The following is a 72089-nucleotide window of genomic DNA, read 5'->3' as shown; positions in this document are numbered from 1 at the left end:
AAACATAGTAGGTAGTGCCTTGGTTTTATTTGGAAGTAGTTTTTTATTTACAATAAATGCGTGATATCGTCGCGATGCTAAATTGACACCGTGTCCAGCGCCATTGCCTCTGATTGGATTACGTTCGAAGAGCTGTCGGTGCGATGCGGAGCTCAAACGTAAAATTTTACGTGACCACTTTCAAAACGTCTCTTTTCGTGACGCGATTGCATACGAACTCTCCGACTAGATCGTTTATACGCAATCGAATTATGTAAATATTCGAAGTCATAGCTTTACATATAATTTCGTTCTTTGAGACTTTTTGGTTCGTTAATCTTTTGTTTTTTGGTATTAATATAATGATATCATAAAATTATAGTAATATGTGTGCTAAATAGTCGAGATGGCCCAGTGGTTAGAACGCGTGCATCTTAACCAATGATTGCAGTTTCAAACCCATGCAAGCACCGCTGTTTCATGTGCTTAATTTGTCTTTATAATTCATCTCGTGCTCAGCGGTAAAGGAAAACATCGTGAGGGAACCTGCATGTGACAAATTTCATAGAAATTCTGCCACATGTGTATTCCACCAACCCGCATTAGAACAGCGTGGTGGAATATGTTCCAAACCTTCTCCTCAAAGGGAGAGAAGGCCTTTAACCCAGCAGTGGGAATTTACAGGCTGTTGTAGTTGTTGTTGTTGTGTGCTAACGACATTTACTAGTCGTTTCACAATAAAAGCTCTCCTGATCTTCTTCTTCTGCCTCGCCTTATCCCATTACGAGGGGTCGGCTTTCCCAATCATGCGACGCCATTTGCATCGTTCTTGAGCGTCTTGTTCGTGAAGTCCCAACACCTTCATGTCCCTTTGGACATTTGTCACCCAAGTTGTTTGGGGCCTTCCTCTATCCCTCTTTTTTGTAGCGTATAATAAAAGCTCTCCTGATATTGATGGCAAATTAGTTTTAAATTATATACTCAAATTTATTACAGGTATGATGCACTGGCATACCTATTTCATTACTTGTATTCATTCCTGTCTTCCTGCTTTGTCGTCGTTTCCGTAGTTTCATTATTATGAGATGAGGTGAATATGACGATTCGTAGGGTGTAGGGGTAATAAGGCTAATAATATATAACCTGAAGATTCAAAGACTAGCCATCCCCGCAGAAGTTGCCGTAGCGCCCATGTGTATGCACAAACGCAAAGTATACTCACGATCCCGAATTCGAACCGGAGATCTTGAGATCAGCAGGCTTACAAGTTATCTATTTTTTTGCTTTTATAAGAAAAGGATACCTTCCCTTAGAAGGTATCGGGCTCCCCTTTAGGAGGAGTGACTGGGTTATGTTATATGGGATTCTTATCTATTAAAGTTCTGCGCTAAGAAGCCTCAACGTATTGCATTTAATCTTTGACTGAGACTATCCATAAATATATAATAAAATAAATATAAAATTCTTCTCGCAAATGAAACATTAATTGATTAGTTCACTTGATAGAAATAAAAGGAATCCATTGTGTTCGTTCTCGTATGTGGTAAACTATTACGGTCGCTTTGATCCTCTTACCTCGATGGTCTTATTGAACTGTACGAAACAACTGGAAAATTACTCTTCTATGTACGTTTCAGCGCAACATATTTCTCCTATTAATGATACGATCCTTGAAGAAAAATAGATACTTGTATTTACATTACAATAGAGCTCAGAGCAAATGTAGAATTGTTTTGTAGTTCACAGTAAATACTGAAGGCTGACCTTCATAACGGCTTAATACAACATTTAATCCTAAGAAAATTAAACTGTGTGCGTTGCTTATTGCTAAGTAATTATTGTTGGTTAACGTCCACGTAGCTAAAGGAATCCATAATGTAAGTAAATATATCTATAAATTCGGCATCTTTTATTATAATCCGAGGTTGAGTTTCGGCAACCCAAATCAGAATGAAATAAAAAGTAAATCTGTTATGAGATTTTAAATTATTAACAACGCAATAATTATCATGATTAAATTCAATAAAAGACACGTGTATTAAGTTGCAAGATCATTGTGTATTCACGTGGCACGTGGACGATTTGTTAGAAACTTGTTACAAAATAATATATGTATACATTAGAAAGTAAGTTCTAGGACGATTAATAAATAACAATTAAAATAAATAATATTATTAACTGTTTCCTGCCACATAGGCACTTAATAATAATTTATTATTTTAAAAAAACCATAGGAATTTTTAAAAGCATTCCATAACCAGGATTAGTAATTATTTTTGTGATAATGTAGCATCGATCATTACAGTTCTATTTTACTTTGTCTTATGATTTTAATATTACTTTAATTGAATGCTTGAACGTTAGTGGTTGCATATTTTTTCTGGTAATATAAATTTTCCTTATATAATAGTTTTTATTGTTAAAACTTATATACGAACTGTAATCTTTGTTTCTTAATGTTCTTTACTCGTTCGCGGAGAAAATTTATGCGCTATTTCCAGCACTAATTCTCTTTGTTTGAGTTAGGGCTAACTTTAAACGTACAATGTTGTAAATTTTTACACACGCCAAAAAGTAGAAATCCTCAAAACTAATGTTCTATCATTTCTTATGTTACATTAAGTGAAGAAATGAAATAGATTTTTCATACGATGTCTTACTTATTTCATATGATCTCAAGACCAATGCCGTAAGTTGAATTATATTAATAAAATATTTTAGTTCTAAGATAAATCTAGTTATTAAATCTTATAAGAATGTTGTAATATCTACATCTTATTACACGTTACTTTGAAGAATTATGACTTGGCAAAGTCCTTTATTGGAAATACCTTCACGGGCCTGAAATATTGCTATGTCGTGAAGAGGTAAATTTTGTAATTAGAAATTCTTTAGTAAAACTTTATTAAGTTTTTACTTAGTACAATGAACCCTAATGAAATACCATGTCAGTCTTTAGCCGGGAGTCGAGACTGTCAATCTTTCAAAGAGATGTAATACCTATTAACTCTCAGCAGCTCAAGATAAATATTGAAAACTTAAATTCAAATAAATTCGTTTCAGTTTTTATGACGAGTTGTCATTATTCTTATTTTGTATTTCAATACATAATTATAATATAGACCTTAAGTACATAATATTATAGACCTTAAGTACATAATATTTAATATATTTACATTAAGATTCAAACTAAATGTGAAATTGCTTATTTATATAACAATGACTTTTCAAAAGAGTTATGATTGTGACGTTTGTAATAGAATTAGAATTAGCGTGGGTTTGATAGGAGGAGTATTGTGTAACAGAGGGCGCGGGCGACGCGGTGCAATATGATGTCGCGGCACAATTTATATGTAGGACTTGTTTGTCCTGCGTGTTTGTTCTGCTAGTCGCCGTTCGGCTCGCTCGTTCATTTTTATGAGTTATGGATAAGGTGGGTCCTCCGCTGTGTTTGCGATTCCCATCCAATTGTTTGCTCTTATAGAAGCATTGTTACGGCCAAAATAAAAACTGAATTTGTCCCGGCTTTCGTGATACAAACGTTTCAATGGAATTAAAAAAATCACCGTTTACTTTTATACTGAAGTAATTTTCTCACTAAGAGGTAAACTATCTAGCTCATGGATGTTAAGAAAAACGTGATATTTTTGTGAATATTGCTTGGCTGTTGTCGCGATGCCCCGTCGTTACCAGTGCATTAGACGTCGCAACAAACAATTACATTACCCCAGCATGCACAGTTTGGCACAGTACCAATGTTGACTAGCACTCTTTGAACGCGTTCGACTATTTCCAACAGTTATTCCCATGGTAAATTCCAGTTTATAGCTTGCCTTAGGTAGTGACACATCGATAAGCCTTTTGTTGCTCTCACCAAGTGATGTACGGACAGCGTGAACTGTGTATCACTACTATAATACACCAGCAAGCTCCTGTAAAATATCTTACTAAATAATCGAATATAAAAATATTTATATTTTGTTTTAAATATACCTTTTGTGACGGAATCGTTTTGAACTTTAATTAGGGTTTTTATTAATTACTAAAGTATGCAATCCCAGACGTATAACAATAATGTCTTACTATTATTTGTAAGAGGACGGAGACAGGGTTGTATTTAAAACAAAGAGATGTTAAAGAAATGAAGGAAATAATTTAGTTCTTTGTCCTGGCAATATCGAGCAGGAGACGGACTGCGCCCGGCGGGCATGATGATATTAATCGACGCAAAGCTGATTATACCGCTGTTTCTAAGACTGCCTTTTCAGAGTCTCAATTTAATTCATAGTTCTTATATTATTTGATGGGTATTTTCTATCATTCGCGATTCATTTGTATTTTTATTTAAGATTTAGCTATTATGTTTAAATAACTTTGTTGTTGTATGTTGTTTGGCACGTAGTCATTTTAAATATTGTATTAAGGAAATAATTTTAAAAACATGTTTTTATTAAATCAATAATATCGAAATTCATTATTTAAAATAGCTTCCATTAAGTTCAGTTAAACTAAGCAATTCGAATGTGACGAAATAGCGTACATTGTACAAAGAACGTATATGCAGTGCAGTAGTAACATGACGGGCCCGGCCCACATAACAGGCGGCTTAAGACCCGTCAGAGCGCGCCGGACGGTCTTCCTGCACCCGATTTGCAAGATCCGCTCTATCGCAGCCGAACACGCTCAAACAATTTCCACTGTTTTACCCAAATACACCATTACGGTTATCCCTTCCATTGTGTACGTACGCCGTTTGGCAATTTAGTCCGGACACTTATCTGCTTGTTACGATTCTATTGTTTTGATTGATATTCATGTATTCAATATAATTAGTACGGAAAGATATTTGAATGTTTCGATATTCGAATTCAATATTTGCAAACACTCTGTAATACGTTCGGCTATGTAAAATATAATGTTTCGTATAATTGAAAGCTATGTTCTATATCGTTTGTGTTATCGTTTAGTAAAATATTCTCTAATATAGTTAATGAGGTATTTTCGATAAAATTGATAAAATAATTTACAATGATATTAATGTGTATAGACGATGCGATTGCGACGTAAATGCCAATTGTCGAATTGTGATCCGTGTGTCGGCATTTATTGCATAGCACGTCTGTAATTTGCATACGTTTGAATACTAAGTACCAACAACGTCATGGTTTGAAGCCACTTTAATTGAATAGTTCGATTTATGTTTATTAGTTTAATTTTATTTAATGTATATGAAAGTGCATGTTCAAACTTTATTTTCAACTTTTATTTTATTTTTGCGTAGCGTTCTTAACGTCAGTCTTGGTTAGACGAGTCAGCGTGCTTCTACTTCTCAACATTTGAACTAAGGAAAGGGGTAATTTCTTATTTATAAGAAGTCACCTTCAAACAGACTATACCGTACGTGCAACGTAGTTCAGCTTTGCATAAATGTATACTTATTAAATAATTTATAGTATTACCCATATAAAAAATAAAAATTACCCACCATAAAAAAAAAACAAAAAAAATCTAAATTTTATCAATAACAAAATTTTTGACAGTGACATCTTAGTATGCAACATAATATGATTCCCTGGAAAGGTACTTCGTATGAAATATGTACTGGGTGAAGGGGGTGAAATTGAAACTGGCGTTATTACTTAGTATGCATTGGGCGGCTGCGACGTGTAGCGATCGCCTCCGCGACGTTATCGCCCGGGTCACGTCTGCCCAATTGTTTTCTGACGACATGTATCATTCTTTTAAATCATATTTCATGATTTGTAGGCGTCGTATGGACTAAATCGTGTACGTGTAGTAATGAGGTTTCATAGTCGCATGACATATCAGTATCATAAGCGTTACCAGGGAAGAACGACTCGATTCCGTAAATGGGAACGATCTACGAATTGCGTCTTTAGTATTCATGAGAATGGTTGAGAAACCGTGCAACATTTGCAATTTTTGTTTCATTAAATATTCATATTAAAGGGATTGTGTGGTATGAATCTCACGTTAGATGGCGGCTGTATGATGGCAATAAATCGCGGACCAATTGGACGCGAAGCGATTTCGCAATGTATAGATATTATGAGATTTTTGCGAATGTATTCATACATTTAGTATTCGAATATTAGCTCATATTATTTTTGACTAATATTTACATAAATACGAAGTTAAATAAAATAGATATAAATTAATTAATTTAAAACTAAAAACCAATTTAATAAATACGCCAAATGTGTTCCTAGCTTCCTTATCTGTAATATATTTTAGTTTGACCTCGGGCTCTGCTGACGCATATAGCTGACTGAAAAAGTGTAAATAATTGAATCCCAGTTTCATACGGCTATCCATCACCGTAAACGTCAAAGCTCATAATAAAGGCACCTCAACATATGAAGTTCGGGATATCGATCATTCATAACTTAATTGTGCGCCTTCAAAAGTAGCCCAGTGCATACTACGAACATGCATAGTGAAATTTGTTAATAATATCATATATGAATTACAAGTTGCCCAAACGAAATTCAAATTCCCACAAGTAACATTTAATAAGTGGAGTTAAATTCACAATGTGGCTTTGTCTAACTTTGCTGTTGCTGTTGTTTTAGTAGTTATAATGGCGCTCTTTGTTGACCACAACTGGAGCTAATGCAACTGTCTGTATGAAGAATCGCTCATCGAGTACAATTAACGCTCCGTATAGTTATCGTATTATATCCTTCAATAATACTATATCAAACGTTATCGAGAATGTAGCTATATTTTGAAATAAGGTTTATAGTTTTAATAGTAATCAAAGCGTTCCGTATAACTGGCTCACTCACTCTTCGAACTGAAACACAGTTAAACAAAATATCTTTCCAGATGGATTATCACAAGTCACTATCTACCAGTGAAATACATCGTTGCTAAGTTATTAACTTATTATTTGTTCAAATAAAATGGTTAGCGTGTTACAAAATCTGCAGTCCTGTAAACTTTCATCCTATCACGCTTCAGTGGAGCACCGTTGCTACAAACTTGTAAAAACTTTATACCCTTTTAAATTTTGAAACCAAAAAGAGCATTATACAACGTAAGTTTATTGAATTTAATGCATAGTTTATCACAACGAACGAAATGAATAAAATAAACGTGAATAAAGCCTTTAAATTAAAAAAAAGTATAATAACTAAATGTATAATATATTTTTCTTGAAATTGGATTTAATTAAATAACCAAAACGTGTCAAATATAAACAGTCAAATGGATATTTAAATTCACACATATGAATAGTGCAGAGTTTTTAACGAATAATGATTTTGCCACTGTATTTTCTCTAACGATGACAGAGTTTCGGAATTGCGATTTAATGGTGAAATGTTGCTAGTATACATTAAACCGTCCAACGTGGTCAGTTATTATTACAAGATAAATCAATATGATATGAAATGAAAACATTCTAATTAAGTTATTATTCAATTAATAATTGCATAATGTCATTAATTATTCAATTAATAACATCACGTGTTTAATGTTATTAATTGTTATGTTAATAAATAAACTTTATTTTTAGTAGGCTAAAATAAAAATAAAACATTCTTATTTTAAAGTGCCAATTTAAATAGAGTACTTAGCTAATAGTCATATATAACAACAGCCATACTTATTTTGTATATTCATATATATAAGCTTAATTTTGTAATATTTCTTTTGCACCAATAAATAAATTATAAATTATTGTTATTATAAAAAAAAATATTATATTGAAAAAGTATCTCATCAAATTGGATCTGATGGTTTCTTTAAAATATTGCCAAATTACTCAAATGACTGAAATGGTCTTAATAAGTGTATCAGCACCAAACATCGTCACCAACATATTTATATTATGAAGTTGTTTTTAGTATATTGTCTGACTGATAATTTGATTCGCTACTTAGGGAGAGATGAGTTTTGCGTGAATATAAAGATTATGATAACTTACACCCTAAATGATAAAGGAATCTCCTATGCAAATATTTTTACATATATTTTAAACCCATAAGCTCAGACTAGTGTCTATCAATTAGTTATAATATATGCATGGTGTGTTCTTATACCGAGTAAAATAATATTAACACAAATTTATATTTCCGAGGTGAATACGTGTCACCTAATTTATTTCACGTTCATTTGGTGGAAATAACTTTTTGTTTCATAAATAATAGATGTTTGAAATATGAGCTCAGTTAATCATTTGTAGACTCGTACGAGAAATAAATACATACATTAGCCGATAAATGTATTGTCAGGATACCTGCGATCATTCATTACAGCATCGTGGTGGAGTAAGTTCCAAACCTTCCTGAAGCGTCAGAGTAAAGAAGGTTTGGAAAAATTTTTGTTCTATCCCATTAGTGGGAAATTTAAGGCTGCAAATTACCTTTAATCAAAATGGTTAAAAGTAGTATATTATAGGAAATATGTCCTTTAATAATATATTTGTTTATTAATAAATTGCTTTATATATAATTAACCCTCATTACATATAAAGGTATACAAAAATAACAGTTGAAAGTATATAATTAATTAATATGGAAAAAGAAACATCATTTTACGTTAAACGTTTTTATATTATATTAAATAAATCAATAAATTCTAGTTCTTAAACCAATAGTTCTGACTAAAATATATAAAAAAAAACTGTAATATTCTTGTTTATGTATACAATATGACTGATTCGAAGTTATAGCATGAAATCAATTTTGATAACGGTACGAGCAATATGACCCGACTCCTCTATAAATGCTCAGCTTCGGAATCTCGTTAACCGCAATGCCATCGGGAAAATATGTTTTTCTTCATGCCATATTATAATATTCTTATTACAATCTACTTTAAGGTATAAATATTTATAATGGTAGATTTCGTAGATGATTATGACAAGTAGTAAGATACGTAATGTAAGAATGTGTCGATCTCCGGTAAAATATTAACGTAAGAAAAGCAAAAGGTGCTTATTATGTAGCAAGTACGGAACACAAAGTGGTTGTGTTGATGGATTTTATGCAATTTTCAGTATCTATCACATCCAGCGCGCTCGAACCCGTAGGGATTAAGTTCGATCTTTTCGCAATACTTACAGGGTAAACAGCTTGAGCGCCTCCGCCCGCCCCTCCGAGCGTCAACTAGCAACTAAGATAAACTGATACGACTTAGACTACCTACGTATAACATAATTCGTAACAGAATTAGCTTAGTTATTAGTGATACATTAAACATTATGAAACTGAGTACCTTCAGCGCGCCTGACTGTTGTCTGTCTGAATGTGATAAATTTATAAACAAACAAATAGATTTTTATTCTAGATGGACGGAGTGATTGATGACGAAGGCTTAGATGTATATAATTATAGTCTTGAGTAAATTACCTATAAAACGTGACAATGATTGTTGAAGATATCTGAACAAATATATGCCGAATTGTATGTAGCTTCAAAAGCGTGCGCCGCTTATACTAATAGAGTTACATGTACAAGATATAGAGGTTTTAGGTCTTCCCTTATTCTACTCGTGCGGGTCGGTGCCGTCAGCCGGTAGTAAGATAGCTAGCACTAGCTGTCGCTAAAATGATTGCAATGTTTTATGTATCTTCCTGTTCACCAAATCGGTTATTTTATATCCTTCAAAACAGTTTTGGTTCAGTTGAGAGAAAAAAACTAGTGTCCTGACTCCTTTTCGTTTAAAGTATAAAAAAATAATTAATAAATATTAATAAAGATTACAAACATTACAAGAGTACATTTTTCCTTTTAAGTGACAATATTGTCTCTGATTCGGAATAAAATATTTCAGACCTGAGAAGATCTGGCGTAAAACTCAGCAAGCTTATAAATTTGGTCGTCTCCAATAATTCACTTAATAAAAAATTAAAAACGTTTGACTAACATACAAAGAACTACAAAAACTGGCCGGTTTATCAGAATGAAATTTTGCACAAGAATTACACTGATAGATGATTTTTAAAAATTCATCTTCTGAGGGGACTTTATTAGGATGAAAGTTTGTAAGGAAATTCGTAATTTATTAAATTAAAAACATGGAAATTAATATCTTAGCTTATGTTTTTAAGTAAAATACCAACGTTGCTATTATTTCTGATAGAATGTAGCATCGAGTACATAGCTTTTTTGGTTATATAAAATAAATAACTTAATATTCTTGTTAAAAGGTCCTGATAGCATCGTTATGATTAAAAAGTTTTGAAATAAAATATGTTTTCTTATTTGATTTTAGTGATGGTCTATGACGATTTATAAAAAAAAAGTAAATAATAATCATCTAAGATAAATTCAAAGCTATTTATTTAATACAACTAAAAAATATGACATTACGAATTTTCAATGTACTTTTTGTCAATTTTCAATATTGTTACAATTCGTGCTGCATTACTGTTATTATTCTCATTGTATAAGTCATGTCATACTAAAAAGGAATATTTGACATGTCAAACCACTCAACTTTACTTTTTCATCAGTTTAGGAACGTGTGATGCAATAAAATCTTTGGAATGGCACACGAAACAAGAGTACCCTTGTAGTGACGATATGCTGAGAACGTGGACGGAATAAATTTTTGGTCATAGGAACCATTTTCAATTTCACGGCTCAATTATTGTGTGCTCCGGACGAATATTTTAAAAAAGGATTTATTATCAACAATGAATCGACAGACGTAGCGCACATATGTATTAATTATCATTGATTTAATAACATGTAAAATAGTTATAAACATTTAATATGTTATATATATTACTTGTGTGTTAGTATGCATCATTATATTTTAGTATAAGCGATTGACAGTAAACTTAATAATAATTAATCAATTTATTATAATATTCGTAATGTTGCCGTACAAATTATATTAAAATTAAGTAAACGACTAACCTACTAATATCCTTATCTATTTCGAATACAACAAAAAATTGAACATATAAAATTTCTTTCACAAAAATAAATAATAACAATAAATTCACAAATAACTTTTTTTAATCTATTCTAATTTATTTACATTTTGGTGATTTGTGTTAAATTTCTCCATTAAAATCTAAATAAAATTTTTTTGCACATTAAACTGGTGGAGTAAGTGATAAAGAGATCAATATTACATGTTATTAGAATTGAAGCATTTTGCTTTTATTATTCAAAAAAAAAAACTACTTTACAAAAATTAATTTTTAAAATATTTTCAGACGACTAAACCTTTAGTCTGAGATACAATCAATATAGTATTATGTTTTCAAGGTCACTGTTAGCTAAACATCGATCACTGTCGTGTACGATTCACTAATACCTTTAACAGTTCGATATAGTAAGTGTTACATAAGACGTTCCTCCATAAAAAAATACAGCACAAGTGCCAAGAAAAATGGTAAGTAGTTGAAAACGTTCGCAGTTTGGGCTGAAGCGAGTTTTGACAAATTATTTAAGAACGTGTGTAAGGCGACGTGCCTATTATACACATGATTGATCGCTTTGATACTCGCCGCGCCAACAATCGTTTCCATTTTAATAACTTTGCTTACAACTGTTGAATTCCTTTTTTAATCTTTTACATTTTATTTTTCAATTTAGAATGGCAACGTCTTGCATTTGTCACGATACGTGAATTTTGACTAATGATTGAGGTTTGAAACTCAGGCAACACCAGAGCTCTTGCATGTGTTAAATTACTATTTATAATTCATCTCGGACTGTGTGAGGGTAATTATCGTGAGGAAAGCTGCATGTGTCGCTTTCAAATTTGCCATGTGTGTATCCATCAATCCATATTGGAGCAGCACGGGAAACAATCTCCAGTCTTTTTTCTCAAAGGAAAAAAAAAATATTTATACGTTTTTAGTTCAATATTTTTACTAAATACTTTTGAAATTACCCCAAAAATATGTGTTGTTATAAAGAAGAAGGTAGCCCATTGACATACGATTAATATACCTACACTTTTATGTACGAGGGATATCCATCATCCTCATATCGGACCCATTATGACAGTCGCGTTAAGGTTGTATGGCATTAGGCAAAATTAACAACAGTTGTTGATACTTTTGACGTGAAAAATGTGTTTACGAATAAACATTAGCGGTTTATGACACTTTTAATATTACCGTTACGTATCAAAAGTGATTAATTTAAATGCTTTGTCCTTGATATTAAAATTTATTAACAACTATACATACATATCCTAGTATTTATTTTGTTACTAAGAATAGAGGATAGAATAACATAAAAGGCAAATACGTTTCTACTTATGTGCTGAAATAATTTATATATTTTTTTATTTAATTACGGAATTTATCGCTCATTTTTGTTCATTGACAGTAATTAATAATTGACTATTTAAAAAAATATTTAAATTATATTCCGATAAATATGTGTTAATAATATTTTAATGGTTTCAGGTATGGATACGGATATGAAATTATTTCAGGTTATTCAATTGTTTCGGATATTTTATTACGAATTTCAGATTATTCGAAATTGAAAAAGAAGTAATAAATTACGAGGCAACAGAACTTTGACTTCAATTGTATACTGTTTACTGTTTTTGGTAAAAAGCGTAATCATTGAAAAAAAAAGCCTTTAAAAATACATTTGGTAACTTTCTTTAAGTGTAACACTGTAGTAATAAAATTGTAATAAATTTTTTTTTATCAGAATCGGTTATGGTCTCGGATACATTTTTATTTCGGACATCCGATAGTTGCCTTTACGGTTTCAAAGCTCCATAACATCCCTGGTTTAGTATGATTTACTTACCATCTTAATAAAAATAAAAGATTTATAAGATGATTTTTGTATTTATTACAACTTTTTGTCATGTTATTACTTGGAACAGCTAAGGGACTCCTTGATTTACCATACCATTGAATTAATGGAAAGGTTTTAAAAAACAAATAACAATAAATTAGTGAAACAACAAATGTCTGAACAATATCTTATGGATATTCATGATATAAATATTGACAGAAGCCTTTTTTTTATGGTATATGTTGGCGGACGAGCCACCTGATGGTAAGTGGTCACCATCGCCCATAGACATTAACGCTGTAAGAATTATTAACTATTCCTTACATCGTCAAAGTGCCACCAACCTTGGGAACTAAGATGTTATGTCCCTTGTGCCTGTAGTTACACTGGCTCACTCACCCTTCAGACCGGAACACAACAATACTGAGTACTGTTGTTTGGCGGTAGAATAACTGATGAGTGGGTGGTACCCATCCAGACGTGCTTGCACAAAGCCCTACCGCCAAGTATAAAGCCCTACCACCAAGTAAAGCCCTACCACCAAGTACAAAGCCCTACCACCAAGTAAAGCCCTACCACCAAGCCTATAATATATTTTTTAATTCTCTATTATACGTTTATATGAAACTTGTAAAAATTTTAACAGGAAAAGCAAACCAAGCTCTAATTTCGTTTAATTTTAGTTAGGAGAAAAAAAGGCAACAAAAAGTCATGTATAGTACTTTCATTTTATTGATTAATAGACAAATATATTATATTGGTAAGGTAGAGTTTCATATATTTATTTGATCAAACATATGAAATACATTTAGAAAATAGATGTAATATGATTGAATGATTGTTTACCATAGGGTTGCGAACCAGGTTAGCTCGATTTAGTCCCGGGAAAACTTGTTTCGCTCTGGGGAAATCACTACAACAATTATTACATCTCAAACGTTATCCAATAATACCGACAGAACCTTTAAAGGACCTTTTAGTTATTACAAATGAAATAATCAACAAATACAATGAAAGAGACTTATAACGTTATTTAAATTACATAATAGTAACTTACAATTATGAATACAAAATACATTTTATTCGAGAAGGCTTTTACGAGCACGTTTGAATCGTTATTAACAAGATTAAATTATATGTAAATCAACGAGCTCGTAACGTAGATACTACCCAGAAAACTCGGCAAAAACAATTCAGTAAAATACTCGGTAGAAACAACCTTTTATTTATCCAATTATATACATAAGCTGTATAATCATTTATACAGTATAATCAATATATTCTAAAAATTGACGAACGCCAAAGAATGTAATGTCTTATATTCGTAACGTTGATTGAAAACGAATATTAAATATATAATATTAATTTATCTTGAAACAGAAAGTAAAGTAAATGAAAGGCGATATAAAACACTGCAAATTAAAAACTTAATATTAAACAGTCTATAACGTTTTTATGAACCTTACCTTAACGGAGACTTAACGTTTTCTGTTCGAATAGTTTTTAAAGCATTGCACCCGTACAGCAGTTAATGATAATTTTAATTATAATAATAAAAATCTTATACTGACTAACTAACAACGCAAGGGCTTAGTCTGTCTAAAAGGATGTACATTCACTTTTCCAGTTTTCAGGATTTTATACAAAGTTTTAAATGAAATTGGACATATTTGCATCTAGAATAAGATAAATTGGTGTTTAGGTTTGCCTAAAAATATTTCTCTTGGCGTTGTTGGAAATTTAATCCAAACGTAATGTGAACAGAAATCACATAATTTGCATGAGAAATATTGTTTTTTATTTTTTAAAGTCACAAATATGTAAGTTATTCCTTTGACAAAATTGTGAAAAACGGGATAGGTGTGAGAAAATTCGTACAATACCTGAGATATGGCTTATGGAAAAATACACCGAGCATTTGATTATTACTTAAAAAATATACGTACATATATATTTAAAAAATATACCCGTGCGTCTCGGGACGCCCGTCAGAAATGATAACTCAAAGTAATTGCTGCTGTATGCGTAAGAAGACGAGAAGCCAGACAGGCTGGTACCGTAACGCGTTACGTAACGAAGACGTTCCCCTCCCATACGAAGTTATCTCTTCAAAACTGAATTTAATATCCATAATTGGTAAAAGTGGCAAATATATTTCAATTCATAATTCTTTAAGTCGATTTATGATCTTGTTATGAATATTCAGAGAGTGGTCGTCCCAGAGGGTGAAATCCTTTCGAGCATGAGAGACGTAACGCGGATGGTGAGTTTCAAAACAATACGATATTATCGCAGCATTTACGAAGCCCTAATAAGATTTACCTTAATATTAATGCGCATTGTTGCGTCCATTATTTAGACCTATTATCTGAAACGGATGCTTGTTCTATATTCGAAATTTCTGTAAGTCGACGTTAAACTGGCTTAAAAGATAACTAGTTGTTTCCCGCGACACTTGTGACTTTATATACGTAATGTTAATAATTTAAAATAATCGATTAAATATTTTTTATAAGCATAATACATATAACTAAAATTGCTGTTCAATTTAAGAAAAAAATAATTCTTAATAAAATTAGCTGCCGATACACCTTACATATGTATGTATCTTGGGAGTAAAACAGGTTTATAAATTATGACAATAAAAGTATCAGTTATTTTCACTTCTAAAATATATTTTTTTGTTCATTTTTTCTTTGAGCATTGTTGGTTTCACAAATTTCTGAAAAACTTTTTAAATTATAGATAATTAAAGTATTCTATAATACTTTATCTGCGACTTATTTTGATAGGATTTATACGTATTTTACTAATTTATTCATGACAATTTTTACTAAGCGTGGAAACTTAACTGGTTTTTTAACGACAAACATAATGTTTCTAATTCTACTTTAAATCTCAATCACTAACTTTTTAATATTTAAATAAGATTTTGATTATGATTCGTAGTAAAAGTCATTGTTGGAAAGAATTTAATTATAAGTGAACCTCGTATACCTCAACATAGCTACGCTATGTCTCACCTAAATAAAGATAAAAATACTCTATAATACTCGGTGGACGTGGAAAATCCATGTTCATGAAAATTATTTCTCAATATTAATGTGTATGGGCTAAGGTGACTTACCTTCAATTACCAGTCCGCCTTTCACACAATAAGAATAATAAGTTATTTTGACCGAATATTTTTTTACCGTATTTTTTTGTCGGATATATCATAACAATAATTTTAGTTACCAAAATATTAAGGTCATAGAGTTATTCACAATACATAAACGCAATATGATCCATACATTAGTCATATTTTCATAATGTATGTATATTAAAAATATCTGTGTAAAGTAAGGCTTTGTAACATTTTATCTTTGTTATAAAGGAATAACCCTACTGTTACAACACAATCGTGTCTTCCCAACCTTTAGCTCCATAAAAACGAAAATGATTAATTATTTTTCTGCCCTCTTCAAAACACCGTCTTATTCTTCTAAGTACATCCGTTATTTTCCAGCTCGATGACGATAAGAGGGTGAACTCCTAGTATAAATTAATATTAAATTATGAAATTGATATTTTCTTTGTTATTATTTCGGGCACTGTAAAACGGCCTTTCGAAGAAAAAAACAGATTTATTTTAATTTCCGAAAGGACTTACATTACCTCACTTACAGGCAATTCTTTGACCATAATAATATATTAGCAGCGATGCAGGTTCTATTTCTGACACTTATTTGGACGTTAATCAAAGCAAAATGTCTTTGCCATTGTAGTTATTATATCATACAATATTCAAAATGATATAAATTCATCTTTAAAATTGAATAATTATTTGATTATTGATTTTCAATAATAGTAATCCATCACCAGTTTGGAAACAACTATCTTCTTTAAAGTGGTGTCAACATTGAATTTTATAATATATCTTATTATAATTTTATATATTTATCTTATATTTTTAATATTATAATGTATTACATTTTTTTTTGTTTAAATCGGCCTAGATATGATATTTAATTTTGAAAAGCTTTGTATTGACCTAACTCACTTATTGATTTAACTCACTTTAGGATCGTTTCTTTATTGAGTGAGTAACTTTTCGTTCCTCGTAACTTATGTATCACTTAAAGAGGATCACCGTAAAAAAGAATGAATGGCAAACGGCGAGTAGTGCACTACACTTTATGGTGACGTGATAAAAGCCTTTCGTTTTGAGAGCTAAACGCACAATACCCCATCGTAATTGTTATATGACCATCTTTTTACGAGCACGTAAATTTCCAAATTTACATTTAATCATATGCTCTAAGTTTGAGTCACCATAAATCGAAAAGTATAGCAAACAAGATGCGCTTGTTTACATAGCGTGTAACATATGGTGTTGTGGATGCTCATTTTTCCTGACTTCCGGGAACATTTTCATTTATGCAAATAAAATGTTTCAGATCATGCCAAGATTTAATTACGTTAATCGAGCAATGTAGGTCATGTTTCGTGATCGAAGTTATAATAATAATAATGCATGCTGTTAATTTCGTAGTAAAATGCATATTTTACATACTTAAATCCGTCGTTTTGGAATGTTCCATATATTATAAATACAAATGACAAATGTGTGTTTATTAATTTCAAATTATTGACACTTGTAAGAATAGAAATGTAGCGATTTTATTCATTACAACTATTTGTACAATTTCTGAATAATATTGAAGGTAGATACATTCATATCGAAGTAACTTTTGCGCCTAAGTTCGTATATGTTCGACAAACACAAGGAATGAATGGGTCTCGGCATACGAAGCAATGTTTTAGCGGTAACGTATCGCCAGGGAGCCGCCGTCCTTTCCTAACAAGTCGTGCCCGAGGCAGTCGCGGCTTGTCGGAATGTTAAATACTTCCTCAATTTACAAACATCCGGTTTTCTGCAAAAATCTATAGGTAAGCGTTCTTGAGTACACCTATTTGCGTAAGTAGTTAAATATCTATACTAATAATAATCTATACTGATAATATAAATGTGAAAGTAACTCAGTCTGTTTGTCTGTCTGTCGCTCTTACACACCCAAACCAATGAACCGAATTTGATGACATTTGTTGTGAAGCAATTTGAACTCTAATGAAGGCTACTTTTTTATCTAACGCATGTCAAACAACACCTTCAATCGCAAGCGAAGTCGCGGACGACATCTAGTAACATATAAATTCACGAGCGTAGTGGAAAAGCAATGGTATTTTTACAATTTATTTATTCCGTCATAGCCCGTATATAGAGGTTATATGATATGAACAAACAGATTTTTACAGTAAAAAGGCATTTATACGCGGTCTTTGGTGGCGATTGCGTGTAAACTGAAATTGAAGTGTCTCGCTCGAAATGCACGCGGCAAAAGGCGTCAAAGGCTTTATTCACATTCATCGACACGTAACGCCATCACCGGCTCTGACCGGCGCCGTAAAATTTAAAAGGATTGCGAACACATGACAGAGCATAAATAAAATTATCACGTGAGTTTTAATCATAGAATATTTTCAATAAATATAACTGCAATAGACTGCACAAGCAATTATTCTTAAATCAAGGAATTTGTCACAATTTTTAGTCCGAAATTAAAGTTTCATAATTAAGATCGAGATTTCTCAATGCTCTATGGAAATTTATTACGGAAAGTTGAGACACCGCGAATCTCAACAGTCCTGAATGAAAGCTTAAAGTTTCAGTGAGGCAGTTACGCTCCCCTTCTAGACGATCAACGTAAATTATTCCCCTAGAAGAAATCTCCAAGGGCTGAATGACGGATAAGGGACGAGAGGTTTTATTGCTTACACCGGCCTACGTTTGTTACCGCCTTAAAAGGCCACCCAGAATGTTAATTAGGGGATAATATTATTCAATATCGACTTATTGATTTTATTAATGAAGGTAAAAATTCGTTTAGAGTTAATTAAATTAATGATTAATTAATAATTGACTCTGGAATATCCTCTAATAAAAGATGTCGATCGACAAAGGACAAAACGTAGAAGGACATCGGAAAAATAAAACCATTTTTTTCTGTGTATAAAATAACCTTTGCCCACTGTGTTGTATTTACACAAATAGAATTAACAGTAGTTATTTCTTAGACAAAAGACATATGCTTTTTTAAGCTAAAAATAATATAAAAAGTACTGTCTCAAGTATATTCACATTATTCTTTTTGTATTCTTTACAAGTTACGTCTGATAAGTATTTTCCAAGAAATGAGTATATTCCATTTTGACGTAAATTTTCACTTGAAGTTCGTTCGAGGCGCGCCATGAAACATGGCACGCGTAGCGCAAGCTGTCATTTCCTGAAGCATGCTTTCAGTTTTCCTTTTTACGCAACGCTGCTAATTACAAATATAATAACTGAACAAGAATAGCTTATAATCTCCCGTGGACTTAATCTGCTCGGTTAAAGGCATCCTAAAGCTCATTCCGTGATATAATCGACACGAATTTTTCACGTATATTTCTTTCACTCACAAATCCAATTTAATTAAGGCGAGGAACTCGCGGTTAAAATCCTATTTAAGCCGTTTTTATTACCGCCCGTCGGGCAAAGACGGTTCGCAACCGCGCTCAAAGAATTTGAGCGCTCGCGGGGATTTCGCTGGCTTTTATCTTAGCAGTCCTGGAGATAGTAAGTGATCTGAATGCAAATTTTATTTATTAAAAAGGTATGTGTCAATATTAATAAAGTAGTTTAATATTTCTGTCATAAACTTTTACACGCCTCATATTACAGCGTAAATATTTATTTGGATTAGTATTATTTTTACTAAATTCGACGTTTTTACACTTTAATAACATATTGATAAGAAACAGTAAAGGATTTAAATACAAATACACTTTAAATTACAATTTAAATACAAATATAAAAAGTTGAAAGTTCACCTTAAATGATTTTCACAATTAACTTAAAGTAATTAAATTTAAAACGAATTTACTAATGAATACAAAACATTTTACTATTTTTCTAAATAGCAATATATTTATTATTTATAAATATAAATAAATTGAATAAAAATACCATTAAGCTGTGTTACTTGAACCACTTTCGGAGACAAGATGTTTAAATAAACACATAGGAAAATAAACGTAGGTCATGCGTTAAGAAGTACTCGTTGCTATTAGTACAGTGTATGTGTCTAACACTGGTAATATTGGTGCATACCGTAGTATTGAGCTAAATGTTAATTTACTGTTAAAACAAAAAATAAATATATTTTTAATATTATTATAATGTACTAGTCAATTTGTACCTATGTATGCTTAAATCTTTAACATTGAGCAATGGATTTTGTTGCGGTTTTCTCTAAAAGATAGAGTGATTTGAGAGAAAGGTTTTTGTATATAGTATAGATGGACAATGTAGTAAAGAAACACTAATTATTTTGGAGTTTCTAACGTAATGTCATAAATTAATAAATTCTCAGTATATTATATTAAGTATTAGTATAGCATCCGTTTGAAGCCGGGGCGAGGGGAATATACGTTAAACATATAATATATATGCGTGTGTGATTTTTAAGTAACAAATACTACTCACCTTATCCGAATCTCGAGGGAACGGCTGGCCGGATGTTTACCCTCAATTCTGAAAAGATCCGGCTAATCCCACCGCTCCCGGTGAAACTTGCCTCCTTATTCAACCATCCGTATTTGATAGAGTATTTTTAACTATGGCCTGATATAATTAGGTAAATAATAAATCCTTAAGAATTATTTAAGCAATGTGTTTTTACTTAAATTTTTGACAAGGTAATCTTTTTCCAATACGATATTTTCGTTGCAGGCCAAAAGCTAAGAGGGTCGTGGTAATGATCCGAGAGTGCATGCATAATTTACCCGCAAAGAGCTTGTTTTGTAACGTTATTAGTTCGTAATCTCGCAGGAAACAGCCAACAACATCATTCGCTCCATTTTAAATATTAAAATAATTTATTCTCCGCGTCTGAAAAGCAATGCAGTCAGTATTGCTCTTTTGAATTTTAAGCCCAAATTACGAGTCGAATTGACGGTAACTGCAATTCTATGTTAATAGTGCTAAGACGCTCTTCTTGATTTTCTCGGTAATATTCATAGCTTTTGTAAGGCGATTCTGAGTTATAAGAGTACCTACTCTTATTTAAGTTTATTTTACCTTATATAAAACAAACTATACTTTCACAAAAATACATATATGCGTACATATTATGTTTATGTATTACTGTATTAAAAAATTATAAATCTGTAGATAAAATGTTGCATACAGAATGTAATTAGACTATGAACTTGAAAGGCACGTTAAAGAATAAAAACGCCATTAATAATAATGAAAACGAACTAATCCAAAAGGGGAGGAATAAGTTAGTTCATCAGTAGCAAGACGGAGTTTGCAATGATAATTTAATCACGGTGTAAGTGAGCCGAGGACTCTTATTGCTTTGCCTCGGAGGTGGTAATAAAATAACTGACGTGATTATACAACATAAAATGTTACCTTCAGTTCTATTTCATTGCGCTATTAATTCAAAACGTCTGTTTCATCAAATATCTTAAAATCTTCTCTCGAGAAAATTAATTATTGTAATTATTCAATTTTATGGAATCTTCAAGAAAACACTTAAATACGTATTAAGGAAGGCTATCTGTTTCAATTTTAAAGGTATTTTATGAATTTGATTTAATCTCGTCATGTTAATCCTGACAGTAAATTTTACGAAAATTATCTTCGTACGAAATCAGAGACAATCAGACTGTGCCGCATGATTATCATTTATTTAGGCGTAGGAGGAATGATAAAGGGAATGATTAAACTAAGCGAACTGTTGGATAATCACATAAACAGATTCCTGAAGGTGTGTCAACAGTCAACAGGCACACACATTTGAGTGCTGTATTCAAGTCAACGCATCGCAACTGTCCACTGTTTACTTACATAGATGAGTACCCGCTTTACTTCTCTAAACGCTGTCTTAGTCCAAGCAATTAGGCTGCCAATATACAATTTATAATATATCTTTTGTTATATAATACATCTTTTGATTTTTTTAATGTAATGAAAAAAAAATTCTGTCCCAAATTTTTCATCTATCTTAAATAAGGCGGGTAGTAAACGCTTTTCTAGGCAACGGCAATGCATTGTTATTATATTTAATATTTATCGAAGCAAACTGTTTTTTATTCGAATGTCTATCTAGTCTTAGTTAAAACATTCTTAACAAAATTAATTAGTATGTAACTTATTGCCGATAACATCCCGTAGATTTTTTACGTAATTTATCATAAAACGTAAAATTTTTCATTGACGAAAAAGGTATTAAACATTTTTCATAGTATTAAATAATTATTTGGGTTTCAATGAGTGTTTCCAAAATTCTTTAGTAAACTTCGTTACCGGATTTAAATAGGCGAAAATGGTTGGCTTCGTGGAACAAAAAGGAGATCGTATTAAAATAACGTAATTCTTCGAGTTGGCACGATACCAATTACGGTCAATACTAACTTAGATACCATGGTACAATTTACGCTTGTAGTGGAAATGACTTTATTGATAGCCTATTCCATTCTCTTTGCCCATTGGCCTTCTTACAGGCTCTGTCGAAATATGAAATGACCTATTTAAATATATTTTGAAATATACATATATGTATGTTACGTGATTACAAGATATTATTAAAAGGAGCAGTTATTAAGTAAAAAATATATCTATATTTTTTTGTATACTCCTATCATTGATCAGTTATCTATTTTAGTTGTGATTTGCGTCATTTTCGAGGACGGCGCTTGCTTTCTCGGGCCCTGTCGAGTGCAGGTGATAAATCGTGAGACGACATGACTTTTTACTAACGAGACAAGTTGACGTGTGTCTGCTCGTAAATATATTCACGGAGCGATTGTTAACGCCATGCTGACAACACGTTCCGTGTCGGTTTTACATGGGATATTTTTTTGTTAAAAGTCATCGGATCCACTGAGGGACTGTCGGAATGTTTTCGTCCGATTTCGGGAATGGAGATTTTTCAGCGCGGTTCAGTAGGCGCCGTGTCGTACAAATGCACCGATGACAATAAATATCGGGCGCGGCGAGCCGTGAAATCGAATAGGCTCCGTCTGTGAGCGCTTTACAATCAGCAGCCGCCTGTCGCACGCCTATACCCGCTCCGCTATAACTTACTGACTTTTCCATGCATAAAAACTTATTTCAACTCTATTACCTGAATGGGAATTTATTCAATTTATTATAATTTTGAAACGATTTCGAATTCGGCTTTTTTTTTATAAAAAGCCCGTGCCAAATTTGATTGCTGTCAATAAATAAATAGCTCATTGCCGTTAAAAGGGTTAAAAAAAGTAGTATTAATGATGCACGTGGCTCGATAAATAATTGAAAAGCATTGAGTATTTAGCAGCTGTGTCGTAAGAACGCTTCTAAATTATAGATTTTAAACATTCGCACGCAGAACGGGAGTAATTTGCGGTGTCGCTCCCCCCTTGTCCCGTGACGCGTGTTCGATTAGAGCACAAGTAATTCCGGAAAGGAAATTGAAATCTTAGCAATGCCCCACGGACCATATTTCTGCCGCGGATTGAGGTATAAAATGAAAAACAAACTCGGATACATACATAGTAGATTTCAAATTGAAAGCTCTAAATAAACATGACTCAGAATCAAATCATTACATTCGATAATAATAGCACCTGTCTATGTAACAGCATGTTTATATATAATTAATTTATATTCACTAATATATAAATAAGTATCAATTAAAAATATTGTTAGCTTATTTATTTCAAAGACAGCAATTTGTTTAAAAAAATGGTTGTATTTAATCGAGAATATTACTGTAGTATCTTGTAGAGCAATTTTATTATTCATATAATAAATATCTCGTAAATTAATAATAATAAATATACAAAAAACTTTAATTAAAGTGTCAGCTATCTATGGAACGAATATAAACTTTTAAATAAAATTTATTTCAATTTTGTTCGATACCAAACACTGCTATACTTGTTCAATTTAGTTTAGTTTTAATAAATTTGGTTAGTTTGGCTATAGCTTTAGTAATACGGCGCGTATTTAGTAGTACATAACTGTGACAAATGGGTTCACACTCTCCTACTTGTTTATTTTTTTGTTTTAAATACCGTAGCAGGATACAAAATAAGTTGTATCATTGAAAGAACTTATTCATAAATATTATATTATAAAACTGAATTTTACATCATAATGGTAAAAAGGAAATTCTTTGATTGCTTACAAAATAAATCAATGTCGTTTCTTACATTTTAGTTTGTTTGCTCTTCAAAATGCATGGAAACTTTTTATTTATATTCACTTGTCAGTAGGTTAAATCTTTAAAAAAATCTTTTTTATATCCAGTAAAACAATTTACTTTTATACTGAAAGATAACTTTGTTTACAACGTCAAAAGACCAAAGTGATTTTAAGTATGTCATGTATTGTTCATCATATAGTATATAAAATATTATTGTGTAAAATCAGTTATTTTCTCATGCATACGTATATCATTTTTATGGAATGCAATATATTGTTCCTCTATACATTTCGAGTTACTAAAATGTATCTAACGACGTACTATCAGAGGTAATTCATTAGTAAAATGTTACGTCTCATAAAATTATATAATTAAAACAATCGCACAAAGTAATTTAATTAACTATGCTATGTAACTGTAAGAACAATATACATTATACAGTACCAATATTATTAATAAGTAATATCACAATAGCGCAACCATAAGCAATCGCAGTTCTAATTCAAACGCAAACAAATGCTCAACTGTGCATATGACTCAGTGATATTTTACGTTGCATTTACAAACAGCGGCGGAATAATCGGGTGTGGAGTAATGAACACAAGCCTGGGGCCCAGGAGTTTAATTTTCCTCTTCCGCGCGGCTGTCCGCTCGCCCGGGCTCATTAATGGAGCGACAATACCTCGCGCCTCGTCATTTGCGCCTTCGCGTCTACCATCGAACGCTAAACAAAAGCTTTTCTATACGAGACTCTCACAATGTTGCTTGAAAAATATCGAGTATTCACTTTACATATTATTATTAAAACACTATTGTTTTATATATTACTGTAGCGCGGAACAAGTAAGCTTGTCTTGTTACCAAGCAAATGGAAAACTTAGATACATATATAATAAAATAATTTTAATGTGATGTGGGTAATAAAATGCGTGTATTAACAGACATAATTTTACGTATAATGTACCAATCAAATCAGAATATACTTATTTTCAAGCATGCTTTTCCAAGCACTTTTGAATCATAATTTAACAACTGTATTATTGTGTAACGGTTCGGATAGTAGATTCTACCGAGAAGAACCGACACGAAACTCGGTAATTATTCTTTTTCAACATTTAAAAATACAGTCATGTTAGTTGAATACAATTATATATGTACGTAATATATCCCGCCTGAAGCCAATAAGTAATAATTCCATGTTTTTATCGTCTGTATAATCATGTATTGAATAATATGCCTTCTTTCTTCTTGCCAGTGTATTTTTTACAAATGATATGAATATATGAACCATACTCGTATACAGACAAATACAAACTACTACTTAATAAAGCTACCACTAGGTACTGAAAGTTCACCAACTGGCGCTTAAACGTATTAAAATACACAGGAGTTCTTTATAAAATGAAGGTAATTACGAAAGACGCAAAGAACTTTGCCCAGTAATTCACTAAACCAATTAAGCCTATGAAAGTTGAATACATTTAAACGCTTATATGATATTTACTCATTTTTGGGAAACTTTACAAACATAAAAATAATTTAAAACTAGGTGGTAGTGCTTTGTGCAAGTTCGTCTGGGTACCACTCACTCACTCACTCTACCATCAAACAGCAGTACTCAGTATAGTTGTGTTCCGAAGAGTGAGTGTGATGAAAGAATGGTTACTATATCTAGGTGGTGACGTGAGTATTTATCATAAAGTTTATTTGCCCGCCAAAAAGCCTTTTTTTATCGAAAAAAAATTAAAACTTATTTAAATATTTGAATTAATGTTCGCGAAAAAAACGATATTCAACTTTCTAAGCTTGAATTTGATTATTAATTATTAATGTAAACTTTTTATTATTAATGTAAACTTTCACTTAAGTACATGGAACAAATTCGTCATTACCATACATCTTGGATTTTTATTAATATAAATAAATTATATTTTTACGTATATCATCCTTATAGTCTACTGTTTTTTCGTAACTAGTTAAATAGTTAAATCAATGTTAAAAGATTTATTGAATGGTCGAAAAAGGTAATGTTCCCAATAATAGTCCTAGTTCCTGACTTGAACTGCGACATTAGTCTCATGAATGAATCATCGTGATCGTGTCCCTAGACCCCGGCGGTCGTATTCGATTAGCACGAATAATTCCGAAAGGGAAATTGAAAAGCTAAAGCGGTGCCCTAAGGACTTGCTCTTTCTGTTATTTGCGGGCAGATGCTACAAGCGTACGGAATACAAAACCAAATAAACCTATAAATATTGATTTTCAAAATGTATCTCCCTTAAGTATCTATTTATTTTAAAAATACAATGTTTCATTCAAAGGAACAATAATGAAAACGCATATTATCGTACATTTGTATTTAATAAACGGAGAAACCACTCCAACTAGATACTGATATTAATTCTAGTTAAAGTTTCTAACTAGTAGTATTAGATTTTGTTTACAAACCGTTGCGTATGAATATTATATTATTTAAATAAAAAAAGTACTAAATTATATTTAAGCTAGGCGGAAGAGAGGAAAAGATAATAATAGGTCTACTGTGGATAATATTTGAATTTTTTTTTATGACATCGGTGGCAAACGAGCAGGAGGCTCACCTGATGGAAAGTGACTACCACCGCCCATGGACATCTGCAACACCAGGGGGCTTGCAAGTGCGTTGCCGGCCTTTAAGAAAGGAGTTCGCTCTTTTCTTGAAGGTGTCCGTGTCATATCGGTTCGGAAAAAGCGAAAGCTGGTTCCACAAAGTGGTTGTGCGAGGCAGAAAATGTCTAAGAAATCGCGCTGTTGTGGAATTTCGGACATCAAGGTGCGGGTGAAACTTAAAATTTTGGCGAGATGTCCGAAGGTGAAATTCAGCAGCCGGGATTGGTCCGAACAATTCCTCGGAACATTCCCCGTGAAAAATTCGGTAGAAGATGCAGAGTGATCCTACATCTAGCCAAGTATTCCGATACTACCTGTAGCGGCTATCGGGATGTTCTCAAATCGTGGAGATACGACAAATGGTGTTTTTTAGCGGTTAATGCGCAAACTTACTTTTTGGGGTTGAAATGGACTAAATTTAGCCGGCCCCAGTTCGAGACTTCGTTTAACGAAGACTCGATTTCAGACACAAGTTTGTTCCGGTTCTCTTTGAAATATTAGCGCAGCCGGTGTATAAGGTGTCAACGGTAAAGTTAAGATTACCGGCCGACCGACCTCGACGAAAACCGTACTGGCGGTCGCTAATCAGCTGGTTCTACTCTAGATACCGCAGGTGCTGGCAGTTAATAAGGGACTCCATTATCTTGGAGAGCAAGGAGGTGATGGCTATAGGCCTATAATTGGACGGATCTGAGCGGTTGCCTTTTTTAGGGATCGGATGCACCAAAAGCAGTCTTCCAGGAGTTCGGGCCGACGCCTAACGCCTAATGCCGGAAAAGACGCGTTAAGACCGGTACCAACTCGGGAGCACATGTCCGTAGCACGATTGGAGGTATGCCATCCGAACTGCACTTTGCCGAAATTTAACCTCCTGCATCGTCGCCGTCACACCGGTTTTTATTAATATTTAATTTTTTTACCCCATACGAGGTAACGTTATATGTGAAATAATTAATAATTCTAAAATTTATGAATTTAGTCATTCTACGTTCATTGAATCTGATAATACTGATTCACTTAGTTATTTCACATCAAATATTAAAAATATTGTATTTTAGGCCTAAATTCCACAGTAATAAATGTAAATATAATTTTTTTTAACATCCATATCTCGAAAATATCTAAATAATCCTGACATAGGTGAATTATTCTGTGCTCTTAATAATTACTGTATTAACCAAAAAACAACAGTAAACGTTTTGAAAGAAATAGATATATATTTTTCATTTTGGCTTTTATTATTATTGTGCCAATAGGGCAAAAAGTATATGTGTTATTTGGAAATGACATTCGATGATGATGGCGATTACGTCAGATTTGTTTTGACATAATATTTTGATTTTAAAATGACGTCGAAAGTCTCTCAATTTTCAGTCAACGCTTTTTTATTGAATGATAATGTTTTTAAAAAAGGTAAATAAGTCGTTATTTTTTTTATAAAGTTCTATGAAAACTTGTCGAATGAAATTATTTAAAATAGGTAATCGGTAATTTTTAAATGAAACTGCATTCCGTCGTTCAAATTTTTATACATAAGACAATAATTGTTCGCGCCTGTGATTTTTATTTTAATGATATCTATATTATATAAACATCTAAATTAATTTAATTTAAATTAACATTATTTCATCATCTATAAAACCTTTTTTACAATATTCAAAAAGAAAAGTAATGTGTAAAATCGAATGTTCTGTGATCTTCTTTTGTTTTTTTTTTATTCACTTATTAACTACTAAAGACAATGTTTAATTATATTGCATATATTTCTCCAGTGTCTAAGTAATAGACAATTATATACTTATATTTAAAATATTTGCTTCGTGAAAATTCCGTATGGGTAAGTATTACCTAGTTATCATACATTTAACTTTATGCTTTGGTTTGAAGGCTAAGTCATTCGGTGTAATTAGAGGTACAACGGCCATAAATTATCATTAGGTAGTGCCAATCAGTTTAGGTAACACAGGGAGATACGTTCACATTTATTATTTTGACGACCTCCATGGTCGAGTGGTGTGTACACCGGTTTTCATGGGTACGCCACTCTGAGGTCCTGGGTTCGATTCCCGGCCGAGTCGATATAGTTTACCATTAGTTTTCTATGTTGTCTTGGGTCTGGGTGTTTGTGGTACCGTCGTTACTTCTGATTTCCATAACACAAGTGCTTCAGCTACTTACATTGGGATCAGAGTAATGTATGTGATGTTGTCTCATATTTATTTATTATTTTATTTATCAGTATAGATATCCAAGTAAACTATCGTGTAGGTATTTCTGCAAATTATAATTACCATTATACAAAAGTTTGGTTAAAACAATGTAGTTTCTTGCTCTATTCGCAGATAATGAAAGGTTTGTCGGCAGTGGGTAAGCTATTTGCTTTGTCTTCGGATTCAGTTGTAAACAGCAAATAGCCGGACACGGTTCTGTTCGGTAATCCGGTGTTAATTAGCAGTCTGTCCAGCACGATGCAGTACTGACTCATGGCCGTGGTGCTCGGTGAGTGTAAATTACAAAGATATTCATATTCTGTGTATGTGCCATATTTTTTATTTCTATTTAATATTTATTTGATATCATTTTAAATCTTTTGTTATTTAGCTGCTATTTGATTTTAATAAGTTATAATATGATTATACTATTAAATATATTAGTTTCTTAACAAGCCTTTCAATGAGTAAGAGGCAATATTTTCTTTTAAAAAAACTTCTAACTCTTGAGTAATCTTTATTTTGTCTTATAAGAATCTCATATTATATTACGGTGGAATAATTCGTCTTCCTTATAAAAATTGTAGATATTTTTTTGAGTTAAGTTGAACTTAGTATTTGGTACAAAGAATACATTGTACCTTTTTATATTACCTTCAAGAACAAGGCAATTTATTTATTGTTGCCTAAACTTTGAGTAGTGTGTCTCGTGCGTCCCTATTGTAATGTAACGAAGTAACGCGCGCCGCATACGACCCGCTTTTATCAAGTTGTTACGCGCGTGTGTTGTGGGAATTCATAATTATCTATCTTAAGCGAACATTATGTTGTTAGGGTTTCCTTTCGTTGAAGTTTGATTATAAATTAATTAACTGAACGTGTTTTATTTAAGTGATTTTATAATATTAAATAATTTATCATCTTAGATCTGATAACATGTAGATACATGTTATCAGATCTAAGCATTATATATTATAAATTTTAGTTACTATATAGTATAGTATAGTAAACTTATATCTTATATATATTGTTTATGTATATATAAGTGTATTGAAAGTGAAAATATGTGATCACAATAATCCATATTTGACTAACATTCCATCAAAAAGGATAATCTGATGATTATTATTTAAACGGGGAGTTTGAGCGTTCAACAAATAACAAGCAATTTCAAGAATTATATTGTACGGCGGGGGATAACACCGCCGCTAATCCAAACCTAATTGGTGGTCAGAAGACTATTAGACTTGAGCAGTAGCCCAATGCAATTATCGCGACAAAGGATTTACAGACTCGCCTCATTACACCTCCATTAAATAAATGGAAACTAATGTTATCATATGTGTAAGAATTCTAAGAAAACTGTATTGTTAACGTAAAAATTAGTCTTGAGAATTATCCTTTACTTTAATTATTTCTTTTTAAAAACATTTTTCAACAACAATAATTTTGTTACAATTAGTTAAAATAGCTCAGAAGAAAAATTATAATCTTATTCTAAATAAAATAATAACAGTCATAAAAATACAGTGAAAAAAAAAATTGAAAGTGAGTTTCGGTTATCGAAAAGTTTCGAAGAAGTGATATTGGAAACCGTAGGCAGAACAACGTTTCAAAATACAATATAATCCTAAAGTCATCTCAGACATGAAAGAAACACATCGAAATTCTTAAGGGGAAAATATTACTTTGCAATCGCGAAATTCTTCGCTGAAACAACTCGCGGAAGGTAACGTTCATTTCGACAAAAGACGAGCAATATTCCGTGCACAAAGGAGAACGCCGATAGATTCAATGCAGTGACACAAGAAATGGCGGAACAAAGCGGTAACAAAGCTCATATTGAAAGTTACAGCGTGGCAGCCAGCCCTCGCTGCACCGCTCCTACGGGGACGCCGATCACAAATATAATAACGCATAATTAATTGATATATATGTATTATCTGTTCCATAACGATTATACAATAATGACAAAAATAGTTTTAATGTTACGGGTCATTTTAGCGTTTAATTAAATGAAAAATGAGCTATTTTTTTATAAAATAAATTTCATATTATCATTAAATTTTCTTATAAATTATTTGTTTGATTAAAATATTGGAGTTACTAGAAATTTAAAATTTGAAGCATTTTTAAAGCCTTTTGCTTGGCTATCTATACATATAATAAAATGAGATTGTATGTTTGTAATATTAAAATAGCCCGTTTTTACTCAATGCATATGTATATACACAGTACATATGACAAAAAAACATTTTTTACAATTTTTGTCTGTCTGTCTGTCTGTTTGTTCCAGCTAATCTCTGGAAAAGCTGGGCCAATTTTGACGGGTTTAGGGTTATTCCTTATAATATCAGTTATTGAAAGTCCCGGGCTTAGGCGACAATATTATTATTTTTTTGTTAAATTCAGCGCGTACAAGGTCGCGGGCACAGCTAGTATTATATAAAATTCAAAATAATAGTTTAAATAGTTTTTATCAAATAGAATTTGTTTTTAAATTTACATAACTTAAACTAACACGCAAAACAATGCTATACTTTTATACAATGCCATGTTGTTTGATTTGATATGCAACATTTTCAATGCATCAAACTGTGAAAAAAAAAGATATAAAAACTGTTTTAGCAATAAAACTACATTGGTTGTTTTTAATTGGTGAATCCGGAATATATTTTATGTTATATGTCTTGTTAAAATATAAACGTAAATTTAATAAATAACTTAAACGATGTTTATCTTCCTTTTTTGCAAAAGTCTGGCTACACTTTAAACATTAATTGAAACTGTTAGTTTCTATTCAATTGTAAAGATTTACAAGATTCGAGAGTTTTATTTTATGTTACATCTTGGAAGAGATGTTTAAATGCGTCGTATGCGCAGTATAAATGAGGAATATCATTTATTGAAAGTTTCATACTGCTTTAATTCGTTTTCAAACCTTAAACGTTTAAATATAAAATTTATAAACTACGTCTTTTAAATCCTATAAGTTAGCAAAGTCACTAAGTTTTACATTATACGATTAGAAAGTTTAAGAAGATCGAGAAAAGACGCATGCGCGCGATGTACGCACCACCCCTTAAGCCTTACGACCGCCTCCCTTAACAAACATTACCTGAAAATTGAACCTTCTGCTCTGAACCACAGAGTGTTACAGAGTGGTAATTCATTATCTAACCAAAGTTTGAAACTCGACATGATCCTTCAGTTCTAAAGGCGTCATTATGCTCGTGTAGGAAGAATTAAATTTTCGTAACCTACTGTACGTATTCGCTACTTATTGTCATACTTATTTATCTCTCTTTAATGTTATGTTTAATGTAAATGAGACTTAATTCTAATGGCATTAAGGCATGTTTTCGGTTGGAGGTATGGCAATGCCAGGATAATTGTCGAATAAGGAGCACAGAGTTCAGTCGGCTGCGAGCCTCGACGGAGTGCGGATAAGTTATATCATCCGCGACGTAGTGCGCCCGTAACTTATTTCGTAGCGTTTGATCGCAGATAAATTTTTCTTCTGTTATTTATTACTGAAGGAAGTGTTTAATATTTTTAAATTATGGTCATTTAAATGTTATTTTGTTTACTAAAATGAACATAAAATGAAGACATATTAAGGTAAATAGTTACTCGTTGAAAAATAAATATAAGCGGGACGTCAAAAACTTGCGAAATAAATTAAATTGAAGTGTTCATAAGTATATTCGTTTTGAAATAATAAATGGGGCAATAAAATGGCCTTATCCTTAATATAACGCGAAATGTTTTCTTTATTTCACCAGCAATCGGCTGAAAATGTAAGTCACGTTTGCAGTTAAGATTTATTCATAAGTTAATTAATTTTCTCGCTAAATTAAAAGGGAATTGTTTTACTGTATCTTATAATAAATAATTGAGAGTGAATGTAAATCGTAGTTAGTACGGCGGGTGGCGGGTGGCGGCGGCTCGTGAACGGCGATCTCCGCATATTTGCCGTTTCCTCGACATTCCCTTAGTTAATTAAAGCCCATTTGTATATTGTCTTGAGAAATATAATTTATATGATAAGTAAATGTTTTAACGTCTATAATATATTCAAATGAACCTTTTCCATTTTGGTTTTATTCTTTAATAAATTTGAACGTCGAAAGGTTTAAAATTTAATTTATAATTATAAAACTTATAAAATACGCTTACAAATTTCGAGCTTTTATTTTGTTGTTAAAGTCGAAAGCTTAAGTAATATGACAATTGATAAACAACAACCTCTACTCCACCTCCTTGTCGATTACAAATAAGCCCGCCTCAATCCTTCGCCCCGCCTACTATTTGGAAGGTAAATAAGTCTTATGTACAGCGTTATATATGTACATTTAATGATTATTGAATTTTTATATACAGGCAAGTTTCATGTCAAACCGATAATATGAACAAAATGATTACATAACGAAATATATTTTGCACTCATATTCCCCGCTATTAATAAAAATCTAAATTATTCATCTAAGTCACTAAATCAATTGTAACGAAATTTCGTCCGTGTTTGCACTTGTTAACTGTTGCAATTATTTGTTAAAGACAAATCTTAATTTGTATAAATACTTTGACAAGTAAAATAATTCGTAAATAAATATGTTTTTATTCCATATAAATAAATTATGATAGTGAAATAAATCTCGTAAAGACGAAAATAATTTTGAACGTCAATATAATAACTAACAAACAGAATAATCCTAACGAACAGAATCAACAGCGAGTGAAACTTTTGCAGCTAAGAAGTCGAAACTGTGTGTACAATGTCTGGAGAACAGTGAGCTCTAACAAGCTGGCCATCCGAACTTGTTAAGCGTGTCTGAGCGACGGCGGACGCATAATTCTGTGGGCACAGTTCCTCATCGAACATCAGACACTTCCAACTTCGTGGCTCAAGAACTAACTAAGATCACCTTACCGCATGGATATAGTGGCAGCTTAGATTACTCCCAAACAATAATAAACCTCCGCAATGGAAACGAACTCCTTGGGCCGTAATCGACAGACACCCGCAGCCAGGAACCACATCATCTACACCGATCACAAAGGAAGAAAGTGAGTACCACAAGTCCAATAACAAAGTGTATCAATTAATTGAAGGAGCGAATTTAAACCAAACAAATGAGCGCTATTATTTCTCTCAATTTAGTCTAACAAGTTAGAGTCAAAGGTTCGTTGAAACGGGAAACTCAATGGCCGTGAATTTTGTAATCTTCATTAATTTTAACGAAAGTTCATTCGGAACCTTCTTATTCTTGTGCCTGTACTCCGTTTTATGACATTTTTATTCTTGTATTAATACGATTAATACATGATTCAAATTATATTCATCTAACAAATTGAAGTATTTCTAATTACATTATTTCTTTGACAGAAAATAATAAACGACGTAGACAAGACGTAGCACATGTTTCTTAAAAAATATGTCATAAATAATTTTAATTGAAAATATATCTTTTAAAAAAATAAAGCAAAATTATCGTACAAATTCTTGCCTATTTTACTAAAGAGTATATATATATTTTGAAAATATTCAGAAGCATTTTTAAATCATACGCTTTAAGCGATAACATGACTCTTTAAGTCTTATTTATTGCTGTAATAAATGTTAATTTATTTCTACTCATGTGCGTATATGAATAATATGTGCGTATAATAAATATTTCGATCTACACTTATAATATAAAAAAAATGTGTAAAGCTAAAAAATCCAACTGAAAATAATTCAACTTCATTTGTTAGAAAAAGATTACAAATAAACTCGTTTAGGTTCTCAGATCATCAGAAATGACAATAAAATTAGTAAAAATTTTTGTATTACGTGAATGTGTTTATTTCAAGAAAAAAAGTGAAGATTATTGTAAATATTAAAAAAAATGTCCCATCACCTACTATATATATATATAGGTATTCAAAATAAAAAAGCGAAAGTGTTGTTAGGCATAAGTTCAAATACATATGTATTTAATACTTAAAATAGTTACAAGACTAAGCTAAATTCAGTGTTGTTTATTTATCACCTTAAAAATATAAAAGATAAAACAATTCAAAAGTTTAATAGAGATACGAGTATTTTATAAGACCTATTCGAAAACCACAGTGAACACGATCGTAAATGTAAAAAACTAAATTATAAACAAATTAAATCACCTTCAAAATTAGAAAAATCTAGTAAACTAGAACTAAAAAAAAAAAATAATAGTATTAAACTAATGACCGATTACGAACAATTTAAATGAAACTTAAACTGTTCCCTAAGTTGAAGTGTACCTAAATTAGATTAAAAATGATCACATCAATATGCCTCCTAATTTACGAGAAATACGTGGACAAACATACATACAAACATATACTTACTAATTAAGCACACTCGTTCTATTCGAAATAAATCCTAAATGGATTATACTCAAAAATAATTAAAATCTAATACATACATGTCGGACTGATAATCATCTTTTTTTAAAATAAATATTAATAATAAATAAAGAATATATGCATCACAATAGTGTAGCACCGTGAGAGTTTACGACATCTTGCGATTAAAATACGACGTGTATTTATGTAACTTAAGTTGTACTCGTTTATCTGAATAATTTTATCATTACGGCTGCTTGCACTATTTAAGAAACAAAGAAAAGTTGTTAGCCGAGTAGAAACTAACTTTAACACAATCTGATCTACATAGACATTTTACGATGACAAGTAATTACACAAGTTTTATGTTTTATCACCAGTATATTCATGTCCTAGCTAATTATAAAACGACTTTGTCAATGAGCGAGCCCTTAAGAGATAATATGACAATAATTAATGAAATAATTAAGCATAGTACACATGAATATGTTAACATTTGACATAATCTTGTTATTTTTTATAAAACTCCGAATATTTTTTATTCGTCACAGCAATTTCTTTGGTAATTATTTTTTAAGCAACCAATTAATATCAGATGACAGCGATATTCTTGTGTGGTACCCCTTGGACTGCAATGTAAAAGTCGATTTCACAACATACAATTCTGACTTTCCGAAGTTATATCTAGCCTTCAACCAGAATTGGGCCAGAGTGGTTGACTATGGCCTCTCTTTTCCAATACTCAGAAGAGGTCCGTGCTTAGAAATGCTGATATATTTTATTATTTTAATTTATAAATATAAATTATTATTACACATACTAACTGAAGTCGTGGCTTCGCTCACTTCGAATTAAGTTTGTAACAAATACGCTTCAAGAGCTGGTTTACAATCTTTTATCACAAACATCGAAAGGTTAAAAACGAATTCTGAATAATTGGTATACGTATACATGGTACATAAATTAGTATAAGTGTCGTATCTTATGTTATGATTGGTTTCCGGATTAATGATTAAAACATTTATTTTATACAAAATTCAGTGGAATTTTGAATAAAACCGGTTACCCATTTAGTTAAATTATATATTCAAGAGTATTTTAACTATCATCAGACCTTCTGTATTCAGCGAAAACTTGCATAAACGAAGTGATAAATAATAGTTACAATAACATTTTCAAATTGTATAACTTCCATTCCACGGTCACACTTCGGAAAAATATTACATGCTATATCTATTTTTCGACATAACAAAATAAAATCATCTTCTTTAAATTTTTTTTTATGTTCATGCTAGGGGTGTTTCTAGTTATTAAATTTTTAGTGTGTACGAAAAACTAATTTAAATAGGAGTAAAATTAGATTTTCCCAAATAAATTATCCGTCAAAAAATCGAATTCGTAAATAAAAGTAATTTAAAATCTTTTTATTGGGTGACATAGTTTTCTGAATATAGTCAGTGAAAAGCCTAAGATTTATTCTTTAAATCAATAGCACTTAAGAAATAATTCATTTTACTAAAAAATACTCCAATTATTTGGTTGCATGTCCGCTTAAAGTAAAACTTAATATTTTTATTAATAAGTAAAATTGATGTTTTTATCTCTAGTTCCCTGTTAATTGTCATAATTTGTAAGTTAATATGACAAAAACTCATTTTTATTTTATTTAGACTAACGCTGCTAATTTATAATTATAAATAATATAAAAACTGAAACATAGAATTATACGCTGTCGCGGCGTTTTATTAGTTGTTGATGTTGATATAGTAACAATACATAATAGGTAGTTTTATATTTTGAATCGTTTTTAACCATTTAAATAAGGTTAAGAAAATAAATAAAACAAGATGTCAAAAAAGTAAACAAATTTTACCCCCATATACACAACAGCATAATCATTTTTAAATAAAATGAAATCTAGCATTTATGAAATTAAAGTGTATATTTTTTTAAAAGTTCGGGCCCGCATTGCGAGAGTGGCCGCGAAAAGCCAGTGAATGCGTGTCGGCGAAGGACAGCCGAGTAACTTGTGCAGTTTCCGTTAGTCACATTTTCGCAACAAGGTATTCACATTTCGAGGACGGCAAAGTTGGCGTTATCGTGTTTAAAATAGAACGACAGGCGCATCTAACTTTGTGATGTAAAATGGACATGTCAGTAAGACGAATACGTGGATCTAATTTAATTTGACGTTTGCTGAATAAACATATTTCATTTCAATAAAATGTTTGTATATATTTAGTTTTATTATTAATACAATTACTTTGTTTTGATACGATAGATTGATAGTAAATGTAAGTTAAATTTTATGTGTAAAAACACGTATCATATTGTACCGTTTTTCAAGCATTTTAAAGAGAAAAAGTAATGCGTAGGTCCGGGAATCTTATAAAGTAAGTTATTAGGTAATGGAAAGTATTTTAGAATATATACCTACTTATAATAAGAAGACGTAACATTTGTTCGTTTGTATGTAAGGAGTTGTCACCGCAACGACTGATTTAATACTAAATAATACGACTCGAAAGTTACATTATTTCAGAGTTCTGCAGTGTATAAATTACATTTATATTTTATTTATTAATAAATTGAACCTTTAAATTATAATAAAATCAAGCGATAGGAGGCTAATATTGTTCGCCGAGTATTAATGATATCTTATTCAAACTAACTCAGTATATCTGTAACTACTTAAATTAGATAATGAATTTTAAAGATTAACTATCAGTAGCTTTGATAAATGTCAAGAAGTTTCAATATATGTTTCACTGTAAAAACATAATTTTATACATTTTTATTCAGTTGGTCGCGACACGTTCGAAACTTGGTTCGCTCCGAGTGTATAAGTAAGGGTAAGTGTACAAATTGATTTATTGAAGTTAAGCGGGTTTCCGAGTTGCGCCGGAGTATTCACAGGCTTTTGCGATACACAGATAAAGTGGAAATAAAAAAGAAACTTCACAAACAGAAATCCCCTTGTCGCGAGATTTACGAGCCGACGCACCTCTAGCGCAAATAAGTTATGTAAATTTTATGTGCTCTACAGGAATAACGCTTAATATACGGAAACATAATAAATTATATTAGTTGTTAGTGATATATTTAATTAAACAACGGGAAAATAGGCTAACGATAGTAAGTTAGATGAACTACATTAGTGATCGACTTTCGAATAATACAATTGAAGAAAACTTTTACTAAAGGTAACAATTTTCTTAATGAAACCCGAATGAAAGGTATTTATGAAAGGTATAGTAATTGTATAGCTTTCAGACATAATTATGAAAAGACACGCAACCGGTGATTTAGTTATTTTAAAACTGTTGGGAGGTTTTTATCATTGATCGTCTTGTCCGTTGAAAGTATATGGTTACATTTACATTTTGCATTATTCAACATTTAACTGCTTTGCTCGGTGGTAAGGCTTTATGCTAGCCCTTCTGAGTAGGTACCACCCACTCATCAGATAACTACAGGCGTAAGGGACGTAACATATCAGTTTTCAAGGTTGGCGGTGGGGCATTGGTAATGTAATGAATGATTATTATTTCTTATAGCGCCATTGGCGGTGGATATCGCTTACCATCGTATGGGCCATTTGCTCCTCCATCTATACAATAAAAAACATGTTTGTTTTTTTTTTTGTTTACTCAATATAAATTTATGGAGTCCTTTATTACTTTAGTTATAAAATATATTCAAATTTAATTAAACTATTCTACTAATAGACAAAAAGCTCGTTTATTTTTTTGAAAATACTGACACACTGAACATTTAAAAAACTTTAATCTTAATAGAAAAAAAAAATGTAATTGTTAAAAAATGCCGTGTACGACTAAACTTAATACAGAAACTTAAAAAAATGTCTATAATACCAATTTATTAAAATTTAATTTTTTAATTTCTTAAATTTAAGTAAATATTAAAACAGTTTTGCTTTACGTTGCTTTACTACCACCGACTTGAAAACACTTAAATATATAAGATATTTTTTTAGTGTTTGTCCCTTTGTAACTTTGGTTTCATGTGGGCAATTATTAAAAGGGGATTTCCAAGTTTTATTAGCAAATAGATATCGCTTTACGGGCACCTTCGTAAGCGCTGCTTAAATGAAACAACAAAAAACACAGTCATTGAGAAAAATATTTATCCCAGCTTATTGTTGGTTTTTCCTTTTTATATTTACAAATTATCACCTACAACGGATTATCTGTTCATTCATCAAAGTCAATTTGCAATCGAGGAAGATATCGAGTAATATACTCTGAATAAGCAAGGAAACCTTTAATTTTCCAACCTTACGAGTAGTTTTTGAATTTATATTAGATTTTATTCGATCTATAGTAATGGATCACCCATTACTATAGATCGAATCGATTTTATTCGATTATATATATATATATATATATATATATATATATATTCGATTTTATTCGATCTATAGTAATGGGTGATATCAAAAATAATTTTTCATAACTGATGAAACCATCAAGCAACATAAAAAAATAAAAATATAAGGTTAAATTAATTACCTCCTTTTTTTGACGTCAGCTAAAAAACGTAAGTCCCGCTACAGATTAGCTATAAATGATTGGCAGTTTAAGCATGGGGCCGAGTTGTGTCTGGGGACGCTGCTGACTGGGGAGTACAATTTAAATGTATCAGTATATTTTAAAAATATAGAGAACTGTTCAGGTTGTTATTCTATGGAAAGTCGGGGTAGGTAGCTTGTACACGTATATTATAATATTATAATGATGCATAAATTAAGAGATGGTTTTCTACAAATTTTTTAAAAAGATGGTTTTCTTAATCATACTTTCTGTATTTGATTCTCATTGAATCTTGTTTTGCTTACTCTAAAGCTAAGCCTTGTTAATAAGCTAAATACATTTTATCTAAAGTATACTGACGTGTAAGATTTATAAATTACAAATAAGACCAATAATATGCGTAAATTATAAATATTATTTGAGATGTAAAAGGAAAAATAAAGGTCAATACTAACACTTATCACAATAGCACCAACGTCTTAAATTATTATTTCTTTAATGGTATTTATGTGTATTTCGAAAATAATATATTTTAAGAAGTCTAAATCTTAGTGAAAACGATGAACTACTTTTAAAATACTTTAAGATGTTTATTTAAATTATGAAAATATTACTGTATTTGTTATTATCCCGTGACGTCATAATAAGTCAAAATAAATGAATGACTTTTGACTTTGTTCCAATATTATATTCATTCATAGCATTAAAATTCAGTAAATGCAAGCACAATTTAAACGCTATTTTCAGCCCAAATTTCTGTTTGTCAATTAAAATATTTGGAATCACTGAAATCATTTCAGTGGCGGTTAATTTGATTACTCACAAACTCGACGAGGGAGGATATTGCAGTTTTGCTGATAACCTCACCAATCTTGAAGAGAAACCGGTTTTAAATGGGTAATTTACCTTTCGCAAACAAATTGTAAATCATTCTATTCATAATATCGCAAATTAAACCTTCGACCCTCATCTAAAATACGTTTTCAATAATAATATTAAATTAGTCTAATTAGTAAAAAACTAGTTCACGTCGAAACAGCGGCAGGCGTTGAAATTTGTAACGTGCTAATTATAATATTTGATTGCATCCCCGAACACTTTTGACTTGTCAATATTGTATAATAATAAAATGATTCGATTCGTTTGACATTCAGTTGATTTCAGCTAGAACGTCGCAATTTATGCTGCACGTCACGTAGCCACTCACTGCGGCTTGTTTGCGGAGCGACAATGCGAACGTACTCGTACTATACAGGTTGATATCGTACATTTATTATTTCATATTTTTTATGACTTTATAAGTGCTGTGAACTTCAATATTTTTTAATATTTATAGTTTAAGTTTATTTCACTAGCTGGCCCGTGTTGAGGTTTTTGTTCAAATTGTACTCGAAAATCTCGAGATTAGCGTTTTCAATCCACGTATTTATTATTGTTGTAAATCATTATCAATTAGTTTGTGTTTGGATATTTGTTATTCAATCACAACCGAAAATGATTAATATTCTTATATATACCATAAGAATATGCATATATGTATAGGCACAATAGTTAATTATGTCGTAGAATACTGCATAGGAGAATTTTTAGTATTGATCTAATTTAAAATAAGTAGTAGTTTTGATAAATAAATTTAAGATTAGTAGTCATTTAAAATATCTAGTGTTAAAAATTTGGCTTTGCTGACTAAGTTATAAGAGATATTTTTCTTATTTTTAAATAAAATATTAGTAATTTATTCATATTATAACCTTATTTTCCCCTTTGATTGGACAGACATTAGCGAAAATATTTTTTGGTGGTAAAAATATGTGGCGTTTTTTCTCTTATACTACGATTAAAATGTATTTTTGTTATACGAGGAATATTATGAGAAGTTCACATATTTGCTTTAACAAATAAATAAAATATAAAAAAAAGTATAATTTTGTTAATTTCGTCGTTAAATAAAATCCTGTATTTTTATTTACATCACTGTTTATTTATAGTACGAGTATTATTTGACTTGATAGTAGTATTTGACTTTTATCTTTTGCACAAATCATTATTTGTGACAGCTACAAAACATGTGGTATAGCCATTTCTAAAATTTTAGGAACAAAAATAATTTACGTTAACATAGAAATATGGAGGCGTAAAATATTTTTTCAGGACAATGAATAATATTTTTTTATTTAAAAACAAAATTTGCAGTTAGTAAATTTAAGAGTAACAAAACGTTATTACTTAATAGAATATTATAAAATAACAGATAAATATAATATATTTTACTTTTTAGATTTATTTATTAGATTTAATTTTGTTTAGTTGTAAATTTAAAAATTGGCTATATAAAATTAATTCAACAGTGCAATATGACAATTCAAAAGTACTTTTATAAGTTTCCTTGAAAAAGGATATTTTGATTTTGATAAATTCAAAAATAATTAGTTAAAATTCAAGCTTTTTTAAGATATTCATACATTAAACAATATTTCGAATGTTTATGATACGAGAAAAAAAACAATGTCATATACACTTAAAAATTGTAGAACAAATAAGTAATATTGATTTATGCGCCTAAAGAAAGACGCGCGAATGAGTCTCCTGATCGAAAGAGATTTATCAAGCACAATCACGGATCAGATGTTAGTATTCCGGCCAAAGCCCCAGAGAGCAAGCTTCGTATCGACTGAATAATTTACACGCACCTTACATACCTCCCGACGTAATGCGAGCGTATACCTAAAGGTGAATTTATTTTTATTTCTTTTAACCACTCTGCACTTAGACGAAGAAATCATATTAAGCAGTGCATGCAATTAAAAGTTTAATGCGGTACGGCAATTCGCTTTAACATTCTCTAAAATTATTTCATTTTTTTAAAATTAATGAACGTTCCATACTTCTCACCTTTAAAAATAGAACTAGGTAAAGCACTTTTTTAAAGTCAAAGTATAAGAAATATTTTTAGCTTTCCATAAAGTACGACTTTACAAAATCACTTTGATTATGTATGAAAAAATACTTTAACACTTTTAATAACGAGTAAGTAAAGTTTTGTGAAAATTGTATATTTAGGTCAATTAGAACATTAGAGGAACTCAGCGTATTCTAATATTAATATTTTGGAGTACATTTTAATCACTACATATCTGGTCGTAGCTAAGAGCATGCAAAAGTGACTAAGTTGTCGTTGCTGACTTTATGAGTGGGACAAGCGCCGGGCAACTTTTGCTCCAACTAACTTCAAGTGCTGTAAGTAAAGCGTCTGCGGCAAACTTGCCTTCGCGAATTACTTCCACACGATTTTACGATCTCACTACGATCAGTTAAACTCTCGTCTGTATTAATAAAACCATTAGGTGATCAGAACCTCGATTTTTTAAAGATTTCACTTAAGAATGTGTTAAGAATTATATTATTAGCTATTCAGTTTTTATAAATAGCTTTGAAGTAATCTTATGTTTCGGATTTTAAAGAAATTGTTGGAATAATAATTCGCCGTTTCAATTTATCGGACTTTAATTAATGGAATACTGAGAGAAGTTTAAACACGTCTCATTTATTCGTAACGCTATTATGTTCCGTCCTTTTACAAATGTCAGTAACAGTTAAATGAAATTCACATTTCGTTATTTACCATTTATTTTTAACATTTTAGTATATTTTAATGATATAGTCGGTTGTATTCTCGGTCGCTATGTGCGCAGCTACCAATGTGGTAACATGTTTCACCGCTGGAACTAAATTAATGAAATGCCATTACTCCTTTTAACAACATTATTTTACATACATAACTAATTTGATGCAAGCACTTTTGTCCGTAATAAAACGCAATTAATATGAAAATTGGCACGGATATATGAAATTTTGATTCATATTCACACCCCGTTTTCAGCTATGTTCTTTGATGTATTGCATCAGTGTATTATAACGGAATACATAATATTGGAAATAGATTATTTACTAATATAGGATTTATATTCAAATTTAATTGCAATTTATTCAAGACCTATTATAAAATGTAATCATACATAAAATACACACGAACTCTATTATTTATATTTCTAAATATTTACATATTTTTTACTGAGATTCTATAACGGGACAATTTCAAGAATTAGTTCGCTGTGTATATAATATTATGTGCACAAGTGTGTACAAAATATGCGCTTTGTATATCTTTATTCGACTATGGAGTAGCATTCCTACGTAATCGGCAAGGTTAAGGCGCACGGCCAATGGCGTTACTTATTCTTAGAGGCATGGGAGTGTAAACCCTCGTCGGTTACTGGCAATTCATGAAAGAGGGCAGCCTTGTACGTTGTAGAGCTGGGACGCTGAGGCATTTAACTACAAAGTGTGAATGTATATATGTATGAAGATTTTAAGGTGTCATTGGTCGAGTGTAATTTGATGGAAATAAAAAAAGGCAAAAAATACAATTTTATAATTTTACTAGCGGCCCGTCTCGGCTTCGCACGGCTGGACAAAAGTTTTATTTTTGCCCAATAAATTTTTACCTTCTATTTATATTTATTGTTGCTTTTTTCCGACATGCTTAACAATTGTTGATCTATTTCAACTTATTCGGACAAAAATCTTAATAAATTATATACCTACTTACCTTCCTTGTGAATCCTTCTGCCTAATACTGAATATCGCATTAAAATACGTTATGTAGTTTTGACGTTTTTCGGGAAGATACAGATAGACAGACGTGGTCGGGGTATTTTGTTTGATAATATGTAGTGATTGTATGATGCCACTAGGCTAGGAATTTATTAAAAACTAAAAAAAGGTATTTCTTTCCGTAACCATTAGATTATATTAATTGATTTTTTGTTATATAATTATTATTTTGTTCATGTGAATAATTCATCTTAATTCTAAGCATTGTACAAATACAATTACAAACGTATTTATTTCTATAAATTATTTTAATATTACAAGTATTACTAAAGTTTAGATTGAAGGTTTTTTATTTAATCAACTCATAACTGCTAAGATAATAAGAGATCTAAATAAAATTCGTTACAGATATATAGTATATACCTGGAATAGCACATAAGCTACTTTCATATCTGACACTTAAATAATAATTAATTAAGTTTAATTTATATTTTTTTAATTTTATATGTACAGCAAGTTTATCTTTTTTTTCATGAATATGTTTAAATACATACAAATATGAAGTTTTAGATAAAGTAATTTGGTGGTAGTCCTTGTAGGGCTTCGTGTTAGTCCGTCCGAGTGGGTTCCTCCCAATCACAACATATTCTATCTCCGAACACTTAGTATTGTCCTGTTCCAGTTTTTAGGGTGAGTGAATTTTACATCTCATGGTTGGCAAAGCTTAGCGATGTGGGACATAGATAATATTTCTTACAGCGCCAATGTATTTAGGCGGTGGTGCCCACTTAACACCAGGTGGCCCGTTTGCAGGTCCAATAAAAAAAGTATTAAGAACAAGCAACTTTAAAGACTTAATATAAATAATTGTACTGAAGTATTTCTGTGTAATATTATGTTAAAATCTACGTGTTCAAAACACGACTTGCATTCAAATATGGAATATGAGTTATAGGAGCGATTCGAGTAAATTGAAAGATTGCGAAGGGGTAGACAAGCGTATTCCCGTTAGACGTAAGCGTTGTTTTATGGTCGTCGTGACGCCAACAAACTTCGGCAACTGCTTTATGATCCTAATTTATAAGTGAGAGGCGTCTGTATTTACGACTCTTTCTAGAACCCTCCCGCGAGTGCGTTCAGTTCTATTGCCTCACCACGGATCGTTATGACTTCTGTTTTACTTTTGATTCGCTTTAAAATTAGAATATATCATTTTTGTCATGTACGAGTACGTATGTCACATATTATTATAAATATATTAAACTAAACAAATACGTAATTGTGAAATAGATTTTGTGCAATCTGTACAAAAAATATTTTAATCGAACTTAATTCGTTGATTGATTAATTACCATGATATAGAATTATTTAGTCTAAATCAACGCGAGATGTCAGATAACATCTTGAATTTTTAAAGAAGATAAGTAGACTGAACGGTGTGAAGCGACTGTAAAAACTACTGTTAAGTGCAGTTGATATTAATACTATTTAAATATACTCATCCTTTTTATTATCCACATATTCATATAATTATATATAGATATTTCAGCAATGTCACAAGATACTTTAATAAACATATTTCATTTTCATCTTACATTTTTTTTTTCACCAGTCGGACTAGTGACGTGCAGTAAATTGTATTAGCAAAGTAGGTCCGTAATGAAAAGGTTAATACATACAAAGGTTAACTTTATTAAGTTTATTTTTTATCGCCTTAATTTTTCTGTTGGTACTTGTTTTTTTTTTTTCTTTTTATGTATTTGACTACTATCGATATAATTGATATACTTATATATATCTATTTTTTTACGATGTCTATCATTAATTTGAAACTAAAAATTAAATATAATAACAAGTATACGCCACTTTATATTAAACAACCACTTTATATTAAAAAAAAACAGTAATTTACATGAGTAGCTTATCTTATAAAAAGCATTCGTTTCAATTTATTTCGATCTTTTATATATGACTTTTTTAAAGCAGGTAAATTTCACTCTTAAACTTGTACATGCATATTCGTGTTGACTGATTTACAATCTGCGAAAGCTTTATGAAATTTTGCAAGCATAAATTAATTTTCAATTTGCCTTTGACGTTTCGCTGAGCCGGCCCGACACGTCTCTCGGGCTAGGTATTAACCGGGACATGACGCCCTGCGCCTATTTCCTACCCATATCTCTCTATACAGGTTAGCCTTGTGTCATACACATGTTATGAGAAACTTAATTGAAATACTACACGTTCATTGTCTATTGATAGTACTCTGTGTTCCACTTTTAGCTAGCCCAATATTCTTGGGTTGGTGCATTATTAAATCCGACGATAAACGTCTACTTCAGTTACTGTTGCGCTTTGTGGAACTACGGGTACGAATGTGTACCATAGACCTAAGATAATACAATTAACGAAATTATTTAATAATAATGTAATACTAACGTCTCAACTGTACGAATGGTTATGTGAAGCTAAATTAAATTAATTTATATTGCAACTAGAAGTCACGCGCGGTATAGCACGCTTTTTGGTTATCACGTGGTAGGTAAAAAAGCAGCCTATATCTTTTCTTAAATTTCAAGTTTGCTTCATACCAAATTTCATCAAATTCGGTTAAGCGGTTTGGCCGTGAAAGAGCGACAGAAAGAAATAGAGTTATTTCTTATTTATAATATTATAGTATAGATTAAATTATCTAATGAAATTCGCTAAACAAACCGGCGTAATTTTGTTCAATGACAAAAGAAGACGAAGAAATTTGAATAAGACTGTTCATGCCAATTTCATACGAATAAATAACAAATTATATTTTTTTTTCTTCCCATATACGATTGTTAGGAAAATTTAGTCATTTTTCAATGACCTCGTCCTTCTGTCTTATAAACAGAGAATCAGCAAGACACATTGGCAACCAGCACACTAAGCTATATCTCAAAAAAACATCCAATAAATTAAAAAAGGTACTATACAGTCTGTCTAAAAGTTAAAAACTAGTATTACTTTAATGTGAATCAGGAGAAATTAATAAAACTAACATACCTATATCTAATATTGGTACAATGATAACAATTATAATTAATATATACTGTAGTAAGTAGACTAAAGATTATTTCCGGTTATATAAGAAAAGTTTGTTTAGTGTATAGCTACAACAGTACACAGTTACAATATCGTTGTAATGTTTTCACATTTGATCTTCAAGGAATCTTGCAAGACGTTGAAGATAAGTTTTTCGCATTGTATATTTAAAAAAGAGAATAAATATTCCAAATGTCATCATCATTCCATTTATTTGAGATTGATGAAGTATATATTGCATGATTTAGCAGGTGTAACGGCCGACTGCCTGCCTGACGCTATCCCTGATTGGAAACGCTTTTACTGGTGGATTAGTTCTCGCTATCATATTGGTGATTAAGACATTTACCTGCTCAATTAATGGAAGCGCTTGGATTGATGCGGGCCCAAACAAATCTTAAAATCTTAAAAGCCGACTTGTTAGAGTCTGATGAAATCAAAAATAAATATTGTAACATTAACTATTTTCGTTTATGGACTTCAATGATTACGCGTATAAATATATTCATAGCGTCACTATGAATGACACAACCACGTACTAGTATACTGTTTTCTTTACAACGTACAAAGTAAAAAGCATATTAATTTTTATTTATTTTATAATTTTATTATTTATTAATTTTCAATTCGTTCAAATGAAGTACGATAGTTTTAAATGTTTTTTATAATATAAATTAAGCAATAAAGTAGACTTTATATGTTTGTTACTTTTAATTGAATAAATTTACCTAAGAATATTATTATAACTTGTTAAATATTTTTGTCAATTCAGTCTATTTAGTTGTTTTAATAAAATAATAGAATCGGTTGCTCACAAGCTGCCTAAATATTATATAAAAATATGTATATAAATTCATAATAATTTGTTAAACGCATTTCAAATATTGGAATTAACTCTTTATTTTATTCGAATATATAATAACAGATATATTTAATAAATAATCGTTATATATTTTGATGCTCTATAAAGCCATTCATGTTTATTGCATAGATTCAATGGTGGGAAACGCTTTCAAGTAGCTTGTACACTTTCAATTACGAATTGATGTCAATAAAGAATTTTAATTAAAAAAATATGTATAAATTCAACTACTATGACTACTAACATTGCTAAAAATTGTATGTTTATTTTTATTTACAGTGACAATTTAAGTAAGAACAGGGCTCAGGACCCTTTCTTCGAAAGGGTCGGAGCTATCAGGATTCATGATGCTCCTATACGGATTGGTGCATACATATAGACTTGTAGAGTTCCAAAATATGGTTTATATTCTACAAGTATTATCAAGGTTTCGCATATTTTCCTTTGCTATTAAGCTCGAAAAATTCAGGTATGTTTCCCTGCATTTGAGTCTGCAATCATCTGTTAAAATTCACGTCTTCTAACCTATGCAATCTTTGCTTTTTGTTAGTAATACATAAAAATACTGTATACGTGTTATTAGAAACAAAAGTCAAGCTTTTCTTGGTGAACTCAACCGCCAAACATCACTGCAATAACTCAGTATTGTTGTATTCTGGCTTGAGCCATCGAGTCAGTGTAAAAAAGGAACAGAGGCAAGGCGTCAGAAATTTTAGTTCCTAAATTTTTTGTCGCATTGGCAATTTAAGGAATGGTATTTGGAATAAAATATTTTTCTGTAGTTCTCTTAAGGTCTACTGGCTTTTTTAGTTAGAAATGTTCAGTAGCATCCCGGAGTCCGGTTGAAATTGTGTGCACTTGTGTAAAGTAGTTGGTCTTGGGCTTGAATCGGAATTGCAATCTGACACGACCGGTAAGAGTTAACGGATTTGCGATTATGAGAGTGAGATAAGAGAGTGCATCTGTGCATGTATATTCACTTATGCACAGTAATATTTCCTGCGTAGTCTACTCTTCCTTGAGATTGGCCGCCGCGTATGAAATTGGCCAAGACTATTATTATTATTAAATACAATACGTATATATTTATAATTGTTTTTTTAGTGAAGTATAGAACAAAGATATTTTGATTTCCATGAATTAATATATAGATTGACTGACAGAATCGATAAACCTTGTTTGACGTTAAACTTAAGTGAACTTACATAAAATACAAATATAAAATAACAACATATTCCGATTTACCAGAAAAGCTAATATTGAGATAATTTATATTAATTTAACTTGACAGTTAATTTTGTATGTATCAGGAAATATAAAGGTGCATAACTATTGCGCTCGAATGTACGTGAATAATTTTGTTTGTTTTCCGCAGTATCAATATATAAGCTATTGGAATAACAAGAAACCTTTTAAATAAAGTGGCAATTATTGTCTGAATTTACTGGGAAATAATCGCTGACAAAGGTTTTATTGGTCATTGTAAGTAAACATAAACGACTTATTTATGTTTACTTTATTAAATTAATTTACTTAAATAGCGATTTCGCATTCCTTATTCATTTTATAATAAAACGATAAGCGATATAAAATGCAGCAACAATATAAATTAAGTTATTAAAAATATTTATAAACTAGCTGTGCCCGCAACCTTGAACGCGTTTGAAATTAACAAAAAAAATATTATTGAAGCCTAAGTTATTCCTTATTATATCAGCAACTACCACTGAAAATCCCGTCAAAATCGATCCAACCGTTCCAGAGATTAGCCTGAACAAATAGAAAGACAGACAGACAAAAATTGTAAAGAATGTTATTTTGGTATATGTGCCGTGTATAAATATGCGCATGTGTTTATGTTTACCCAATAGTCAGGGGCCATCTGAAAATCAGTGCTGTGCATTAGCACAGCTTATACTGAGATGAACCCATAGTGTACTACCTACACTGTGTTCTTTAATTTTTTTTTCCTGTATAATCTATGTAATGTATGTGTGTAGCAAAATAAATGGTTTAAATGGTAAATGGTTTAAAAAACATATACATTGAGAAAAAAGGGCTATTTCAATATTACCAACCGACACTCCAATTTTATTATATGTATAGAAGACGCTGATAATAATTATACCCGATCAAAATTAGTAATTTCCAAAAAAAGCTTGAATGCTCTAATTTGAAAAGTAAATATAGAACTTATAAAGTTTTCAATATTTTCAGCTCGCAAGTTAGACTTTCGAGACGGCTATAACGTATCATGTTAAAAATATAGCATTAGCCGAGTTGAGCTAGCACCGCGTATGAAATGCAACATGCAAAAGCCATTGAGAGTGATGTCTAAATCACGGCGACTTCTCTTCAACCACGATAATAATAAATACATACATGTCAAAAGCGAATAAAGATATTCAGATTTTAGTTTCAAAGATTTTATGAACTTACATCGGAACTATAAATACGAATTGAAACGACGGAAAGTGACATCTTTGTTTAACTTTATGTTTTTATATTATTAATATATATTGTTTTTTGTTACAGAAAGTATATGAAGTTACTAAATATTTTTTTAATATTGAGATATTCTTATTAGAAAATCTGTTAGAGGACCGTTTTACGAGCTTTTGACTAGCAATGTTAATTCATATCTGAAGAATCTGAAACATAACGTATTATTTTGATATGAATCTCGTCAACCGTTGAGAAACTCCTTAACAGTTAACGTGTCTATGCTAGACACATTGTTTTTTATACACAGATAGAAATATCTGACAAAAAATAGAGAAAAAAAAACAACATCAACAATTAAAGCAATCATGTCCCAAATATGTGTACCATTCAGCTTCTAAGTTCCAAACCCAACGTTTCTTTCAATGGTATATGATGGACGATGACAATCTATGTTAATGTTATTAAGTGTAAATGGTATACATTTATTATTAAATAAAGCATGTTTTTCTTCCTCCGAATGTTTATAGTAAAATGTGACAACTAGTAACGTAGTAGTACATAGACAGATTATAACATTTCGTCACGCGTTACTGAAAAACAGCTAGTTTTGGAACAAACTATGTATGTAAGTGACAGGAAATATTGTATAATATTTCATGATTTTTTAAATATACTTATGTAATTTTAATTGAAATAATAATATTTAGTACGGTTTTGATTTTTAAATACGTTTTTTTAATTGAAGTAACTTTTATTAGTATGATTATTGATTCGGTTATCGACACCGTATAGTGGGACTCCCGTCACTTCCTCTCGTGGCGTGGTGTGGCGAGCTGGTACTGCCTGACACGAGAAAAACAAAAGGCGGTTGATTTTGAACGTTGAGTGGAGAAGAAAGCTAGATTCATGGTTGGGCGGTAAAAGGATATAATTAATATACAATGAGCGGATAAATAATATATGTATCGATTGGCAAAGTAATATAGTCACATAAATTAATGTTATGTGAGTAGTTTTATTACACATTTTTATTAATTTAATAAAATTTATGATTTATCCATGAGATGGTTTATAAAGCTTTGCACATTCTATGTTAAACTTCTTATAGGATAACTGTCATGTCAGTCCGTTTCCTGTCACGGCTCATTTTCTCGGAATCAACTGGATAAAATTAATTAAACTACTTATATAGGTTTCAGTAAACCAATCGCGGATGTATAGTTTAAAATAAATGACTATTGATTTTGGGACGCAAATTAAAAAATATATGTATTCGCAAAGCCTGTCATTAATGATAAATATAATAAGATCAGAATCCTACAATTGTATTTTCCAAATGCGTAAAAATATTATTAACATGAATAAAGGTTATCAATTAAAAATACATACGTGTTCTTTACGCCCTTGGTGTTATGAATACTATATATCATACGATATTTTTTTTTTATGAAATACTTATAGTGAGTTTTGTATTCTATTTTTGTATATATAGACAAATATCGAACATATATTTATTAATACTATTATAGTTCGTTTTGTTTACATTTTAATGCATTAATTTAATAACACATGTAAGTGTGGCTTATCTCCAGCAACTGAGTCTAATATTATTTACACATAATCCATTAAGCTATAATTTTGCTGACGGTGTTGAATCAGTCAAATAATAATTCACATAAATAAAACTTATGATTAAATGACTTATGGTTACTATGGAAGTGAACAAAAATTTTGAAGATACTCGGTATTCTATTCTAAACTCTTGACAATACAGACTATCCGGATTGTCTATTAAATAAATTTGTGTTCAAAGCTAATGCCCATGATAGACCACTTCGCTCCACTTAAAACTTGTTGCTGACATTTCCTTAATACTCGGTCCTTATTGAATACTAGTTCTTGTAACTGCTATTTACTTATTATCTTTGTTTATTTTAAATAATAAGTTAGAAGTATAATGCTTTTTATAATATATCTGACTGCAAAAATCTTAAATAATTTGTCTATTATTTGATTTCGTAATATGGCTTTATTTTTTCTTAAATAAACAAATAGTTGTTGAAATGTTTTTTTGCATCTACCTATTATTTAAATTAAGTTTATTTTTTACTATATCTATGATAAGGTACCCAACAATTATATTATAAATAAGATATCTATATCTATTCTATGCTATAATTGAAATAAATATATAAAAATATATATATAATATGTATAAGTTGTGATGTATATTTTCTTGTCTGGAAATAAATGGTAAAATAAATGTGCAAAAAAGGCAGTTACTATATATTTACAAAGATAAAATGAACGATCACCTTCTGAGTATTTTTATAATCCTAAACTGTTGGAAAGTTTTACATAAGAAACGCCTCTTTTCACCGGTTCTTCTCAGGCTTATCAGTTTTTTTAACGTTATAAGGAGGCGGACAGGCAATCGTCAAAGCAGCATTCGAAAGCGATCCTGTAGCGTCCGCTGAAAAGACGGGGAGGATAATGCTGGTTTTGTAGTGGGTAATCCGTTGTGCCAGGACGCACTTGGCGTACTGGACACCGGTGACAATTGGGCCTGTAAGGAATATTAATCATTCCTTACACCTCTACTAACTTTTGGGAACTAAAATGTTATATAATTGTGCTGTAGAATAATACTAATTTTGCTCTTTGTGCCAGAATTCACGATTGAGTGGTTGGTGACCTACCCACCGAGCGTGCACAAAACCTTACCATACAGATAAAATATTTCTATTTTCGAACTAATTTTGATAGTTTTTTATTTTAACCATAACAATGTATAAGAATAATGCTTCTATATTGAATAAATGAGAAATAATACACTGACATACTGTTTTCGTATTCATAATATAGTCCTGATGAGATTATATAAGTTGGAGAGCACGTGAATGCGATGCGTGCTCTCACGTACCAAACGCGGCCACGTGCACTCTACTCGTTAACTGGGTCTCACTGACTTTATTTTTGAAAATGACGTCATGACTATTGACTGACTCGTACTAAAAATTTGTACAACCCTTTCTTACACTCATTATTATAGATATACTTATCAAAAACATCTTCAATAGTCAATTTTTGATATGACACATCTGTTGCTAATATCAGTAATGTATTGATTATTCAATAATCAGCGAGTCCACATACATACCTGGGTATGTCTGTTTATCTATCCACCCATTTATATTTACCTATCCCTATTCACGTATCCACTTATCATCAGTCAATTTGCACTGTGCAGACACACTATTTTTTCCAATATATTACATGTGTAGAATACGTTTATTGATGAATAGCACGTGATATTTGTTTTCCTGTTTAAGTAGATTATTATATTTGTACGATTATTTTCATCCAAATATTTTCCTATCAAGTATTTATAAAGCACCGACTGTGTCAATTATCAAATAGGTAAAATTTAATATTTATTCAATATTCATTAAAAGAACGAAACGAAACTAACAACTTTCTATATCTTCTATACATATTAATCATATATTTGTAAGTCATAAATCTCTGCTGACGAAGCCTCGGTGGGTTGTTCTTGTAATGTATAGTGTAATTTATGGTTATCGCAAAAACTTACAGACAATTTGTTTTAGATAAAATAAAAACATCGTTATAGTACAAAATATAAATACTCGTGAGAAGTTCGTTCGAATGAGTCAATGCTTATTGTGATCGCAGAAGTTCTTTTCGCCTCACTACAAATATTACAAATCATTTTTGATTTCATATGTTTATTACAATATACTACTCATTGTACGTAGAAAATTGTGCGTAAGAATAAAAACAAAAACCTCTTATCATTATTATTTATTTGTTGATTTTGGAAGTTGTTATTGATTATTAAAGATTCAACGTAGAATAAAACTATTTAATTAGTATTTTTCCTCAGTTGCTATGTTTTTTTGATTAGATATAAAGTTTCCAAGTGTTTGTTTTTTTTAATATCAGCTAGATATATAGATATATTTTAAATTCACATTTTAATAAATGAAATCAATTTCAATGGTTGGAATGCCATAAACAGTTTTTATTATTTATTCACATTTGGTTACATCTAACTGGGATAATATATTTATCTGTTAAATCATTCTTTTAAGCCACAGGCTATAATCGTGGACAGTTCCAGCAATTATTTTGTACTTTGTAAAGACAGTGCTACAATTATTTCAGTTACAGTTCTTGAAAAAAAAGTCTCACTTCAGGGCATATAATGGAATCTGTGAGAGGTGTTACTGATGACCTATATTATATTAATAATACAAATAGATTAGATCATTACTGAAGCTGATAAGTAGATGAGATTTAATTGTAAGGCTAAGTAAAATAAAATCAAGTCAAAACTTTCATGCTATATAAATGCATATACTTATGATAGTCAAAAAAAATACCTTTTGGTCAAAAATGCTGAATTGAGAAGGATCAATATTTTTTTCCAATTTTTTTTTCAAGTATTCAATATAATTAAGAAATACGAGGCGCTCGTTTACTTTCCACGGTTTTATTTTTATACACGAACTCAACAATTATATAATACTTTTGCATGCAAGCGTTCATTTCCATTTACTTTAAATTTGGTAACAGATATATTTTAAACGCTTTCTGAGGTTTTGTTGTCGAAAGACTCTCAAAAGAGAAACTGACATTATTTAGTTGAGTAACAGGAGTAATTAGTGCATCAACGATATACACATTTTATCACAAAATCATATAAACTTTCAACATATATGTAAATAAAATTACATAATATGCTAATGCCAAGGTTTTTAAATATTTATTTAACGCTTTTTCATCTTGAAATTGAACCTAATTGGTTGATCAAACTAAATGTTTAGTATCATACTACTACTAAAGAAAGACAAAACTATGGTTCTAAAACATGAATATAAAGTAATAATCCCCTCCATATCCATTTTACCCTTTTGTTTGTATGATAGCGATTGGTAAAATAGTAATTTTTCAAAGATGTATTAGTAAAACGTACGCAAGTGTCTATCAGTAGCCGACATAAGTAATATAGCGATTTTAACTGGCTATACATTGTATCCGCTCAAATCCTCGGTTTCGACGATAGTTGTCGACACGAAGGAAGAAGATTTCAATGCACATGATTTACGGCATCCATAACGGCACTGCGTTGTATTCTGCATGCTAATATTAAATCGGCATGCAATTGTTTCAGAATTCTTATTATTTACACTAAATCATGTCATAAATATTCCTGCGATATAAACTTACAAAACTCTAAGATTTGCATAATCGGATGTATCATTGAAATATTTACTATCGCAAAAGTGTGACCGATGCTTTATACTTATGTTATTGATTTTTACTAACGAGACGAAATTAATAAGTTGTAGAGATCAGGCATCATGTGTCACTTGTATGGTATTCACAGTGCAAAGTGCTACGTTATTCAACTTAATGGCTATTAGTTTGGTTCGTTAGTGGAATATTGCTAACGAATGTGCAGCGGCCGCGCATTCCGGCGGGCGGTGAAACGCTCAATTAGCACACACAGTCAGTATTCAACTATTCTACCTCGGTTTTCATATAAAACGTCAGTAATTTCACGCAATGCAAAGTACTAAAGCGTGACAGCGGCGAGCAGCGATGTAGGGTTGTTTAGCTACAAATTATAATTAAGTTGCGTGAAGCGTTATGTAAGAGCAACAATAGAATTTTTATCATCTTTATTGAATATAAGTAAGTAAAAAAATCCTGTTATTTTCCAGTTTGTTTTTTTTTTACGATAAGTTCTAAATCTCCTAAAGCAAAGGCCTCTACAAATAATATTTTCGTAAAAGGAACAGGTCCTATTAAAGCATATCTGGGAAGCTACGAAGTCAGTCGCTGTGATGGAGATGATTAATATGCCTCATTTGTGGCACGCGCCTCCCTCTAGGACGTTACGGGCTACGGGCTACGAGCTACGTCGCTGCGATGCTACGTGCTACTACGTACATCGTTTACGCTTCCGCGCGGAAAATTTATTAGATCCCACCCCATTTATACATTTTATCTCCATTATGTATTTATTAATGTCATCTTGTTTTCTAGCATTCCAAAGTACGTATAAAGTAATACAAGAATACGACATTTATTTTCTTTTGAATGGTACTCGTATACTATGTATAACTCGTTTGAGTGCGGTATAGGTTTATAATATCTGTTAGGTTTTAATGTAGGTCTTTGTACAATGTAGGCTAATAAGCGCAGTAGCCTTTATACAAAGTTTTCTTCAAACAATGACTTGAAACCTTGTGCTATTTGCTATGAAAATGTTTCTTTAGGTGGTTTAGGAAAATAAGGTCTTATGTTTTATAAGAACCTATTAAGATTTCTTACTAAGAATATATTAAATGCAAATTTTAGTTTCTACTTAATTTGTATATAATACCGAAGTATATTGCACATGTCATATAACAACAACAACAACAACAGCCTGTAAATTCCCACCGCTGGGCCAAAGGCCTCTTCTCCTTTTGAGGAGAAGGTTTGGAACATATTCCACCACGCTGTTCCAATGCGGATTGGTGGAATACACATGTGGCAGAATTTCTATGAAATTTGTCACACGCAGGTTTCCTCGCGATGTTTTCCTTCACCGCTGAGCACAAGATGAATTATAAAGACAAATTAAGCACATGAATCAGCGGTGCTTGCCTGGGTTTGAACCCGCAATCATCGTTTAAGATGAACGCGTTCTAAACCACTGGGCCATCTCTACTCTCATATGTAATAGTTTATGTCATATAAACTTATTAGATAATTACTTGTCATAAATTTGAAATACAATTATTGAAGACTTACAAAACTTACTTATATAGAAGGTATTTTCTAAATACAAAGTAAAACGCTGTTATTTTTATTATATTACAAAATAGAATACCACGTGATTAAGCTACGATTTAAATGATATATTTTAATTTGAGGTTAAAAGTGTTTCATATAATAGCTAAAGTACGTTTATTGGTTAAATTGGAAAGGCGAGCTACTTGTAAGTAAGCGATATTATTGTTGTAATTGGTTTCTAATGCCACCTAAACCCACCAAACGTGTTGGGAGACTGGACCCGGAGATAAAGTGCAGCCGCTCGCTGAGTGTCGTTACTTATTTTTCTTGTAAAAATAAATGTATCTAAAATACTGAAAATATTGACCTATTTGTAGTTTTGTTGTGATATTTAATTGATACGATTAAGTACTTACATTTTATTTACTAATCTTATGTTAATAATTAATATTTAATAACAAATATTGATTTTATAACGTATACACAAAAAAATTATCTTTGACAAGATTTAATTTGTAATTGTGCCAGCAAATAGTGTCTTAGTATAATTTATTAAATAATGAGACGCACTCATTGCAGTGATATTTCACAACGAGCACAAATACGCATCATTTTGAACAACAAACATTGCTTGTAACATAAATCGGAGGGAATTGAGGAAGAGGGTTAAGTATAGACGTACGAGTACGAACAATTCGGCACCAAGCCTTTCTTATTGTATTAGGATTAAGGAAAAGCCGGCTGAAACATTCGCTCCGACAACTTGATGAAATGTTTGCATTCTTAAGAGAAACCAAGCAAAAATTTAAAACAGATTACATTAATAAGTAAATAAAGAAACTTGTGAAGTTCTTAATCTCAATGCAGTAATATTGTTCAAATATTAATACAAGTTTGGCGATAAAATATTCATTGTTAAGTAATGAGAAGTAAGCAGTGATAAGACTAAATATATGTAATCCCGTGTACGTACGTATATCAAAGTTAACCTACTTGATATGCAAGCGATGGGGACAACATATCCTACATCTTGCGGAAAGAGCGCGAGTTAGAATTTTTCAGCGTGCAATGCTCCTGTCGTGTTTAAATCCTAGTAAATTTATGACCCTGCTCGTTGCTGGTGGCCAGTTTTAGAAATACTTCGTAGCTCTTTGTGCATCTCTCACGACGTACCTTTTGATAAAGCTCATATATTGATATGATGTAGTCCTCCATTCGAGCTTCGAATAATATTTGTACCTTTCTTTATCTTTATCGGTAGAATATGATATTTGTTTTCGTTGACAAATAAATTCACCGAAATGTTTTTTTTTTTAAATGAAAAGCGGTTTCGATAAAAAAGGATCGATTTTTTTTTTAGAAACGTAAATCTTAAACGAAATTATAAAACAGTATATTTTCAAAACCGAATGGAAATATTTACACACCATTTACTACGCAAAATATTTTTCATAATTTACGTTATAAAAATACTTTATCTTAAGACAGGCAAGTCAACTGTTTAATAAACTCATAAAGGTTTTATATAAAAGAGACGTTAAAATTTTGATTTACCAGGACCATAAAGTCAATCCATGAATATGAAAGTGCATTACATTCGCTTCGGAAGTAAAAACATCGTGTTTTAATGCCAATAATACGCACGGGAATGCGCGCTCGGCTGCACTGCCCCGGCACGCCATACAAAAATAAATTCGAAATATGATTCTGCATTCACCTCATCCAGGTTTATTTTAAAAGATTTTATATGTTTTAAGCTGCAATCATTTATGCCGTTTATTGTATAATGAATGATTTAACTTTAGTTTTAAAACGAACATTTTGTAATAACAAATATAAAATATTTATTGTTTTTATATTTAGGAATATTATAGTAACATTCTCAGTAATATTTGCGAACGTAAATCAATTCGTCGTGTTATCTATTCGAAGTATATATTTACATGGATTTTTAAGGTAGCATTAGTCATTTAAATATAAAATACATCGCGTGACTAGCATATATTAAACACGGCCGGACTGATGCGGAGACTACAATTTTTAGTCGTATTTTATTGAACGGAACCACATTAGCAAGTTTACCTGTGTATAAAACTTGTAAATTAGCTACTAATGTCACCCATTCTAAGGACGAAGTTAACTACACTTTGATATCCTTTTTGTTATACACATTTGTAACGCTGTGTCGAGTAGTACATTTGTTATATGCTATTGTTTTATATTCTCACTTACTACCCGTCCTGACTTCGCGCGGGTAGAATTTGGGAAGATAAAGGGTTTAAATGATAATACACATAAACCATTATATAATCATTATACACAAAATATTGGTTTACCAATCGCCATTATTTTTTTCGACATATTCAACAATTAAGGACCTATTTCAGCGAATTCATAAAAAAGCTTTAATGAATTATAAAGAACAACCTTACTTATAAATCACATCGACCATTAGTGAAAACGTATTAAAACACCATTCGACAGTTTTGGAACTTATTACGTTTAGACAGACAAACGCGATGGCCCAGTGGTTAGAACGCGTGCATCTTAACCGATGATTGCGGGTTCAAACCCATGCAAGCACCGCTGATTCATGTGCTTAATTTGTCTTTATAATTCATCTCGAGCTTGGCGGTGAAGGAAAACATCGTGAGGAAACCTGCATGTCACAAACTTCATAGAAGTTCTGCCACATGTGTATTTCACCAACCCGCATTGGAACAGCGTGGTGGAATATGTTCCAAACCTTCTCATCAAAGAGGAGGAGGCCTTTGGCCCAGCAGTGGGAATTTACAGGCTGTTGTTGTTGTTTGTTGTTGTAGACAAACGCAGTCGCAGATACTTTTATTAACTATATATAATGATATGGAACGTCCATAACAAAATAATTTTGTTTCACTTTTGTGAGTAAGAATGTGAAATTAATTTGAAATAAGGAACGCTTTAGTAGTATAATGTTATTGAAATAATGTTCTTGTAAGATATATGTAGGACACTTGTGTGCGACATAAAGCCGGATTTGCTGCGATCAGTAGGGCTAGAGGAAATAAAGTTATGATTTATGCAAGTGAAATGTGTTTCAAACAACGTTCGAGCGAAAGATCTCGACTACGGAGCGAGAAATTCCCTTGTGTCAAGCATATTTAGAGCTGTATCGAATTTGTTTAAACCAATTATTAAATGCTTGAACATGAATAGCTTAAAGTGATACAAAACATTTCACATTTATTTATTATTTACAAACAGTATGCAGATAACAGTCCATCTATATTAATATTACAAATGTGAAGCTAACTCTGTCTGTCTGCTTGTCGTTCTTTCACGACCAAACTGCTGAACGGACTTTGATGTAATTTGGTATGAAGTAACTTGTACTGTACTCCAAGTAAAGGATATATGTTACTTTTTTGCCTGATAACAACCAAAACACCCTTAAACGCGAGCGAAGCCGCGGGCGACGGTTGGTATTATATAAAGTATTATTTTGAAATAATTAAATCCATCGAGTATTATATGTATATATATAAATGTTTGATTACTTTTTCGTTGTTAGCTATTTACCGACAAAATGATTGTATTCCGATCAAATAAGTATTCAGTATTAAAGTAGTATTAAAACACGAGTATAAATCAAGTTTAATAAAGTTATTGGTCTTGGTTGTGGTTTATTTAATTTAATTCCGACGTTTACGGCTTTTTAGCTTTTATGATTGCATTATAGTTATGAAGATGTTATTTTCTTGTGCTATTGCTAGTTGTATTAATTTTATGTTTTTTATATTATTTAAGGCCAAGTATATGATATAATTATTACACAACTTGATACTTGTCAACAGAAAAATTAAATGTATGAATAAATTTTACGCAACAGGCTTTATTGATAATTCATATTTTTCTACTTATACCCTTTAAGTAATTAGTAGAGAATATGCCACATAATACAAACAAACAGGACATGCGCTACGACAATTTATTAATTAGGGTTATGTGATAGTTGGTTAGGTTTGATTGCGTACGGAATCTACTGGGCGTAAGTTTACAATGATTAATGTTTAATTGAATTTAATTAATATTTTGAAAGGTTTTATACCGAAATCTTTATAAAATTATTCACATAATACAATCTATTTTCAAGCGAAATCTTAAATCTCACCCAACTTTAAAATTGAAATGTAGACCATTATCCCGACGGAAAGTAATGAAATGTCGTGATTTTTAAAGCAATATTTTTCTTCCAGGATCCCTTACGCCGACAAGATCACCCCAGAACCGATCCTCAACAACAATGCGGGTCGAGATACAAAGGCGGACTCGATCAGGAACAGTTATAATAGCCAATTCAAAGTTGGCATTTACGGCTGGCGAAAGAAATGTCTCTACATTCTTGTCATGGCGCTCATGCTTATGTTGATTATCAATCTCGCGTTGACGCTCTGGGTTTTGAAAGTATTGGATTTCAATTCGGTAAATCGAACTTTTATATCTACATTCAGAATAAGTCACTACGTTATGTTATATTTTGCAATATACTTTTATGTTCATTGTTTATAATTTGGATTGAAAAATTCTGGAGAATATCGAATAAACATGTCACTTAGATCATCGGTCACTGGTCATGATTAGCGTCGATCTTACGTGTATACAAACATTCTACATAACGTGTACACGTTAGACGTAAAATTTCTTTACATTACACTATAAAATAATTTATTTTTCTAGAACAAACTTATGCTTGCAAAGTTAAGCAAGTTACGCAAGTTAAGTTTCTAGACTTTTAGTTTTAAGTAAAATGTATATCAAAGCTACAGGAACATGTGGGATGTAATTCGATGAGGAAAAGAGGTTTGAATTTTACTTTCATACAGGAAGGGATGGGACAACTTCGTATCGTGCCGGGCGGCTTGCAGTTATTAGGACAGGCTCTTGTATTGGACTCGCTGTTTGCATCTAGCGTCAAATCCCGACGAGGACAACCTATTTCAATCGAATCATCTAGAAACTTTACGGTGTCAACGCGAGATGCACTCGGGATGATTCAAAGCAGATTATTTTTAGGTAAGACTTTTCGACCCGTGTTTACTAATCTTGAGTATATTCATTAAACACTTTTGAACATAAGAATTAATAACATTTAATTCTTAAATATATACACATATGAACCAAAACTAGTTACTGTATAAATCTTGACGAATAGTGGCAAGAATGGCTAGCAGCATTTCCCCAACACACAAACAAACACTTTTTGTATACATATACATGATTTTTTGTTTGTGAACCGAATTTCTTTTTAATTTTTCGTTGAGCTGAGTATAAGGGTGTACCTTGTATTGTATTGTATGGGATTTCGTTTAGTTATTATTTGAATTGTATTTGTACTTTAGGTCACGACCGCTTAGAAGTCAACGTGGCCCGTTTGGAAGTACGGGATTCCCGTGGCACTTTATTATTAGGTGCGGGGCATGACGCAGTGTCAATCGGAGCAGAAAACCTCGTCGTAGCAAGTCCGGCAGGGGTTACTTTCAATTCAGCTGTACAGTCACCACTTGTTAAGGCACCACCAGCTAAGCAATTAATGTAAGTATTGTTTAATATCATTGACGTTACAAAAAATGACACTCTAAAGTGTCGTTCCTATAAATTTTTAAGACTTTGGAACTCACGAAACGTTATTTTATAGAGACTTTTCATGGAAAGTTTAATTAGCTGTAAGTAAAAAGAATAGGTTTTTTTTATAATATAGTTACCGGGCATAAATCTTTTATATATAAGCCTGTTATGCTTGACAGGTTGGAATCACCCACCCGATCGCTGGAAATGCATGCAGCGCAAAGCATAGCGCTCGAGTCACGCGCTGGTGACATCAGCGCCAGCTGTCTATCCACCTTCCGCCTGCGTTCCATCGCTGGTTCGGTAAGCTGACTCAGGGATACCCCGCGCATTACACGAACCGAACTATGTTTTATTGCTTCATGTTGCTGAATAATGTATGCTATCCATCAAAGCATTTTATATCAGAACCCGAGATGTCTTTTATCTCTCCTTTAGACATATTAATAATGTAAAAATATATTGAACTGTAAGGAGAACGTGACAATGTATGAAAAATATATTACAATAATTTATACGGGTTATTGCCGTCGGTATATAAAATTACGTTTTAAAATATTAACAATCCGATTGTTTGTGCCATAAACATTAAATGTAGTAATAATTTAAATATATTTTAACATACACAATAAGTTTTAATGATGTCAATATAAGTACATTTACGAAAGCAATCAATATTATTTATTAATTAATTAACTAACAAGCATCAATCACTTGAAAAATCTTTTGAATTATTTGTAATATAAATCTTAGTGGTATAACCTTCCAGAAACTTAAAATAACATTTGACATTTCGAAATAGAATTTAACCGGTCTGCTGAGTGACATAATAAGTTAAATCAAATACTTGGGAATGCTTTTAGCAACTCATATTACATTTAACAAGAGATTAGGCAGCTTATACTCCTGAGTTAATTTTTGCGTTTATCAGCCGTTTCGAAACCGGGACAGACATGTGGAATACGAATATACCAGGACTTTGTGCAAACCCATCTAGATATACGCGATTATAAGTTACTCAGTAGTATACATAAATATTTTTTATTGCTCTGTTCTGAATTTTGAACTCTGGGTCAGTATAGTAGGTCAGTTTGATTTTCCGTTATAAATGTAACTCAAAGTTTAATGAGATCATTTATTTTGGCCAACATTGAAATCATGTAATGTATTTAATTATTTGTTATTTATTACAGATTCGATTAGATGCTCCAAATATATACATGCCGAAATTAAAATCAGCGTTACCGTTGCCACCTTCAGGGTCACACAGCCACGACCCCCATCATCAGAACATTTATCAATTATGTGCTTGCGCTAATGGGAAGCTGTTCCTGGCGCCGCCCCACGGCGTTTGCGCTGCAAGAGAAGAGAGCTTAATCTGTCGATGATGATACATAACTTACATATGTAAGGAGTGTAGAATAGTATATACTATAATATTGTTATGTATAACTAATTAATACTGTACTGAATTATACCATTTTAAACATTATGCGTCGTAGGAAGATACTAGTAACTATTTCTTGATATAGTCAATTATAAAAATCGGAGCTGAATCATAGATGTATAAATAATTTGTGTTTATTGTGTAGAATAAAATGTTGAATTTAACTTGGATACGTTGTTATATTTATCACTTATATAGAAATTGTGACTTTGCAATAGTGTATACAGTTTTTTTGATATATTTATTTTGTTTACAAAACTACGCAAATGTATGTCAAATTATTTTTTACACATATATTGGTCTAAAATCGTATCGAAATATATTTTTTAATTTGAGAAATAGTTTGTTATAAAAATATTTAACAGTACCATTATTTTTGAACAACGTAAAATTCGATGTATTAATATAATAATAAGCTTTATAATTTTTCTACTATCGTGCATATGATGTGAGATTGTAAATATAGTTCGACTAATCTATATCGTGAGATTGTAAACCGTCAAAAGTTTGTGAATTGTTTGAATCTTCCGGTTATGTTGGGTTCGTATTTTCATAAATTCAATCCGACAGATTTGAATCTACCGAAAAATGATGCGTCGTCAAAACCGTAAGTAGTGTGTGTTATGGGGTTCGGTGACATACACATAATAATTGAATAAGAAAAAAAATATATATTAATATGTATAATTTTACGTTGTAAATAATGTTACTTTTACTTTTTTTATCTTAATCGTAATAACATTTCGGGATAATTTTTGTTCTAATTTTAAATTAATTTTAAAGAACTACTGTTTATTTTTAGTGTGCAAGCGTTTTAAGTCGTTTCAAAATATGCTACTTCCATTTACTATTTTTTCTCAACACTAATACATATTATACTTACTTATTACACTGTCTCATTATAGCGTTGTAGCTTAGTTGGCTTTAAAAGAGTTCGTGGCTTACAAGAGCTTTCAAATATTGCATCACGAGACTTATTAAAAATATGTAAAATATTTTCTTTATAAGCTCTAGGCTTACAACCGAATTTATTTTACGAATCTGTAGCTAGCTTTATTGGCACATAACCCAATAAAACAAAGAGTGTTCTCATGCTTAATAAAAACCTCTTTTTCCGTTTTCAAGCGTAGTAGTTAACAGAAAAATACATTACAAGTTTTTTTTTTTTAATATAAGGAAATGAATTCGGTTTATGAACTGTGACAAAAAAATAGCTATCGAAATTATGCAGCAACCAGACATTTGAAAATTGTTCGTAACTAATTAGTAAAAATTTTAAAAATAATCTTTGGTATTTCGAATTACAACGATTTTGGAAACGTATCAGATTTACATATAAATAATAACTAGTGCCTTTTTGGAGTCGCAATTAGGATAATATTTGGCTAAAAGTAATATCCGCAGTGTATTGCATTGTCTTTTAATAGTTTGAACTGTATGCGATGTTGTGATAGAACTTAGTGTAGTTACTTTGAAGGATCCATTTCGCTATATCACTGGATATTTTTTTAATTTCCTAATTTGTAAAAAAAGTTTAAGGTTTTATAAAAACAATCATAGTTTTAACTGCCAAGTATAATATTGTTAAGACAAAGTTTTTAAGCTGTACGACTTGGTCTATGTATATTCACAAAGGAATTATAATAAATTTTAAACTCTTGTCATTTATATATTCTTAGAGTTTGACCGTTGAAGGACCCATTGATTGCGTTAATGTTATTTAAAAACATGTATAGTCAAAACTTTTAAAAAAAAAAAAATCTTGTCATTCAAGATGTAGCGACATTACACGTTAACTTGTGTGGATGTTTATCAAAGATTTATAAAATTCTTTCTTCTTAATTTACGAAAAAATAATAATAAGATATGTTTTCTTAGTCATTAATTTTAAGAAAGTATCATTTTATATGTTGTAATGGATTCCATTAAATATAATTATTCAAAACAAAGCTATACTCATGTTGCATATAACCTAAATGTATAGAACGAGGTATTAAAATTGTTGATATTGTTGTACATATACTATATTATGACACATATAGAAAAATTATGATAAATAGAAATTAATATAAAATGACTGTGACAAAACGACTTATTTTTTAATAACAACCTTTTTCGAATGATATTCCTTTTTTAAAAACGTTAGTATAAAATTTGACAGATCCTTGTCTCGAAGGTATAAAATATTCTCAAAGTTCGTAATTGAATCGTATCCACAAACCGCAAGCACTTAATTGTATTATAAACGAACTGAGAATAACTTCGGAACTTCGTCATTTCATTTGAGTTTAAAACATGTTTTCGCAAACCGAGTAAACTAGACCGACTTTCTTGCTTATATGTGACACTCCGAGCGACAGGTGAAGTCAAACGAGCCGAAACAAGCACTACGACATAACTATACGCTTTAGTTGTGTTTCAAACATTAGTTTACGTGTAAATATTTATATGCGTTTTATATGTAATTATACATAGACGTAGTACACGCGCGGGCTAGTGTTATGAAACTTGCAATCGACACGAGCTTATTCGTTATTGTTCCTGCTTTCATTTGTTATTTCCCTATCAATAGATTTCAAAAACTATTTGCTGAAAAATAGAAGCCTATTCCCCGAAACTATTTCAAAGCGAAATTCCAATTTACTCGGATAAACAATAGTGAAAGTAGAATCAATAAAATACCAATACTGTCTTTTGTTACTGTTTATTGATTTCTTGTTTAAATTTATGATATTCACCTTAAGAAAACGTAATAACTAAACGTCCCGAAACACTCAATATAACAGGCATATTGCGAGACACAATGAGTCTCCGTGAACAGTCAGTGCTAAAGTTTAATTAAAGATTCATGATAAATCGTCGTAGGAAGCTGCATTCTGCGCCGCGTCTCGCACGTGAATAACGTCCGTTCCGCGAACACTTAAATAACTTAAGCCAGTAACCTAACAATAAATTCATGAGGCTCCACTCCTTTTGTTTGGAGGCGCGCCGCGCGCTAATTGGCAGGAAGGACCGTTTAAAACGTCTCAAATGAGCTGGCGTTACCGTCATTATAATCATTAAATGTATAAAGCCCGTTGCATACGTAACCTAATTGTTTAAGCCACGATGAATTAACTTAATGTTTGATTTTAAACTAGCGGCTATCTCAAATCTGAGTTTATTATACTTTACATCAGGAAATGATATTAACTTCTCACAGCTCCAGCTACGCCTAATTTAATATTACACGCCTTTGTTGTGGTATTGCAGAGAAGTCTTAAAGCCTTTTCAAAGACACCTCCCGCCTCGAGCTACTATCAAGTGAGCGAGAGGAAATAAAGTTATGATTTATGTAGTGAAATATGTAGCAGGCGGAGAGCCAACGTTCTAAGCGTTCTCGACGCGCCAACTTGAATTTTCTCGAAAGACACTGGCTGTACATTGAAAAAACATTGCATCATTATTGCTTCTTACTAATCGATCAAATGTTAAAACGAATTTGTTTTCCAATTTCATGCAATCGAACATATTGCAAACAGTTCCGAATTTCGATGCTTCGACTCCATTTTAATATCAATTAGTTGCTAACTTTGAACTCGACTCTCGCTTGAATTAAAGGAACGTGTAGATTATATACTATCAAGTTCCAAGTTCATTGTCAAGTTCGCTCACGTGGTCGACTAAGAAACTTTCTAAGAGTAAGTTTAAAATAATAATTGATATAGAGCCTGAAGTAACTTGTACCAATTTACCTCGAATAAGGTAATAACAAAATTTATTCCGTCTGTGTAAGGGTTTGGCTACATTCATTTCTATTGTTGCTGTTTATAATAAAATAAAGTTAAATTATTTATTCAATATAGAAGTATTGCACTTGATTGATGACTGTCATTAATTAATTACAAGTTTGGAAATATGGAAGGATACATAAACAGACATGTTTTTAAAATTATTTAGTATTCTAAGAAAAAATCATGTATTTTAAAAATAGGCCTATCATTTAAGCAGTTGTTAATTCTTATGTTTTTTTTTGCTGAAAATCACGAAATTTTTTGACCTTGAGTAATGATTCTCATAGACCGGGAGATGATAATGACAAAATATTTTTTCATTTGTACCAGTATGGCGGTTCTTCAGGGGTCTAATTACGTAAAGGCAAAAAGGAAAATGACGGTCATACCGCTCGCACCGGCGGCGCAATCGCGTGGGCATTAATCGAATGCGTAAGAAAAATAACGAGTGTCGAACGATTTGTTCCACAACAATGCTTGTATTTTCAGATAGTCGAAAAAAAAGAAGTAGTCGGTAACGTAATACCATACTTCTCGGGTGTGGCTTACAGCCCGCCATACCGACGCGAATACATTAATTTTAATAAAACAATTGAACCATTTGTACCAGGCTAATTTTTGGATAGCATATCATCGTCGAGTAGCCATTCACGAAAATTACCTTGCCATACTTTTCCAGCAGTTCCCAATGGCCGCCATACCACTGCAAAAGAGTAATTTTTTTTTTGCCAAACGATTTGTACCAGTATTGCATTTGAATTTTTGGAAAGTATTTGGCAAAATGTGACCGTTATTATTTTTCTCATACTTCTTCTAGTCTATAACCATATTATACAACATAACATGTGCTTATAAGACAAGATTGCCGCAACTTAGGTGCTTGAAACTTTGTATATATATATTCGTTAAACCTCAAACTTACAGGAAAAAAAAGTGCCATACTGATACAAATCGTTCGAATTACGAACAAAATCTTAGGATTTTGAAAAAATATTGTTCACTTTCGCCACCTTCTACAGGTATGGCATTATCAGACTTCTATTTATGAATATACAGGGAACTGTTAAAAAAAGTTTAAGGGTGGTACAAATCGTTTGGTGAAAAAAAAAACATTACTCCTTTGCAGTGGTATGGCGGCCATTGGGAACTGTCGGAAAAGTATGGCAAGGTGATTTTCGTGAATGGCTACTCGACGATGATATGATATCCAAAAATTAGCCTGGTACAAATGGTTCAATTGTTTTATTAAAATTAATGCATTCGCGTCAGTATGGCGGGCTGTAAGCCACACCCGAGAAGTATGGCATTACGTTACCGACTACTTCTTTTTTTTCGACTATCTGAAAATACAAGCATTGTTGTGGAACAAATCGTTCGACACTCGTTATTTTTCTTACGCATTCGATTAATGCCCACGCGATTGCGCCGCCGGTGCGAGCGGTATGACCGTCATTTTCCTTTTTGCCTTTACGTAATTAGACCCCTGAAGAACCGCCATACTGGTACAAATGAAAAAATATTTTGTCATTATCATCTCCCGGTCTATCATCAGATGTAATGTTTTCCATACACAGAAACATTTTACTAACAATTACCGGTATTTTAAATAATTTTACCAATTATCAAAACCCTGTTGTAAATATATGTATCATCGAATGTTAGATTGACCGGATTATTAAATTAATTCCGGAAATATTTGTCTCCAAAACATATTGAAAACATAAGTCTGGCCGATTATCCTTTTGATGTCAAAACAAAGATTTTTACTCAAGTTTACTGAAATCTGAGTTACACTCTTTCGGTATGTTATTTTCGAAAATATTTATACGAGTAAAATTATATAAGTAAAAAGTGAAGCAGTTATCTGTCTCTCTGACAGTCAGGTCATGTTCTTAGGTTGATTTGACGGAGGTCGAGCGTGGTCTGCCTCGATTAGGGCGCTAGTCCCGACCGGATTTGATTACGCTCCGACTAGAGATTATTATGGCGAAACGTATTACGATATCATGCACGAGAATGTTCCTCAGTATATTTATGTATTCAGAATCGGAAATATTAAATCTAAAATTTTTAACAATATTTGCGTATATAAAATGAAACTGCTTACATTTTAAATAAGAGTATATTACTACACAAAATTATAAACACTCAAAAATATTATAATATAATAAATATTTTAATGATATTATTGATATTTTTTTCTGTGTAGGATTGAATGAAATTTTAAAATAATAATAAAAAAATGGTTTGTATGTCATAACCTCAAGTTACATAAATCTTTAAATAGAGCATATTTTGCTTTTCATTTCAAACGAAGTGAATGGAAAAGAGGGGTAAATCACGTGTCCGCGTGATTCAATTGTCTAACCGCCGGTGACCGTCTTCAAGCAGACCTGCGTCATGTCGACAGCGAAGTGAAATGTCACGCTCCCCAATAAAATTAACACGCACAGAGGCTCTGTCAACAGAAACAAAACTGTTGCTTTAACGTTCACGCTACCATAACGTAGCGCTCAGTAAGTTGACAGGGACACATTCGCTCAGACAATGAAGCGGCGTCAAACTCTATTTATAAAATAAATAGTCTTAATCTGATGGGATTATAGTGTGTTGTGAATTGATAGTAATCACAAAATAATTCAAATTTTGACACAAATTGTTTTCTTTTGAAATAATCAATTATTTTTATCAAAAATAAAGTTCTGTCTAAATTTAAGTTCAAAGATTCTAGTGAAAAAAAATACTTTTGGAGCTTCCAATACGCCGTTCCAATACGGGACAGTGGATTCATGTGACAGAGTTTTTCCTACGCAGGCAAGTTCCCTCACAATATTCTTGTTCGCCAAAGATCACGAAATGAATAATAAACATAAATAAATTGATAACCTGACCTTAGCGGGGGGTAACCTACAATATCCAGTTGAAATTGTTCATGTAATATAATTATATTAATCATTATAATTAACTTGGTCGTAGGCCTTTTATCCAAACCCGCCTGGTTCAGCCAACTCACCACATTCTACCACCAAATAACCATATTAAAGTCAAATTTAACAAATTTTTTTTAATTTAATGTAACAATATAAATAGTACAAAGATTTCTTAAGCTAACTTAAATTTAAAATTACTAACAATACTCTCATACGCCATAATTTTCACTTCGTTCTGTTGAATAAATTATGTATGCGGATTCTGGTCAAAATAATTAGTTCCAAATGAGAAAATTTATATAGGAGATCCACACTCCGGCAAGAGGAACTGTTTTCACTAATATATATCTTAGTTAAATATGTAGATTCACCCGACTGCATTTAGAGCAGTTGGAATGCAAGCAAGGTCTAATGTAATGCAATTCAACTGCGAACATTGGGCAATGGGATAGAACTAGATTCCAAGCAAGCATTTAGCCTCCATCATCTCAGCCTAGTGGTGGATATCAATAGTTATGCATTATGTAGATAGCGCCTCGAGTACTGCAAACCTCTTCTGGCAATGTTTACTCAAAAGCTTATTGAATCGAAATAATTTAAAGCAATCGTGTTTACTGAGTGAGTGATGCTATATTTCTGCGTAAAAACGGGGCGAAAACCTCCACTCCTCCATTCTACTGCTACAGTGAGGTCTCGCGGATAAGCAATGTATAAAAATGTAATTTAGCTTAT

General features: G+C 31.4%; 1 protein-coding gene across 1 annotated transcript; it reads left to right on the top strand.

Moving 5' to 3' along the window:
• The first annotated feature begins 32304 nt into the window (after positions 1–32304).
• On the top strand, positions 32305–66688 carry LOC124544521 (delta-sarcoglycan-like). Its single transcript, XM_047123119.1, has 7 exons — positions 32305–32493; positions 33626–33942; positions 61839–62064; positions 62466–62655; positions 62982–63174; positions 63387–63510; positions 64401–66688. Exons 2-7 carry the CDS (start codon positions 33860–33862, stop codon positions 64593–64595), a joined length of 1011 nt encoding a protein of 336 aa, XP_046979075.1. The 5' UTR covers positions 32305–32493; positions 33626–33859; the 3' UTR covers positions 64596–66688.
• The last annotated feature ends 5401 nt before the right edge of the window (positions 66689–72089 follow it).

Source organism: Vanessa cardui, chromosome 4 (assembly GCF_905220365.1).
Source record: "Vanessa cardui chromosome 4, ilVanCard2.1, whole genome shotgun sequence".
Taxonomy (NCBI): domain Eukaryota; kingdom Metazoa; phylum Arthropoda; class Insecta; order Lepidoptera; family Nymphalidae; genus Vanessa; species Vanessa cardui.
The sequence above is the reverse complement of the archived record's forward strand: the minus strand, read 5'-3'. Positions and strand labels throughout refer to the sequence as shown.

Excerpts from the sequence above, each read along its gene's own strand:
- LOC124544521 (XM_047123119.1), top strand. The coding sequence starts at position 33,860 with ATGGAAACGAACTCCTTGGGCCGTAATCGACAGACACCCGCAGCCAGG. Across the intron at positions 62,065-62,465 it reads AAGTATTGGATTTCAATTCG|GAAGGGATGGGACAACTTCG; the intron begins GTAAATCGAACT and ends ACTTTCATACAG. Across the intron at positions 63,175-63,386 it reads CCACCAGCTAAGCAATTAAT|GTTGGAATCACCCACCCGAT; the intron begins GTAAGTATTGTT and ends TATGCTTGACAG.